General features: G+C 37.6%; 1 protein-coding gene across 1 annotated transcript; it reads left to right on the plus strand.

Moving 5' to 3' along the window:
* Positions 1–23,474: 23,474 nt before the first annotated feature.
* On the plus strand, positions 23,475–56,528 carry LOC147476674 (uncharacterized). Its single transcript, XM_086585793.1, is given in 7 exon segments — positions 23,475–23,709; positions 23,770–24,419; positions 24,524–25,897; positions 25,899–25,922; positions 27,203–27,335; positions 30,924–31,031; positions 56,338–56,528. Coding segments are annotated over 7 exon segments (2,715 nt in total).
* The last annotated feature ends 15,561 nt before the right edge of the window (positions 56,529–72,089 follow it).

A 72,089-nucleotide genomic window follows, 5' to 3' on the forward strand; every position in this document is an offset into this window, starting at 1 on the left:
ATATTGGAAAAAACAAAATTCAATATTCAGTAGAGATATATCGAATATTTCCATCTCGTGTATCCCAAAAAATAATATATATCAACGATATTTCAAAAATTTCTGCGATATTTTGGGCCTTGTTTTGAACAACACTTCTAATTTCTTAGACAATTTTTTCGCCACTTTTAATGTCTCGCGCGCTCAACCCCCCTTGGGTAAAAGTTGCTTACCTAAGCTGGTTCGTGGTGTAGCCGCTTTTGAAACAACTGAAACTTAATTTTAATTTGTATGTATTCTCATGACCTCGTCATGAACAAATTGTTGCCATTATATTACATTCTGACTGTGTTTGGTTCAATGAATTTTGATTCTTAGAGAAACTAATTTGCTAGAATCTATTTGTGAAGAACTAGTATCTTGGCACGTGTCTACGTCACGTATTTTTATGTTGAGATATATATAAGTTCTAGTATGTGGTTTAGTCCTACGTTGAGTAGGTACTAGTTTAAGTACGTGTTCTCTCCTTATATAAGAAGAGTTCAGTCCCTATGTAATTGTATCTAAGTATAATAATATTTCCGTTTTATAGAATTTTATATGGTATTAGAGATTTAGGGTTTAAACTTAAGGTTTCACGTTGTCTAGTCACTCGGTTATTGGCTGGATTCCGGCGACAATTTTTTTTTTTTTTTTTTTTACAAGTCAGTTTGTTAGGTTCTTTTATTCTTTTTGGTGATATTTTTTATGTAAGTTGGAGATCTCGATGATTCTATTATTTTTATGCTCTTGGGTTTACTGTTCACGTGTGATGTTCACTGGGGATTGTTCACCGAGTGTAACAATCCCCACCTAATCCTACCAATAGTTCGTGATTTCAACTAAATTCTTGGAATTCTGCCGAATATTTTGCTTTTTGAGAAATTCGGAATTCCGAATCAAAGGTAAAAAAACATAAATTTCGGAATATAGCTGAATAAGGTATGGAATTCCGATTTCTGGATTTGTCGGAATTCCAGAGATTCTGAAATCTTGAACTATGATCCTACCACGTCGATATTGTCCTCACTTAGCCACTGCGGATCTTCGACTTCCCATGAGGTCTTCAAACTCTAGACAATATTTTCCCATGAGGTCACCCATCCTTAGACTACTCTGCCCAAGCACGTTTAACATTCATTCCTATGGAATCCGTAGCCAAACGATCCAGAAAAGACCTTGACGTTAAGATTTGGAGGATCAATTACTTATAGCCAAGATCTTTGTATAGCCACCTAAATGAAGTGAGATTACACTATGGTGCAACTGTCACCCATACTTGGGCTATACGTCCAGGGATATCATAATAAACAATTTGTCACACCCCGGATCTTAAAACATATCATTTAAGACCCAAGATGCACTAGTCATAATATAAACAGATATGACATTCCACAAATAATATTTTCTAAGTCTAATTATTTATTCCAAATATCATAACTCAAATAATGACGGTTCAACATAACTTAAATTCCCAAAACATCGATATTACTACCCAATTAAATTCCAAATAAATAATGCTTAATCTTTACATTCAACTATCCAACCATGAATGAAATCAATAAAGAAACCTACTACTATTCCTACTAAAACCAACTCTGAATTCCTGGGCCGTTATCTACGAATCCCACGATCCCACAAACGTAATGTGAAAGCGTATGTACTAATCTAAAAAATAAAAGGGAGAAAAAGGGGGTGAGCTTCCAAGAAGCCCAATGAATCACTACAAAAAGAAAACATGGATTGAAAGGATAACAATACATTTAAATCGCTAATTTTTCTTAAAACAAATAATATGCAAAAACCATGCACTTAATTATATGAAATCCTTATTCTAAATATGTGAACACCATGTGGACTTAACCGCTCGACAAACACGTTACTATTGGGTTGACTTTAATTTCGCATCTGCTCAACCAAGCATTCCTTGATGTGTGCACTAACACCAATACACACTAAGCAGTTAAAATCATTTTTCGAAACTAATCGGTCAAGGAGCGATATGCGATTAATCGGTTATATCGGATGTATATATTTGATGTTTTCAAAATATATATTAGTATAATCATACAAAATATTTCTAAACAGTGATCCGAGATACAACAAAAAATATCAAATTCTCATAATCACATCTAACTAGCTCAATTTTGGAGTACTACAGATATGTCAAATACAAAAATTACGTTAAATATTTAAAGGAATAAGAGGATTGAGAAGATATAATATTTATTAGAGAGATAATACAATAATTTGTATATTTAACTTTCGTTAAGGAGGGAAAAATAAGTAAACTCTTAGCTTTGTGTATTGATTAGGTTCTATTATTATTAATACGGTTTAAGAATCTAATTCGTTAATTTTACGTATTTTTTTGGATGGGAAACTGATATTTTCAATAATTTTTTTTCTTGGTTTAGCGAGAAATCGGTCATCTCGGCTAGGGGTGTAATACGGGGCGGGTCGGGTCAACTGCGGGTCAAATAGTAATGGGTCGGGTCGGGGCAGGTCTAGGGGATACAAACCCAATGGTCACCAACGGGGCGGGGCGGGGCGGGTTGAAGTGTCATGTCTTAGTATCATCACCCGACCCGTTAGGTCAGCTTACGGGGCGGGTTTTGGGCGGGTCATCCGGGTTGGGTGGAAATTATCATTTTCACCCAGAAAAAACTTTCTAATTCTGCAAGTAATATATTTCCAATTCACAATATAGAGAAAAAAAATATATAATCAATCAATTAAAAATAAACAAAAATAAAAAAACTTTAACTAAAACCCAAAACCGTATCTGTAAATTTGAAAATTTTTTCTCGTGATTTATCATTTGTAAATTGATTATTTTTCATAGAATGATAAAATGAAGATGGGGGCAATGATCTATGATACAAAACAATAAAATATAAACTAAAATAATACGAAATTAATACAAAGATGAATGATTAATATTCTTTAAAATTTGAAAGTTGAATTTAAACTTTTGATATTTGCTCGATGTTCAAACTTGAATATTTAAAATTGATGTTGAACTCATAAGTTTGTGTTCATATCTCCCAAATTTATACAAAAGTTAACAGAAAATATAAACAAAATACAAAAATATTAGAGTTAGAGTCTTGAAATTGTGCGGTCAACGAGGTTGGGTCAAAGGCTTTTGACACGGTGCGGGTCGGGCGGCTTGACGGCTTGACGGGTCGGGCGGCTTGACGGGTCAACGGCATAAAACCTACACCCATAGCCCGACCGCGTAAAAACGGTGGCGGGGCGGGGCGGGTCTGTTTTTGGGTCAGTGCGGATTTGGGTGGCGGGTGAAGACTGGATACCCTACCGGATGATGGGTCAACGGTTTTTTTTTTACACCCCTAATCTCGGCCGATTAATCGGTCAATTCAGTGATTAAATTGGTTCGGTGAGAAAAAATAAAAACTAATTGGTTTACAAGCGATACACAATTAATCGGCCGATTAATCCGATATTGATAGCAGAATACACATGGATCCAGTACGTGTTCCTTTTGGGTCTTTCACCGTAGGGATAACAACTCCCTTCAAACTCGATTATTCCGGGTCACATGTTAAGAACTGACAAAACATTTAACCATGAATTTCCAAAGGAAGTTCAAAACCACATTAACACATTTTGTTAAACAACAACTTTACATAATTTAAATTCCATGCATACTTGTGAATGTATTAAAATCATAGTTATAAAAATAGCCCTTTTATAAGTCAAAAGTTGTATTTCTGGTATGACAATGAAATTTTACTATAAAGTTAGCAATACTACAATTCCAAATAAATCTTTGAACATATATAGCAATATAGAAGTGATAGAAGTAAGATTCTTGTTAAGTAATTGAAAGTTGGAAAGGTGTAGAACTCACCTTGGCAATACTAGCAATAGATACTACAAAACCAGAAAGATGATTTTAAGAGTGCATATATGTAGTGCTGACAACTTGAGCAAATGAACTAAACCTTCTAGTGAAATCTTCTACAAACAGTCCTTGTGTATTGCGAGTCAACACTAGAAAGATTTTTCGTAGCATCTATATCTTTCTGAGTCAGATGAATATCGACCAAAACCCTTAATCGCCTTTAATTGACTATCTCCTATATTTTCATCTCTAACCAACTCCCTGTATGTAAGACCCCATATATTCTTTTTAAGTGTCCTTGTAATCACAGTACATAGCAACCTTTAATAAGTCATTATTAGATACTACAAGATATTTGCGATCGCCCCCACTCATTCTGTCTCACTGATCCAACTAAAGAGGCAGCAGGTGCAGTGGAAGAAATAACGTCGTAGTCGTGAAGACCATTCACTACATCAACCTCTCCAGTATACCTAGCAGCATACAAGTTTCCTTTGTAGAATGTAATATCACTGTATTGGTAATCACCTTGCATATTGTTCCAAGACTCATCCTTCCCAGGCTTACAAAAGTACAACCTTAAAGAATACATGGGCATTGCTACATACCACAAAGTGCATTAAGGAAAGGTAAGAAGAAGAAGAAGAAGGAGATCGATGTTACTGCATGCCTTATAAACATAGTGACCCCGCACCCATTTTGAGTCATAATTGAGAATATTGCCACACACCTCAATGGTATAAATGAGGAATCCTTCGTTAGTAGGCTGAGTGTACTAAGACAAAAATGAAACTTTGAGAAAGGAAAGAGGCAAACAAGTTATTTAGTGAAGGGCAGAAAAAGTTGCCTCTCTGAATTTGCATGAATTGTTACGAACAATCGAAAGGAAGCTAAGTACCACAGATCCGACATCCAAGTATGGTGTCTCTAGTTTGTAAGTAATTTCAAACAAAATACTATAAAACCCAAGGACACCATCACGACAGTAATTTTCTTGTGTGCCCCCACCCCGCTTTTGGTGCGTTCAATATTATTGGGAACAATGAACCATTTTTTTTTGTTAATCATAGCATATGTCATATATATATTTAGAAAAGGTTATTACATATAGAGTTTGTCTTCCTCCACTGCTTTTGAAAGCCATGGTGGAGGAATTGATAACCTTCTCAGAGGAGGTAATTTACAAGCAAAAGAAGCTAGAACATGTGCTGTTGAGTTTGCACTTCTAGGTACGTAGATTATATTTACAAAAGTCGGTGATTTCAGGAGATGTGCAGCGTCAGTGAGGATACTCTTTGATTTCCATGAGATGCTTGTATCTTTCTTCTCCAAAAATTTGATTGCTGCTTTGTTATCCATCTCTATCAGTAGCTTATTGGTGGGTAACTGGAGCTGCCTGCACCAGTTGAGAGCTTTGAAAAGTCCCTGCACTCTGCTGATTCTGGATCAGGTTCCCATCCAATATTAGTTCCTGCAATAATAAGATTTCCATTATGATCTCTGATGATATAACCATAGCCAGCCGGTTTATTATGATTAAGGAAAGATGCATCAACATTTAGCTTATAGTATCCCACGGGATGGGGTGCCACCTATCTTTCAGTAGAGATCAGGACATGGTTTTGAAGTTGGTCACAAAGTTGCACATCATTAAACTCAAACTTTTGTAAGAGTCTCAAAATCCTATGAACCGAGGGTTGTTGTTGGTTGTGAAAGACATTACATCTCTCAGTTCAAATACTGGAGTACAGTTGCAGACGAAGTTTGGTCCATGTTTCAGTTGGTATAGGCCAGGGAGATGGGGGTGAAAACCAAATGTCTATCAACTATTTTACATTTAGATGTGACAAAGTATCAATCCTTAGGTGCCAAGGTGTGTTGAACCAAATATTTCTAGTAAAAGTACAATCTAAGAGAATGTGGTGTAGTGATTCTGTGTGTGTACCACAAAGCAAGCATAATTTATCAGGAATATGAATGATAGTAGCCAAATGTTCTCTAGGAATAATGTTGTGATAACATTTCCATGCAAAGAGTGATTGTCAAGGTGATAAAGAATTGTGCCAGAACCCTAGGTTAGTTTTAGGGTGCAAAAGTGAGTTGTGATTCATGCTGAGTTTATGGTAGGTGGATTTAACACTGTGTACCCCTTTTTTGGTGAGGTTCCATTTCAAAGAGTCTTGAGTGTTTGTACAAGATAGATGTATGGACAATATGTGCAGTGCATTTATGTGCATCAAAAAGGGAGTTGATGATATCAGTGTGCCATGATCTAGAAACATGATTAATCAATTGTGAGACCGATATATAGTTCATATTTTGAGTAGTAGTAGATGGTATTTTACCAAGGGGGAGATTAGGAATCCAAGAGTCTGTCCAAATGTTTATATTTAATCCATTTCCTACTTGCCAAATAGAATTGTATGTGACTAATTTGAAGTTTGAGACCATACCTTTCCATAACCAAGAAGCACCAAGTTTTGCAGTAATATTTGATAACAAACAATTCTTAAAATACTTACCTTCAAGTTGTGATGTCAGTAAAGAGTTCGGGTTAGTCCATATATGCCAGAAAATCCTAGACACGTGTGCTAGATTATTTATGTGCATATCTCTAATGCCCAGTCCACGTACTCTTTTAGCTTGGCAAGCGCAGAAAAATCTCCATCTTTTCAAATATAGAGGGTGATTTTTGTTTGGCTGTTTGCCCCACCAAAAATCCCTCTGGAGAGCATCAAGTTTGCTTGTGATGGACATGGGAATCAGAAAAGTACTCATCTGATATACTGGTATAGCTGATGTTATAGATTTAATCAAAACAGTCCTTGCAACTTGAGATAGGACTTTACTTTTCCACCCAATGATTCGATTGTTTACCTTGATAATAAGGTCATTGAAAATCACAGATTTCGTTTGCCCTAAGAACAGGGTTGAGCCCAAGTATTTTTCACCTTTTTTTTTATGTTCTTCATGTTTAAAAATTTTCTTAAGGAATCAGTGTAATAACTAGGTAGGTTTTTACTAAAATGAACCCCATATTTATTATAGTTTATTTTCTGCCCAGTAATATCATAGAAATCATTAAGAATATCTAAAATCAGTTGTGCTTCATCAAAATTTGTTCTACAAAAAATGAAAGCACTATCAGCATAGAGAAGGTGTGTTATAGGTGCACTATTTTTGGAAATTTTGATCCCATGTATGTTGGTTTCATTGGATTTCAAGTTGATAAGTCTAGATATGGCTTCCATGCAGCAGATGAAGAGGGTAGGAGACAGAGGGTCACCCTGCCTCAACCCTCTAGTGGCCTTAAAGTGTCCATGGGGTGAGCCATTAACCAAGATGGAGTAGTGAGGGGTGGAGATGCATTGTTGGACTAAATTAAGAGATGGTGTGAGGGTCTATACCAAAACAAGAAAGAATGTGCAGGATTGTGTCCCAATTTAATTACTCTATCAAAAGCTTTGGACATGTCCAATTTTATAGCCATGATCTATTAGTACATTTTTCCCCTTCTTATTTTTCATGGTGTGAATAACTTCATGTGCAAGAATGGCATTGTCAGAAATTTGTCTCCCAATGACAAAAGCACTTTGATAAGGAGAGATGAAGGGAAATATGACAGATTTGAGTCTATTAGCAATTGTTTTTTAGATGATTTTTTTTATGTAATGTTACATAAACTAATAGGTCTAAAGTCTTGATGTTTTTCTGGGTTTTGGATTTTAGGGATAATAGCCACATTGTGTGATTGATGTCAGCAAGAGAGTGTCCATTTTCAAAAAAGTTAAAGACCATGGCACATATATCTTTACCTAGGGTAGCCCATGAAGATAGATAAAACAGCGCTGGAAAACCATCAGGTCCAGGCGCTTTGTGACTACCAATACTAAAAGTAATAGATTTTATTTCTTTTTCAGTGATTGGGCTCCTAAGATGTAGCATGTCATCAGGTGGAATGAGATTTGGAAAAAGATCTCTGAGTTGTATGAGATTTACTTGAGAATGAAGGTGCTGTGAGAAAATTTGTGAAATGTCCTACAAAAGCTTCACCTATCAGTCTAGGAGTTTGTAACCAAGAGTTATCTTCTTTACGAAGCCACTCTATTTTATTGAATTTTCTATTCCTCAAGGTCATGATGGGAAAGTACTTAGTATTTTTGTCCCCCTCTTTGACATAAATGTCTCTAGATTTTTGTTTCCAGAGTTGTTCCTCATATTCTAGAAGAGAATCAAGATGGTTAATGGCCCTAGTTTCTAGAAAGGAGTTCATAGAAGGATGTGGCTGAGCATGCACTGCGTCCGTGAAAACAACACTTCTCCACAATGGGCACACACAAGCGAATGAAACGTATCGAATCCGGAAGTTCCTTAAACTTTTCTTTGATTGTATATAAGGAGTTCTTCAGGAACTTCGCTCCAGTAAAATTCATTCATCATTGTGGAAGAGATAAATACACTAACATTTTCATATGAAGTAAAGAAGAACTTTGTAAATTTATATTGTCAAATTTACATATGATGACATCAGTTCGGTTTGTCCTTGAGCCAAAATTATTCATGAAGATTTGTCCTAAAATTGAAGTTATTAGTGAAGATTGCTTACGTCAGCGATTAGTCCGGTTTTGTCTTTGAGTCGAAATTCAATTCGGTCTTGCATGTACTTATTGCAAAACTATTATTGGGCTTTGTCCTTGGGCCATAATCCCTGTTATTTAATAGAGGTAAGGGCAGTAAAGCCCTGTCGAAACTCTTGAGAACTGTAGAGTGTAAACCTCAAATGTTTACACACTCTTGAGTCTTGAGGGTACCACACTACAAATGTAAAACCCCAAAAATTTTATTTGTCACCATGGGACTTTTATTTCTACAACCCAATGAACCATGACCCGATAGGGAGAAAAAAAAAAGGAAAGAGGGAAAAGCCTTCGGTTTGGGCCGGGGGCTCTCTCTCTCTCTCTCACTCTCTCTCAATCTTGTTCCATCTAGGGTTTCACCGTTGCTATCTATTTCTCTCTAAAGAGTGCCATTGAGTTCGAATAATGGTGGGGTATAGGATTCGGCTTCTTGGGTACCTAGAAAACATGAGATACAAGTTAAGGTTTTGATGGGGTAGTGAATTGGGAGCTAATTCATCGGGGCTTTATATATTTGGGGTGTTACAACCAATGTATAGATCCTTCAAGCTTCGTTCCTAATTATAGGCTCCAGCCATTCTAGTTGTGTTGGTTGGCCGTAAAAAAAGCATTAATTTGATTGTTTTGATGTGATGTTCTTATCTTTTTTAATCCATAAAAACTTCACTGGAGTAATTTTGTTTAGGACTGATAAGAATAGTACGTCTGATTAGCAGGCAGGTATCTGACTGACTGTATAGAACCCCAAAACATCTACTATCTATATACTAAAGCAGAAACCTCTAAAAGAGATTTTTCTTTCTCCTAGGTGGCTTTCTACTATACTTTCTTTAGAGAGTTTGATTACATGTTGATCTCTTAACGAAAATTCAAAGTTTTAGTCTGGCTATGCCACGTAGATCTTTCTTGAGCAAGCCAATTTCAATTCTCTACAATCTAAATAAGTTTACATAATAATAACTCGCAAAATATACTAAAACAGAGACCTCTAAAAGAGATTTTTCTCTCTCCTAGGTGGCACTATAATATGAGAGATAGCCTTTAATTAATCTCGCCTAGGTGGCCTTCTACTATACTTTGTTTTGAGAGTTTGACTACATGTTGATCTCTTAACGAAAATTCAGAGTTTAATTTTAGTCTGCTTATGCCATGTAGATCTTTCTTGAGCAAACCAATTTCAATTCTCTACAATCTAAATAAGTTTACATAATAATAACTCGCAAACAAAATTTCCATTACACTGAACCAAATAATTTTGGTCACCAAAGAAGTACTAATTCATTAATTCTAACTCTAAACAATATGAACACTACAAAAAAAAAGTCTTAACGAGTCACTTTTAAAGTGTCTTAAAAAGTGGTTTGTGTCACTTTTCTGTTTATTATGAAAGCGTCTTATCTGCCGGCGTCACTAAAAGTTCGCAAAAGCGTCTCAAGAAATGCATTTGTTGTGTCAGTTTCTATTATCAAAGTGACACAAAATGGTGATTACTTGTGTCACTTTAATCCCAAAAGTGACCCAGAAATACCTTAAAAGCGTCACTAGAAGATGACTTTGTTGTGTCACTTTTCAAAAGCATTGATCAAGAAATTGTTTTCGGGCCAAAAGTGACACAAAGTAGTCATCAGTTGTGACGGTTTTCATAGAAGCGAGATACCATCCATTATTTTTTTTAAAAAAATAAAATGCAATATATACATTACTAATAACCTGCTGTAGTACGGATACACTTGCAAATGAGATTGATTATAAATCGATCTACAATATTATCATCCCTAAACCTGCCTTACAAAAGATGCAAAAACATATAGGTAGCAACATTCAATAAGAACTATTTCATTAATTGGAAATTAACCACCATTCACATTAAGGAACGTACTTACTCGTCCACACACTATATCAAACAAACTATTCAAAACATAGTCAATTTGAATCCATCCATAACCTAGATCCCATTAACCTTCGAATTCGTAACAAAAGCGTCACGACATAATCCAAAACCTTCACAAAAGCATCCGAAAAAAGACAAGCTATACATCGTAAACAATTTCCAAAAATCCCTAACAAACCAAAATTAACTTAACCTAATTAATATTAGATAATCCACTTAGCACAAGGCATTCCATCTCCGTTTAAGTTCTTCATTCACCTACAAAATAATAACAATTTGACTATGTATCAATAATATAATCAAGTAAGAAGGAGAGTTTAACCAACAATATCAAGGGTATAGTAGTTCATGTTAAAGAGAAAACATTTTGTCACTAGAGAAAGATCAATTGAAACACTAGCAGTTCACATATCATAAGATCATAGTAGCAAGCAAACTAGGAGCAATCAATTCACTAATATAATGACATGTACAAATTCATAGGGGATGTCGTCCTCCAACAAAACACATTCCAAACAACTAGCAAAGCACAAACTTGAAGGATGCTGAACAGATTTAAAGCATGCACGTCACATAAAAAAAAACATTTTCACAAGTCATACTTCAACTGACTTGAAAGAGAAAACTGGAAACTCCCCTGCCATGAAAAATAGGAATTATATATTCTATATTTCGACAAGCTGGTAGAAATATAGTCAAACATAGCTAGTGTCTTATTACACCTCTAAACTAAACCTATCACAAAAAAACATTCTCAAACTCTAGTAGCCATTATACATATTACATTGTGAAACCTGGGTAATGTGTGTGACCAATGTGACTTAGCATGAACTTCACACTGAACATGTACGGAAGCTCTGTTGAAACTTCACTAAAATAGGAAACTGCAAAACTAGTATTCCTATCACCATCTACAACTAACACTCGACAAGCATTAACGTACTGAAAACTATGCAAGTTAATTGCAAATGATATGTGATGAAGTGAGAAATGAATCATCAACTACAAAACTCCACCTACCCAAGTGCATGATGCAGACAAAACGCATGAATCAATTCACATTGATGATAGTCTGATGAAGAAACAGGTAGTCACTAGGCATAAAAACTGAAATGCACATTAAATTAACTGTGTCGCCACCAAGCCTTACTATGAAATCTTCTCAACTATACAAATTGAAATCCTAGGTATACCTTTATAAATGAAGAAATCCTTGGATGAAGTTGATAAACTAGAGTCGGATCTTATCTATTTCTTTGGTTTTGTATGTCTTTATGCTAGCTAACTCCATAACCTGTTTCAAGAAAAAGTAAGTTAGTGTAGTCATTAGTGTAAGAAAACTAGCTAGGGAACCTAATATTTATTAGTGTATGGTTGCGCTGCCACAGATGACAAAATTCAGAAATCAGTGTTAGCATTGCTTCTTCTTGTAGACTATGCAAGTCAATTGATGAATCTTTAAAGCATCTTCTATGGCAATGTCACTTCTCGATCTGTTAATCTATGGACTTGGTATGTGGCAATAATTTTCAATATTCAGCAACCTATCACAGGTCAAATTCAATGAAACCATCAAATTGTCAAAGAATTGGAGCCCTTTACTGAAGCTAGCAAGTTTGGAACTCAGGTCTAGTTGTAGGTATGGTGAGGAACAAGACTCATTTTGAGGATAAGACCCCTTATCTGATGGACTGCAACAAAATTTGTCAGGGCACAAATTCTATGTACTAATCATCATTTGAGTAAGGCTACAAGCTCCAACACAGCCATGGAAGTGCTGCTCCTTAACTCTTGTAATGTCTCCATAGTTGAAGCAAGCACCACAACTCAAATCATGTTATTGGATACCACCGGAACCAAACATTATCAAACTAAATACCGATGGATCTTAGAACCTAATGTAATCTATGAGCATGTATTTGGGCGGTTTCTTAGGCAAATTAAACTTCCATCCCATTCTTTTGTTTTTCTCCTTCTTAATAGAAGTTTTACATACTGAGCAAAAAAATTATATTTATTTATGTGTATAACCATTTTTTTCACCTTGCGTTTGAGCGATTGACCGACATCAGCAAAAAAGTGCCGCATAAAACTCATCACATAATAACCACATACAATTCCATCTCCTTGTTGTGGGCACTGTGGACAAATGTCATAGAAATGTCATATAGACAAATGGTAAAAGTAACAAACCTTGCATCTTCATTGCATAAATAGCATGCTTACCGTCACATACTCCCAATCTGGGTTCGGGTTTAACCTTCTCTTTCCACAAGACAAGTTTGATGTTTTAATTGCTCTTGAATCTTGATTAATCAAGCATATGAAAGTGACAAAAAAACAAAATGAATTTTTCAAGTTTTTTAGTCCAAACGGCCCAGCCATGTTACCCAAGAGAGTCCCCAAACGACCTCGCCATGTCATCTTGGAGACTACCCAAACGACCCCGCCATATCATCTAGCTAAAAACCCAAGAGTTTTGTCTCAAACGACACGTGAATACCACTTGAGTGTACACTGAAACGACATGGTGAGACCGTTTGAGTGTATACTCAAATGACATGGCGATACTATTTTAGTGTACACTCAAACGATATGACAAAACCGTTTGAGTGTAAACGACATGGTGAGACCGTTTGAGTGTACACTCAAACGACCTGAGGGTTTTGTTATGACGAGACCGGTTGAATTGGTTGTTGGGCCTAGGCTTTGATGGCAAACTTATAATATTTCTTTTTTTTTAGGGTTGCCCAATCCAATTTGATGAGTGCCCAATTAAATCACCTTTGTTGATCCTAAGAATTGTGACTCATGACTCACATACCAGGTACTACAGGTAGTATGGATGTACAAAAATATAATTAGAGAGAAGAAAAATTCATCGTTGTGTATATACCTGTAGACACCCCATTTTTGCACCCCAGGCATAATTCATTCACGATTTTGCCTTGAATTAAATTTATTCATATAAGGTGATTTGCTTTCTAGAGTCTTCATTTCTACATCAAAGTTCTTTCTTTTCATCTTCTTTTAGTGTCTTTAGACTCTCCTCATCATGTTCTACTATGGCTGAAGTTTAGATTTGCTTTTAAACATGAGATGTTGAGATTATTTCATATTTGAATTCCTCTTGAAAAATCCTTCGAAATGAGTACAAGCTTGCCTAGGTTCCTTTTGGATTTCGGAAACCCTAATCTTGCCCTATCCCGTTTCAGCCCGTTATGCGCACTGTTGAGTGCAACGTTTTTTTGGAGTAAGATTTCGACCCAAGGGTATTTTTAAGAGTTCATGGACCTTCCTAATGGATTAATTAACAATTTTTGTGAAGAAGAGTTTGCCTAATTTTGACCCGGTCAAAGGGAATTTGCAGCATTGAAAATATGGTCAAGATGGGCCTTTTTGGTTGGATTTGGACATATGCTCGTGGGCTGTGGATCCAGCTCGAGTTGGACCTTTTCATTAGGGTTTATAGCCCATTTTCAAGCCTCCAAAAACCTAGAGAACCTTCCTTTTTTGTTTGATTTGATTTGATCCCTAAAATCAAGAATATTCTAGAGAATATGCCATTTTGGAGCCAAGTTTGGAAACCCTGGATTATGGGCTCATTAAGGACGTGTAGGGCTTGTTTGTTTGACCTAATCCATCTAAAATATCCAAGTATCAAGGGCCAAGATCGAACCCCTTATCCCACCTCTTGAATCAAGGGCCAGATTTAGGAGGTGCAACCAAAAAGATATCAAACCATTGGATTTTTCTTCATCAATACTCAGCCATTGGATCAAACTCATTACCATATTTGAATCCATCCCAAAAAGCTATAAATATGGGTCTCATTCAAAAAAAAATAAATCTAGAGCAAGCTAGAGCTAGAATTGAGTTAATAATGACCTAGTTATTCGAGCTAATAGCTTCTTTTCTTCAGGTTTCTTCATTTTTTTTTTTCTAGTTCTTCATTTTTAGCCTTCTTTTCTTCTCAAATTATCTTGAGTAGAAACTTCTTTTCACCAAAAGTTGTTTTTTTCCTCAAATCATAATCCAAAATCACAAATTTTCAATTCAAGATCAAGTTTATCATCAATCAATCAATCAATCTACAATCAAGTATGAGGCAACATTCCAAACCAGGTGACATCTTTCCTTTTTCTTTTATTTCCTTTAGCATTGCATATTAGGTTATTTTTTTTAGTTTTATTATAGCATATAGTTATTAGTTTTTTTATATAATTTAGTGAGGATCATCCAACTTGATAGATTAATTTTTCAAGCTTTCTTAGTCTTAACTTAACACGCTACACCTCAATAGAAGTAAGGCTGGTTTTACCAGCGATTGTAGTACCTAACACCTTCCCACATCGTACCTTGACTCCCGAACCCAATAATCATCTAGTTTCGAGGGCTAGTCCTTCACATAGGTTTTACTCAACTTTTCCTTAATAAAGTTAGTGGCGACTCTAAAATCAATTGCATAGACTTAGGTACACATTTTTGTGCTTACAATACCTTACAGTTCTTTATCTAAAAACAGCAACAACTAGGTATTAAATATTAAACATGAGATGTCGTTGGCGATCTAATTAGTTTCAGCTCATCGCCTCCACATCACACATGAGTACATGACCTACCACTATGAAGAAGCAAAGCCAGCCTTTAAGGCTAATTTATCCGGAAGTACTCTAAATGGACCATACACAAAGGCTAAAATCTCAAACCCGCTGCGTTAATCAAAAAGTTGTAGGAGTTGTAAAGGGGTATTTTGGTTTTCCTTAAGGTTTAGCGAAGAGAGAGAAAGGGGTTTGAGATTTTCTGGAGGGACCGAGTTCTCTAAGTAGCAAGCTGCCTACGTATCCTCTCTTGGTTTTTCTTTCTAGGGGAGAGAGGAATCAGGTCCGACGTAGTTCCAGTAGGTGGTATTTATAGGCTTGTGGAAGTGTTAATCTTAGAGACACGTGTGTCTCTTGCACACGTGTAAGGTGGAGATTGTGAATGAGTGTTGGGCTGGTTGTAGTATGAGTCGTGTGCTGATTGGGAGTTGACGCGGTAGTCCCTATTTCCCGGTGGTGGGAAGTACAAGTAAGATTTTGGTAATGATTACCCCTGGTGGTGACCTTATTTGAGGCGTTCTGTCTCTGGCCATGTGTTCGTACTGAGACATCTTTGTTCGTACCACCTACATGAAAGGAGCTGCTCACAGATCGGTCTTGGAGGTCGATGTCTTGGGTTCACCAATGCTGCGCGCATGTGTGTTCACAAGGGAGCTGCTCACAGGTCGGTCTTGGAGGTCGATGTCCTGAGTTCGCTTATGCTTCACGCGTGCGTGATAACTTAATGAGGATATTACTCCCTTACACAGCCCCTCTCAGTAGAGTGTTTATGTCACGGGAAACGCTCTGCTGAGAGAAAAAATGGAAGAACATGTGGAGCATGAGAGGCTGTGGTGGACGATCCGACTGGGATGGCACAACTTTTGAATCATGTGGCATGATGATTTGGCGGGAAAGGGAAGTTGTGTCGTAATTTGCACGTGACAGAATCGTAGCAGTTGAGGAAGAAACGTGTCGCCGCGTTATACAGAACTGCTGAAAAGATAGTATCTTGGAACACGTGTGCGGGCTAGAGCATAGGCTGTAATCATAACTTCTTGGTAACTGAACGGGCGGTTTGTACAAAATCAAATTTGGGAGAACCAAAAAGGTATTTCGTGTTTCCTTCTTCCGCAAAAACGCAAGCTAGGGTTCCTCAGGTTAGTGCTTCTGCTGCTGTTACCTTTCCATTTTCAATTTGCTTTCCTCTCTTTCAAGTGCAATTTGTTAAGTAGGTAGGTCATTGTAAGGTTGTAGGGTTTAAGCTTGAGTAATTGATAAAAAAAAAACTCGTTATAATGTCTGATTCTGATGATACTCGATCGGAGGAGGTTCGGGAGATATCATTAAGTTGCGGAGAGTATGAGGATGAAGAAGCGGTGAGTGTTGGCGTTGAGGCTGAGTTGGATGAGGAAGCTAGGGTAGATGAGGGTACTACCCGATCTAGGTCAGAAGGTGGCGTGGCCAGTACGTCAAGTCGAGGGGAGATGTCGTCATCAAGCGATTTGCCCCTTAGAAGTGTAAACCGTCGTGCTGCAAACTCGTTCCCCGAACTGAGGGCAGTGTATGGAATCAATGTCCCCAACCTGGAGATATACGAACCACGGTTTAGTGAAAATGTTCGTAGTGAGGAGTACAACCCGCCGAATGGTGGAATAATCATCTGTGAGGGCCAGCTGAGAGCGCATATGCAAATACCGTTCTCAAACTGGTATGTGACTTCTTGGCCCATTGTTGGAAGTATCCTTGTCAGCTCGTTGGTAACACCTGGCAATTGTTTAAGGTGTTTGACCTGTTGAATGCGAGTGGAGAATACGACATAAGGGCATCCGACATAGTTGAGCATTATGTTGTGAGGCGATTTGGTAATTTGAACTTTAGCTTGCAAACAATGACGATGCGTTCTGCTGTGATCGACGGTGTGAGCAACGGGGCCTGGACAAAGAGGCCGTTGCTGCTAGTTGGCAACTACTGTGCTAACGGGTGTAGGTTGCAAACTAAGATTTGTAACATATCCGATGGGTAGGAATATTTTTCTTTTGTTGCTTTACTTAACGACTGATAGTTATTCTAATAGGCCCTTGTTTTGCTTTGGCTGTAGATTTTTCTGTGAAGAAGCGAACTGATCGTGGGGAGATAGAGAGGTTCGCAAGGCTGACTCGTGAAGAAAAACAAGCGAAGTTGCATGAGGTTGCTCATTTCTTTATGGAAAGGGTTGGACCTGCGATCCGAGAAAAAAGAAAAGCGCAAAAAGACCGAGCTCGAAGTCAGACAAGGCAAGAGGTGATGGAGGCGCGAACGAGTGACTTGGTAACGCGGGAAGAGAGGCATCGGGTGCATGACGGCGCGAGGTGACCTGCTAGAGGTGGTGCCTCAGGAGCTGGAGGGTCGAGCTCCCGACCTGAAGGGGGTTCGATCGATGCTCCTATAGAGTTGGAAACGGTGGTTTTCAACCCTCGTGCAAGGAGCAGGTCGGAGAAGAGGCCGTGCGACGCCTCTGAGCAAGACGTTGTCCGAGTTACGAAAGTAGCGCGGCACGCTCTTGGGGCGGGGTCTAGTGCGTCTCGACGGGGGCTATGGTTTCTCGCCGGAGTCGGGCGCGACCCGAGCAGGTCATGGACTTGGCCACTTTTGGGGCGGGGTCTAGTGCGTCTCGGCGGGGGCGTGAACCCAGTCCGTTGGCGAAAGTGAAGGCACCGCGCAAAGCAAGTGGAAAAGCTGTTGTGGTTGCTGACGACCTAGAGGGACAGTTTGTGTATCTGGATGAGCATGGGGCACAACGAACTGTGAAGCGAAGTGATTGTAGCTTCAGATCGAGTAAGGTATCGGCCTGTCTGTTAGAACAGATAGCTCTGGATGGCAACCGTAAGGAGCTGGATGAGAAAGGGTTGGCTGATAACCTGAGACGAATGGAAATCGCGCAATGCTTGGTACGCGTGTTTGTCTTCTTTTGATGTAACTGTTCACTTATACACGCTGTTATGTTGTGGCTATTAATCATGTGTGTGTCTTTGCAGCTGGTAAGTGGGTTTCAGAAATTGAAGGAGATTGCTCAGTTCGTGGAGGCAGATAAAGAAGCTGTGGTGAAGCTGTCTGACGAGCTGAAAAATGTTTAGGAGGCCTCGAAGATGGAACGCGAGGAACTGGAAGATCTGAAGAAAGCACATCAAGCGCTGAGTCTGGCCAAGATGTTGAAAGACACTGAAGCAGAAGATTTGAGGCAAAAACTACAGGGAGCTGAAGAGAATGTCCTGGCAGCGACCGTGGAAATTGGTAGGCTGAACGAGTATGCCTTGCACTGCAAGAAGGTTGCTCAGGACGCTACCAAAGCCTATGACGTAATGGACGCAGACTTCGTTGAACTGGAGGCGGACTACAACGCTTTGAAGGCAGATCATGCACGCTGTACATCTCACATCGTGGTAGAACAGGTGCAAGGAGAAATTAGTGGCGCTCCTGTTGCTTCAGAGGTCATGTCGGAGATTGTGATACCGCGAATTGATGCTGCTGCGTCTGATGTGCTCATGAGTTTAGACTTGGATGGAGTATCTGTTATGGTGACTGGGAGGAATGCTGAAATTGATGAATCACTTGTGCCTGGAGAATTAATTGTTGAGCCTAGAGATGGCGAGTTATAAGTTTGTTGTGTTATGCTGTCAGCTTATAAGCTGTGATACAATAGAGCTGGTTTCCTGGGGTAACCTGGGCAGTTGGTCTTTTTATTTGCATATGCCATTATTGTTAACAATCTGGTACCCCGTTCTGGTTTTGGGGTAATCATGTGATGACGAATATTGTTTAGCCGGGTTGGATTTCCTGAGTAGTCTCAGCAACTCGACTAACGAACTATGTTTCAAGCTTGTTAGAAGATGTCGTTGTTTGTTTGTATGCTACGTTTGTTGTTTGTTTGCCTGTTATGTGTGAGTCGCTTGCTTGATCATATTTGTGCGTGATTATACTGCGTATAACAAAGCATGGCGGCTACATTGCGGTGACAACTTCCCTGCAAATGACTGGTAAACTTTCATGAGCATCTTGTTGTTAAATTGTTTTCAGCTGTTAGGTGTTGCTCGTAACGATGCCACCAGATCGCTGGACTCTGGTTCGTGAAGCAGGCCGATTTGTGTTGTGTTCAGTGCCGCAAACGGCAGTGTTCCCTCGCGTGCGTGACACGTGTAGGGAAATGAGCGGTTCAAGGAACATAATGATGGCGGGTAGATGGCATTTGGCGTCTCAAGGTAATTATGAGGCGCTTAGGGAAAAGACGTTTCCTATTGAATAAAACTGCTCATCGAATACCAAAAAGGTATTTGCTCATCTTCTTGCCAAAGCTTATCTCTGTCTTCTCGCTCTGCCCTTTCGCTATGCACTACCTTCGTTGATGCTTCTTCAGGTACGTTCATTCTCAGTTGTGAATATTATTCGGTTGAGAAGGACTAGGAGTAAAACTTTAGCTCATGCCACAGTATCTTTGTTTCTAGGTTTGATCATGGCTAGATGTCGCCCATTCGTAAGAGGAAAAGGAAGTGTGAGGGAAATGTCGCCTCTGATAATGGAGGAGATGGAGTTTGATCCTCATGTGCATGGTGATCGTGGTAAGAGGAAAGTTGTTGTTGTAGAAGCCAAGGGTCATAAACGACCTAGGAGAGCTGGGCGTCCGGCTGGCGGCATTGTTTTTAGGTCACCCCAGCGAGTAGGCGACACTGATCGTCATGCTGCGGAGCGGAGCGACCTGAGGCAAGGTCGCCAAGTCGCTAGTGAGAGTTCGTCCCCACGATGTGGGGATGTGGGGAGCAAATTCTACTACGTGGGGAAGACGGGGAAGAAACGTATGGTGAAACGCTCAGACTGTAGCTTCCACTCAGCACCCATAGCGACTAGCATTCTGAAGGGGATTGTGCTGGATGGTGACAAGGTAGAGGTGAAAGATGAGGACATGGAGACGCTGCTGGGGACGATGGACATGGCTGCTTGTTTGGTGAGTTCATGACACACTAGGTTGTTATGTTGGTTTCCAAGGCAATCTGATTCTTTAACTTCGTTCGTGCAGTTTCTTGCAGGATATGATAAGTTGAAAGATGTTGTACAAAACATCGAGACTGATGATAACCCTCACGTCGAGCTAGGGTGTATGAGAGCTGCGTGGGGGGCTGACAAGAGGAAGTTGGAAGTGATGACTACCAAGTACCAGAACGTTGCTGCTGAGAATGCTGTGTTAGTGACTGACGTGACTGAGCTAGAAAGGGAATTAGCTGTAGTGACTACTTATGCTAAGAAATGCCAGAAGGTGGCGCGCAAAGCACAGAAGGTGTATACCAAAGCCTGTGTAGCCTACGCCGCTCTGGACGAGAAGTATGACGCCTCAAGAAAGCGTAATGAGGGCGGCGATGAACAAAGCAGGGATGCGTGTGATGCTGAGATCTGCCCGGCACACTGCTTCTACCAGCGCGGCACCAGAAGATAAGCATGTCGTAACTGATATTCGATGATGTTATCTACTTTTGTCTCTGTCAGCAAGAAGTTGTAAGTGTTGTTTACGTTCTCCTCTCTTATATGAGAGTTAACAATAGAGTTGTGTCTTCAGACTTGCCTGAGCAGTTCGCCCTTTTAGTTCAGAGAACTGGTTTCCACGAAAGTGGCAGTTCGATACTTTGTTGATAAGCACGTAAATGCTACATTATTTACGCCCAATTTTATATCAGTTAGTCTATTTATTTTATTTGTTTGATTAAGTTGGTGTATTTTCAGTGATTTTGTAGGAATTGAAGCGAACTTGATTAATAGTGTTGATATTGGCAGAAATCGGAATGGTCAGTACGGGAGTTCAGTATTTGGTTGCCTTAGATTCTTCAGTTCAACAGGTGCAAGTATTGGCGAATACATTGTCTTTGTTTGATATGGATCGGCTATGGTTTGGGTTATTGGTTTGGACCTTGTTATTTTGGGCTCAACTAAGCAACAAAAGAATAAAAGGTAAATGGCCCATAAGCTTAAGTATACCCATGTGACCACCAGCCCATGTGCATACCAAATAAGCCACCGAAGCAAGTATTAAAGCCCACATTAGTACCTAGCAACTTGGACCACCAGATAAGACCTTTAGTCTCCATCTCTCACGCGAACAGGAGGAAGTTTTCCTTGAATTCCAACAGCACAAAAGTGCGAGACTCGAACAAATCAAATATCCGAACCGACCGAGCCGCACCGTCTGATCACTCATGAGCTTAAACCCTTATTTCTAATCCCCTTTTTATTTGGAGAAAACAGTATCCAATTCCTAAGAGACGTGCACAGTTCGATCTTTAGGTTTGCAATCCAATCCCGAATTTCACGCAACTCGACCGAATTAAATACTTCTAATTCAAATCAAACTCTGAAGGTTAATCCATTATATATAGAAGAGAGGAACAGTAGAGGGGGGCGCTCTAGAATACGGAAAACAGAACACCAGATCTTTAGAGAGCAGCAGACGAAGTGGAGAAGAAGATATCAAAACGGGATTACGGTTTTGTCGATGATTTATTCTTCTTATATTTTCGTATTGCAAATTATCATGTCTAGCTAAATTCCAAGCTAGGGCTTAGATGAAGCCCTAGACTTGCATAGGTTTTCTAAGTTTAATTGGGTTATTGTTCTCTGACTTAAGTTTTACAGTAAATAATTAATTGAATTCTCTAATTTTTGTAGAAATTCTATCATTGATTATATCCTGCTTGTTTAATCCATGTCTAGACTAGTCAATTGTTGGATTAAGTTTCTGTTGAAATCGAAGCATCGGTTCTAAAGTTTATTTAAACCTGTGAGAAGTTGTACTGTAAAAAGACAATTTTTGCTAGGGGTTTATATATGTTTGCTGAAATTCAATTAATACGATTTGTTAGAATTGTTTAAGAATTACACGCTCACATCTTCGAGCAAGCAAGGGTTGCCTTTCCCTCATGCTACTCGTATTAAAAAGAGAACTTTAAAATTAATTAAACTAAGATAATCTACAACGGTCTAAGGTGGAGTCGAATGCCTTAGTGTTTTCTTCATTAATAGTTAATCCATTCAATTTATTGCTTTCATAGTAATTAGTTAATTTTTAGTTAATTGTAATTCAAACTTCTATAAAACAATATTGTCGAATTAGGTTAGGTAATATTTTAGTACTCGTTTGTCCGAAGTAGCAATCCCTGTGGGATCGACCCGTTTGCCGCAACTATTTTCAACGATAGCTGTGCACTTGCGGTTTAACTAGGGTTAGATTAGTCTATTTAATTAGACCGACTAATTCCCTACCAAGTTTTTGGCGCCGCTACCGGGGATTGTAGTGGCACAATTGAGTTTTAAAGTCTTATTTATCGTGATTCGTAGTTTAAGTTTAGTCGTAGTTATATTAATTCATAGTTTACGTGTTTAATTTTAGTTATTTTTGCAAATAGTTAAGCAAAGATTTCTTCTTACAAGGTTGATAGTCGTGATTTGTTGTGGACTTTGTGAAGTTGTTTGCTTGTCGTCACCCGGCGTCGCAAGTAGCCCTCGAAGGCTCACGCCGGAGGTACGTCTCTTTCCTTTGTGGGCTTGGACTTTGTTTGTTTTGTGTGTTTTGCTTGTTTTCATTGTTTCTTGCATTTAGGATTGGTTAAGTCACCTTTGACCAGCCTTAGGCATCTTGCATTAGGACAGGTTTTAGCCCGCTCACTAGGAAAGCCCTTTTGACACGTGGATCGAGTGACGGTGCTTTTGCACAAGAACCGGAATCGTGTTATTTGGGTTTAGGAGCAAATATATTAAACAATATTTAAAAATTCAATCTGGGTTGAAATATTTGTTTGATATTGTTTGTATGAGCATCGTTTGCATCATTTATTAGAGTCTTAGGTTTTAGAAGTGGTTTATGATTGAGACTCGATCCAATAATCCGTGAAGTTAGCACGCTTGATTCAGAAATTGAACGGACACTCCATAGAAGGATTAGAAATCTTGCCAAGTTAGAGATACCTATAACCTTTGTCGGCAATACACCAATTTTTGCTGACATGGCTGACAATAATAATGACATTGTTGCCCAAGTACCTAGGTCTATTAAGGAATTCATATATCCTACTAGGACAACTCGACCATCTTGCATCGTTCCTCCACCGACCAATGCTAATAATTTCGAGTTAAAGCCCAATCTACTTGGGTTACTTCCTAAGTTTAGGGGTACGGATGAGGAAGATCCATATCTTCATGTAAGGGAGTTTGAAGATATTTGTGGGACTGTGAAACTTCAACAGTTTAGCGATGAGGCTATAAAGCTGAAGTTATTCCCTTTTTCCCTAAGGAGAAAGCTTTAAAGTTGGTTTCACACTCTTCCATCTAATTCCATAACTACATGGGAAAGATTATGCATTGTGTTCTTAAAGAATTTTTTCCCTAATCATAAGGCAACTGCTTTTAGAAAAAATTTATCATCTTTTTGCCAAGCTGATGGAGAGTCATTATGGAAGTGTATGGAGAGGCTCAAGGACCTACTCTTGCAGTGTCCTAACCATGGCCTAGAGAAGGGTAGGCTAATACAGATTCTCTATGAGGGTCTTGATTTTAGCTCTAAGGCTATGATTGAGACCATGAGTACTGGAGATTTCTGTGATAAGACTGTGGATGATGCATGGTCGTTTTTAGAAAACGTTGCTGAAAAGGTCCAACAATGGGAAACTAGTCGTGAGCCTAAGAAGGTGGCTAGTAGTACTACAAAGAATGTTATGTTTCACGTTGATAAAGATTTTGACTAGAATGCCAAAATAGCTTCCTTAGTTAGAAGAGTTGAGGCTCTTGAGGTAGAAAAGGAGACAAAATCTCCAGCTCAAGTTAATAATGTTGAGACCCTTGGTTGTTTGTTGTGTGATAGTCTTGATCACGTGATTGATAATTGCCTTGGCGTTACTGCGCAAGTTAATGCTTTTAATTCATACCAAAAGCCAGGCAATAATCCGTTTTCTAATACGTATAACCCTGGGTGGAGTAACCACCCCAACCTATCTTGGTCCAAGGGTATACATCAGGGTGGTCCAGTTAGTAATACAAACCCGGTGCAACAGTATACACCCCAACCACCTAAGCTGTCACCTTTAGAGGAAACTATGGCTCAATTAGCACAGACCACCATGACACTTCAGGAAACGACTGATCGGTTTATGCAAACCAATCAAACGGCTACTCAAGAGAATGCTCAAGCCCTTAGGAAGTTGGAAGTTCAAATTGGTCAAATTGCTAATACTTTGAATGAGAGGGACAAAGGTAAGTTTCCTAACCAACCAGTAGCTAATCCTAGGGGACAATTTGAAATAGGTTCTAACTTGAACCAAGGGAACCACCAGGAGCAAGCCAAGTCTATTACTATTCTTAGGAGTGGTACACAGGTTGATAATATGGTTGAGGTACCTAAGGATGGTGAGGTCGGATTTGATCCTATAGGGATTGAAGGGAGGAGAATGACGTAAGTGGGACTACTAGTCGTAATACTTCCAAGGAGAGCTTAGAACCTCCTACTCCTGTGCAGACTAGTCTTATACCTTCTTATATACCAAAAGCTCCTTTTCCCCAACAGTTAGATCAAGCTAAGAAAGGTTCTAATTTGAGTGAGATGATGGAGCTGTTTAAACAAGTTCAAATCAACATTCCATTACTTGATGTTATAAAACAAGTTCCTTCTTATGCCAAGTTTCTTAAGGATTTGTGCACATGGAAACGTAAGTTGAATGTGCACAAGAAAGCCTTCCTTACCGAGCAAGTGAGCTCCATTATCCAAAACCAAACCCCGCCTAAGTTTAGAGATCCTAGATGCCCTACTATTTCTTGCGTAATTGGTGATCATATGATTGAGAAGGCATTGCTAGATTTAGGGGCTAGTGTTAATTTGTTACCCTATTCGGTTTATTTACAGCTTGGTCTTGGTAAGTTAAAACCCACCACCATTACTCTTCAATTGGCGGATAGGTCTGTGAGAGTTCCACGGGGCATTATTGAGGATGTTTTGATTCAGGTTGACAAGTTTTATTTCCCTGTTGATTTTATTGTTCTAGATACACAGCCTGTTCAGGACCCTAAGCACCACATTCCTGTTATCTTAGGTCGTCCATTCTTGGCCACATCTAATGCTATCATTAACTGCCATAATGGAGTGTTGAAGCTTTCTTTTGGTAATATGACTACCGAGCTTAACGTGTTTAATGTGGGTCAACAACTCCCTGAGCCTGATGATTTTTGGGAAGTTAATCTTATTGAGTCCGTGGTCCATAAGACTTTCTTAGAGAGTTATTCCGATGACCCTCTTGAGTCTTGTTTAGCTCATTTTGGTGGTGATTTTGATGTGGATAGTTCTATTTGTGAAGCTAATGCTTTGCTTGATGCTACCCCGATCTTAGATACTAATAAGTGGAAAACCAAGGTAGAACCTCTTTCTCCTTCTGAGTCTAAACCAGTTTCTTCCATAGATAGTCCTCCTAAGCTTGAGTTGAAACCATTACCAGATACTCTTAAGTATGTCTTTTTGGGACCTGATGAGACCTTGCCTGTTATTATTGCTTCTAATCTTGATAGTGAACAAGAGAGTAAATTGCTTAGGGTTCTTAGAAACCATAAAACAGCTTTAGGGTGGACTATTGATGATATTCATGGGATCAGCCCCACTGATTGTATGCATCATATTCATCTAGAGGAGAATGCTAAACCAACCCGTGAGTTCCAGAGACGGCTTAATCCTAACATTATAGAGGTAGTGAGAGCCGAGGTTCTTAAGTTGTTAGATGCGGGTATCATTTATCCCATCTCCGATAGTCAATGGGTGAGTCCAGTTCAGGTTGTCCCTAAGAAGTCTGGTATTACGGTAGTTAAGAATGCGAATGGCGAGTTAGTTCCTACCCGTATGACTACTGGGTGGCGTTTTTGCATTGACTATCGTAAGTTGAATCTAGCCACTAGGAAAGATCACTTTCCTCTTCCTTTTATTGACCAAATGCTTGAACGGTTAGCCGGTCATAAGTATTATTGTTTTCTCGATGGTTATTCCGGTTATTACCAAATATGTATTACACCTGAGGATCAAGAAAATACTACATTTACTTGTCCTTTTGGAACTTTTGCCTACCATCGTATGCCATTTGGGTTATGTAATGCACCTGGTACCTTCCGATGCATGCTTAGCATTTTTCCGATGGTGGTAGAGAGGTTTCTTAAGGTGTTTATGGATGACTTCTCTGTATTTGGTGATTCTTTTGATGAGGGTTTGCACCATTTGGAATTAGTGTTAATTAGGTGCAAGGAGAAGAATCTGGTGTTGAATTGGGAGAAGTGTCATTTTATGGTTCAACAGGGTATTGTTCTTGGTCATATTGTTTCTACTAAAGGAATTGAGGTCAATAAGGCTAAGATTGATGTCATTTCTAGTCTTCCACCATCTAAGACTGTGAGAGATATTAGGTCTTTTTTAGGTCATGCTGGATTTTATAGGCGATTCATTAAGGACTTTAGCAAGATTTCTCGTCCCTTATGCAATTTACTTGGTAAGGACGTCGATTTTGTCTTTGATGATGATTGTTTGAAAGCTTTTGAGAAGCTTAAATATTTATTGACTACCGCTCCTATCATACAACCACCTAATTGGAGTGTGCCTTTTGAGTTAATGTGTGATGCGTCGGACTATGCTATTGGGGCTGTTTTAGGTCAACGGTTTGATAAATTGCCCCATGTAATTTATTATGCAAGTCGAACTCTTAATGATGCCCAAATGAATTACACTACAACCGAGACGGAGTTGTTAGCTGTTGTGTTTGCTTTAGACAAGTTTAGGTCTTATCTCATAGGGTCTAAGGTTGTCGTGTTTATCTTGATCATTCGGGCTTTGAAGTATCTTCTTTCTAAAAGGATGCTAAAGCCCGCCTTATTCGGGGGTCCTCTTATTACAAGAGTTTGACATTGAGATTAGGGATAAAAAGGGTGGTAGAGAACGGGTCGTGACCACTTGTCTAGGCTTATAGTAGAGTCTTCTACTAGTCTTTTGCCTTTGAATGAGTCCTTCCCTGATGAGCAACTTTTTGGTGCCTCCCAGTTGCCTTAGTATGCAGATATTGTTAATTATCTTGTTATAGGTCAGTTTCCTTCTCATTGGAGAAAACAAGATAAATCTAAGTTTCTTGCTGAGGTTAAGTATTTTTTCTGGGATGACCTATACTTGTTTAAGTCATGCCCTGATCAAATTATTAGGAGATGTGTTCCGGAGAGTGAGTTTCGTAGTATTCTCTCCTTTTTCCATGACCATGCATGTGGTAGTCACTTTGGTCCTAAGAAGACGGCTGCTAAGGTTTTGCAGTGTGGTTTTTATTGGCCTACTCTCTTTAGAGATGCACATGAGTTTTGTTTAGGATGTGATCGATGCCAGCGTATAGGTAATATTTCCCATAGGAACATGATGCCTCTTTCCCCTATTTTGGTTGTTGAGCTTTTAGATGTGTGGGGTATAGACTTCATGGGTCCTTTTCCTCCTTCCTTTGGTTATCTTTATATCCTCGTCGCAGTAGATTATGTTTCTAAGTGGGTTGAGGCAGTGCCATGTAAAACGAATGATCACAAGGTGGTAGTTAATTTTTTGAAATATAATATATTTTCTCGTTTTGGTACTCCTCGTGCAATTATAAGTGATAATGGTACTCATTTTACAAATCATGCGTTTGAATCTTTAATGAAAAAGTACTCTATTACTCATAAACTTGCTACCCTTGACCATCCCCAAACTAGTGGCCAAGTTGAAGTATCTAATAGGGAAATTAAACGGATTTTAGAAAAGATGGTACGACCTAACCGTAAGGATTGGTCTCAACGTCTTAATGATTCCCTTTGGGCTTATAGGACTGCTTATAAGACTCCCATTGGTATGTCTCCTTATAGGCTTGTGTTTGGGAAGGCATGTCATTTGCCTGTGGAATTAGAACATCGTGCTTTTTTTTGGCCATTAAAACTTTTAACTTTGGCATGCGTAGAGCAGGTTCACAACGTAAGCTTTAATTAAATGAGTTAGCTGAGTTAAGGAATGAGGCATATGAGAATGCCAAGATTTACAAGGAGCGGACTAAGATTTTTCATGATAAATCTATTCTTCGCAAGTCCTTTGAACCTAATCAAAAAGTTTTGCTATATAATTCTCGTTTGCGTCTTTTTCCTGGTAAGTTACGTTCTAGGTGGACTGGTCCTTTCATTGTTAAAACTGTTTTTCCTTATGGAGCTGTTGAGTTAGAGGATCCTACGGATGGTCGTATGTTTAAGGTTAATGGTGAACGCTTGAAACCATATCTTGATGGTTTTGCTAATAAGGATGTGGAAGAAGTGGATCTTATTGATCCTATTTATCATGACTAAAGGAGTATGCTTGTTGTATTTTAGTAGTTTAGGTTTTGTTTTTCGTTGTTTTTAGGTTTTGTTTTTCTTTTGTAAGAGTCGCTTCGTATTGTTCCCAAATATTTCATTCCAGCTCCTAGTCTCCATTTGGGTCAACCAATGAGAAACATATTATTGTGATTTTCAGGTTATGACAGGTTTTTATTTATGAAATGTCGAAAATACAAAGGAGACTCTGTCGAATTTTTTTCAATTTTGGGGCGTTCATTTTGTGTCTAGTTGGTAGACAAAATGATAATCTAAGAATTGGGTGTGCGAAGCATTCGTCTGCTAGAGAGACGCGAACTGTCAGAAGCTTATGGGAGGCAACCCATGTTTTTATTTTTGTTGAGTATTTTGTGCACGTGTATCATGCATTCCACTCTAGCACCTTTTCTCTGCCTTTTTGGAGACGTGTAACTCTATGGGATGAAACACGTGACACATTTTAGTCATTGTAGTAACTTGGTTCTTCTTTTATATTATCATTGTTATATCTTTTGTGAGGTACTAATTTCTACAGGTGACTCAAAGATATTATTTTTCGTTTTTGGAAGCTCTTGGTAACCTCTTTCCTTATATACTTTTACTTGTCCATGTTGTTATCTTTTAAATTACGCATCTATGTTAACATTGAGGACAATGTCTATAAGAACTTTGGGGGTGGGAACAAAATGTTTGTTTAGCGAAAAATAAATATGTCCAACATGGTATGATTAATTGATTTTCTATGATGAGAAATTTAAAAGAAATTTGATTTCTAAAGCCACTGATTTTCAAGGAATCTATGAAGTTAAGAGTCACTTTTGAAGTCATTGCTGCTTTTAAACTATTTTCTACCTCTAGAAATAGATTTTGTTGATGAAAGTCTAAGCCAAAGTGGAATATGCACTATTAGCCACCTAATACATGTTAAATTGAAGAGTAATTTAATCTCCTAGTGAACTAGAAGAGGAATATAGAGACTTAACACGTGAGACTTGAGCCTTTGAATTTCTTGGAGAGTTTTTACGTAAATTCTGAGTCCATGTTGACTAAATCATTCTTCTGTGCTTAAATTCGTTGTATGGTCTCATTTTTTCTTATTTTGGTCGATCACGAAGTGACATCAACTGGGGAGATAGCCATTAGGTCTTGTAGTCTATTCGAAGCAGAATATCATACTGATAAGTCAAGTAGTGAACCAATTAGCCTTTATTTATCCCACTTAATAGGATCATCATGTTAACCCTTTTGAGCCTTATATATTAAGCCTTTTCTTCTCAAACCAACTATACTTAACCCAACTCCAGATAAGGAGTGTAAACCCATATTATTGGCCTTTACCCATATTTAGAAATTTCTAAAAGACTAAGGAGAAAGCTAGAAGAAAGAAGATTCAGAAGGAAAATTTACCAAAATCAAATGAAGAAAATCATTCCTTTTGCTCAAAGTGATTCAATAGAAAAAAAAAAAAAAAAAAAATATATAATATATATATATATATATATATATATATATATATATATATATATATATATATATATATATATATATATATATAAGAGAAAATCATTGAGCAGAAGTAAGTAGTGAGAAAGTCAAGTAATGTGATCTACAAAGTGAAGAAATTTTCCATGAAGGTCAAGTGCAAGAAAAGTCTTTAGTTTATTCTCTAAATTTTTGAAATCCCTTTTACCATTTTTTCTTGTCAACCTATCCTAAGCCCCGTCTTAATACCCAGACTTATCACAAAAGTATGATATGAAGTGTAGAATAGGTGAGAGGATGCTAAAGTGAAGGACCCGACACTTTACATGTGATTGATGTTCTTTCCACGAGACTAATTTGTTTTTGAAATTTTATAAGTCCGTCTTTCTGGCTAAATATGTGGGATGTTCTATTATCTAACTCATTTCCCTGCATACAGAGGTAAAATTGAAACTTATCTAAGAGAGAGACTTTCTTGTGAGTGTATGAATGGTGAGGATTGAAGTTGATATATTCTTTGGATAGCAAGTTAGGAATTATGTTACTTGAATATGAGATTGTATTAGTTTGGCTAAACATACACACACGCTTTGGTTTGGAGTAGTAGTAAATGATTTCTATCTTTGGAAGTAGTGATGAGTCTTGGTGATGATGATGTAAACTGTGGTAATTGCTGATTTTTGAATTTGTTTATCAGTGGGAGAAAAAGTTTATTTGTATCTATGAGAAAATTATATCACCATTGGTTATGCTATGTTAATGTTTGTGGGTACCGTTTCTGAAAACCTTCACGAGACTAAACTCGTCCACTAGGGGTAACCTAGAGGTTTAAAAGGCTTGTTACACATGCTAAGTGTAATCGTGATTCCTACGAAAGTGAGTTAGAAATATTGTTTTTGTTCTTAGTTTAGATTTAGTTTTGCTCGAGGACTAGCAAAATGTAAGTTTGGGGGTATTTGATGAGCACGTAAATGCTACATTATTTACGCCCAATTTTATATCAGTTTGTCTGTTTATTTTATTTGTTTGATTAAGTTGGTGTATTTTCATTGATTTTGTAGGAATTGAAGCTGACTTGATTAATAGTGTCGATATTGGCAGGAATCGAAATGGTCAGTACGGGAGTTCAGTATTTGGTTGCCTTAGATTCTTCAGTTCAACAGGTGCAAGTATTGGCGAATACATTGTCTTTGTTTGATATGGATCGGCTATGGTTTGGGTTATTGGTTTGGACCTTGTTATTTTGGGCTCAACTAAGCAACAAAAGAATAAAAGGTAAATGGCCCATAAGCTTAAGTATACCCACGTGACCACCAGCCCATGTGCATACCAAATAAGCCACCGAAGCAAGTATTAAAGCCCACATTAGTACCTAGCAACTTGGACCACCAGATAAGACCTTTAGTCTCCATCTCTCACGGGAACAGGAGGAAGTTTTCCTTGAATTCCAACAACACAAAAGTGCGAGACTCGAACAAATCAAATATCCGAACCGACCGAGCCGCACCGTCTGATCACCCATGAGCTTAAACCCTTATTTCTAATCCCCTTTTTATTTGGACAAAACAGTATCCAATTCCTAAGAGACGCATGTACGCTCGATCTTTAGGTTTGCAATCCAATCGAATTTCACGCTTAACTTCGACCGAATTAAATACTTCTAATTCAAATCAAACTCAAGAAGGTTAATCCATTATATATAGAAGAGAGGAACAAAGAGAGGGGGGCTTCTAGAATACGGAAAAAGCGAGAACACCGATCTTTAGAGAGCGTCAGACGAAGTGGAGAAGAAGATATCAAAACGGGATTACGGTTTTGTCGATGATTTATTCTTCTTATATTTTCGTATTGCAAATTATCATGTCTAGCTAAATTCCAAGCTAGGGCTTAGATGAAGCCCTAGACTTGCATAGGTTTTCTAAGTTTAATTGGGTTATTGTTCTCTGACTTAAGTTTTACAGTAAATAATTAATTGAATTCTCTGATTTTTGTAGAAATTCTATCATTGATTATATCCTGCTTGTTTAATCCATGTCTAGACTAGTCAATTGTTGGATTAAGTTTCTGTTGATATCGAAGCATCGGTTCTAAAGTTTATTTAAACCTGTGAGAAGTTTTACTGTAAAAAGACAATTTTTGCTAGGGGTTTATATCTGTTTGCTGAAATTCAATTAATACGATTTGTTAGAATTGTTTAAGAATTACACGCTCACATTTTCGAGCAAGCAAGGGTTGCCTTTCCCTCATGCTACTCGTATTAAAAAGAGAACTTTAAAATTAATTAAACTAAGATAATCTACAATGGTCTAAGGTGGATTCGAATGCCTTAGTGTTTTCTTCGTTAATAGTTAATCCATTCAATTTATTGCTTTCATAGTAATTAGTTAATTTTTAGTTAATACTAATTCAAACTTATATAAAACAACATTGTCGAATTAGGTTAGGTAATATTTTAGTACTCGTTTGTCCGAAGTAGCAATCCCTGTGGGATCGACCCGTTTGCCGCAACTATTTTCAACGATAGCTGTGCGCTTGCGGTTTAACTAGGGTTAGATTAGTCTATTTAATTAGACCAACTAATTCCCTACCATTTGTTAATTTTGTAATAGACACCGATCTAGATTTTCTGGGTAATCCCAGTAGATCGGTGGATGTAGGTGTTGTGGCGATTGGTCATATATTGTTACTGGTTATGTGATAACTGAAAAATGAATAGTTTACGTACGAAATGAACAATGAATTCAAAACGTAAGTAAACTAAAACTGATCTTTTATCTCTTTTATCAAAGCTTCTACTCTCGATGCGAATTACACTAAGTGGAGTAGGAAGTTCGTTCCACTCCTAGTTCCCTAGCATGGATTGTTTTCTAAGTCTAAGAAATCAGTCTTAAGTCTAATGAGAGCTTTACGAAATGTTATGCTAACAAGACGCGTTAATTTAAATAACGAGATATAATAAATAACAAGATAAAATATAAACTAAAGTTAATCTACGAAAGCTACGGAAATACGATTGTTTGAATCTAGATTAATAAATTAGAGGGGAATTGAATCCACCTCGAATCCAACTTAACGACCTAGCGTAGAATGTTGTATCTCAATTCTCACGTTCTTACGGCGAGAATTTCGAGTTCTAATCCCTAGTGTTCATGGCATTCCTACCGGATACTAACTAGCATGTGAGGTCGTCCACCCATTCTCATGGCGAAACACGACCTTCTAGAGTGGAATAGATTCTACAACCAATTCTATACTAACCACTAAGTTTTCATCAAGGCTTCATCAACCCCTCTAATGGAGGTTTTAGCCTTGAGTCATCAAAACATCATTTCCCATATTATTATAACTAAACATAATATCAAGATTCGAAATTTACTTAATCTAACAATAATGAATCTAATTTAATGGCTGGAATGAAATAAGAACAAGAATTGAAATTAGATCTAGAATGGAAATAACCAAATTCGAAATTGACAAACTAACTATTTTATTTATCTAATCAATCAAGAACAATGATTCAAGAATTTAATCTAAAACAGGAATTGAAATGGAACTAACACTTAATTAATTAATAAAACTAGATCTAGAATTCTATATCTTAATTTAGGTCTAACTAGCTACCGTTAACAAAGAGCTAAGCTTTTGTTTTTATACATCCAGCTCCAAAAATCGTGCATGGGCTTGGAGCCATGTTTTGGGCCAGAGAATCAGGCCCAAAACCCAATTCTTTCAATCCAAAAAGGCCTCTTCAGCTGCAGTTGGCTTCAGCCGACTTTTCGTCCACTTTTACTCCTCTGATTGAGTCAAGGCTTGGTCCATTGGAAAGCTCTTTCCGATTCGGTCGTTTTGACATAAGGTAGGCCCAATTCCAAGGTCTGAGTCCAAAGATATGGTCTTCGGAAGTTCTGCTGTCTTTGTGCACTGTTTCTGCCTGCGTGGACTTTGACTTTTTATCTTTTGACCAGGCTTTACAAAGGCTTTGTCTTCTTGAATCTTGGCCTTTAATCACCGAACTCCTTAGTAACCAACCATTTCTCCTTTATCTCATCAAAGTGGCACATTCCTACACATAATTGACTTTGAAGCCCGAAATACATAAAAACACGTGTCGGTGATTAACTCTTACTTATTACTCACATAATTGGTCTAAAAGTATGATGACTGCTAAGGGTTAAAACTACAGTTTTGGGCTCTTATCAACCACCCCAAACAGCATTTTGCTTTGTCCTCAAGCAAATATGAGAAATTAGCATAAGTGACCAAAAATGGAGTTCTATCTACTCGCCTCACTGAGTGCGATTGCATTGACCATATGCAACAAGGCCTTAAACCACTAGGAATTCCCTAGTGGACGAAGTTATAGCCTCGTGAGAGTTTTCCAATGAAGGTACTCACAAACTTCATCTATACTACAACGACTAAGAAATAAAACTATTGTTTTCTCCTTCATGTCTCAACTATCTATACATCTCACTAGCAAATACATAAGAATAACCCAAATGAACCCTAAGCTAATATATGCATAATAATCAATCATCTAAAATAAACATATAACAATAAGTAATACTATGAAATGTAATAGCAGGTCCGTTTAAAAACTTCGGAATAAGCGTCCCTAAAGTAGGTCCTCACATAAATGTCAAGACAAAACCACTATGATTTTTCCACTCAAGTTTATTTTGCTCCAAAATGTCGCGGTGGGCACACTTTACCTTACAATCTCAATGACAACAAGGAAGCCGAGTCGATCAAACACATCTGCCACTTACTATCACACTAACATATTCCTAATTGAGCTAGAGGTCTTTATTAGGTATCATGGGGATTAGGAGATGGTTTAAGAAGGAAGGAAATGGATATTCAAAAAGGACAAGTCCGAGATAATAGAGTCTTCATATTATGTAACTAGAGAAACCTTGTTATTTACTTTTGCTTCACACTTTGTTTCCATCCTTAGCCATATTTTTCTTTTTCTTTTCTTTGGCTTTGACTCCTTTTATTCTATTTTTGGAGTTTTGATTTATTTCTATTTTTCTTTTTTCTTTGGATGGAAACTTTTTCTTTTATTTCACAAGCAACTAACTAATTTTTGTTTACACGGGTTTTTCTCTTTCTTTTCTTCCTCATTCTATTCTCGGACTTATTCTAAAATGGGTAGGTTGATTTATTTATTTTTTTTTTTTTTTTTTTTTTTTTTTTTGTAACAGGGGTAAAGGAATTGTGGTTTATGGAAGGCTAAAGAAAGGCTCGAGAGGGCTTACTAGCGGAAAATAATTCATAGGTTTGAATTTCTGGCTATATCGATCCAAAGAGGGCCTAAATTCTCGCTTTTAGGATATGGTTTAGTGATCAAGCAAATGGACGTGTGATTTCTCTATCCGATTTTACTTTTCCCTTTGTGTCATTTCTCAAATGTTTCGCTTCATATACTGACTTTAGGCTATATTCTCACAGGATTTGTAGAATAAGTACTCTAGCCTAGATTTCGAAAACTTACCGCTAACAATCATACATATCATAATATAAGATAGATGCAAAGATTATTACCTACATATTAACCTAAGTTTCTAACAATTATTACGATGCAAAAAGCTATGTGAGACTTCTAAATTGTTAAGAGCATAGAGAAAGAAAACAATATTCATATTATACATATCTTTATTTATATTTTGAATTTTTGAAATTTTAACTAGAAAACAAGTGCATATTATACATATCTATATCCTAACGGATGTTTAATTACTATGCCCCCAAACAAGAAGCATGCTTTGTCCTCAAAGCATTTAAATAAAGATGGTAGGAAAAATACCATTGAAGCGTGAAATTCGGGGAACATCCGCAAAACAAGGTTAAAACATAGAAATATAGTAAAAAAACGTACGCAACTCTATAAGAGTTCCACCCATTATGGGGTTAACAGAATGAAATTGCTTGGGACATAAGCAGACACTAACTTAACTAAAAACTTACCTGCACCCCAGCATTTACTCGTCATCCTCCTCTTCTATATGAGGTTCTTTTCGCATCCTCGCCATGCCATAACAACTTGCCACGCCTTCCGGTGTATCATCAACTAGTGCTAACCTCTCTAGTGTTACTTGGTCCGATGGGGTGTAAGGGGCAACCAAATGTGGTTGCACTGCCATCCCGCCAAGTCATGGCTCGAAATGATCTTACCACCACGATTGGTGGGTCTCATGGTTTCGACCCTTTCCCAATCTATGCGGTAATCGCGGTACGAATATGGGTAGGCAAGCGCCGCATAATCGCGGCAAACCAAGACAAGCATAAGAAGGTACTTATGCCTCAAGGTATGGCCTCTCTTCGAGTAGCAACTAAAACTTCGAATGTCATACCGACGACGTCCCTCGCCTAAAAGCAAGGAAAAACGTCACCAAATGCGTATTATTGGCGTAAGTAAACCGGCCGTTCCCCTAGAATGTTCATCATGATGAACAACATGGTTGGCTTACCTACATTCAATAGGCTACTTTCGAGGCGATGTTATATTGGTCTTGGTCCATGATACGAAACACCCTCCCCATAATACTCATGGAAATAGGCATATTCATATAGGTATGAGTTATCCGTCATATATCCCCACGTGTGCATAGGGTCGTAATGGCAACCCCAAACCAAAGATATCAATTGCTTATCAATTCCATAGTCGTGCCATCAATAGCAAGGGAAAATTTTTGTTCTCCTTCTTGGGTACAAAAAAGTAATATTATTATAGAAGAATTCAGTTAGCTTAGGTGAAAAAGAATCGTCATCACTCACCGAAGATGCCGCCATCCTAATCGCGATCGATCCGGCTCGTGAACGATGCTCCATAGGTATCGGTTCCCATCAAGTCTTCAAATGACTGTTCAGAATCACTATAGAGGTGTCATCCCAAAACTACTCAGAGAACAGCTCGCGAAAACTGGAAGAAACCTCGGAAAAATCGGAATTTCCTGTGCTTACGGGAGGAGGGCGCGGCCCAGATAGAGGCGCGGAAGTCGCTCGTAGAGGTTTGGAATTACGAGTGTTTGGGCGCTGGTCGCTGCTTTGGGCGCTGGCGCTTCGGAGATTTTTCGATTCTGACGGTGTTGTAGGGCGAAGTCACGCTCTGCTTGAAGCGTAGGCCTTCGACAAAAAATTTATGGAAGTGTATAGGGCGCAGCGCCGCTTTCACCGAAGCCTTGGGCTTCGTAGAAATCGTAAAACAGTGTTTACAAGAAAAACAAGCAGAAAAAGCTTGGAGTGAAAGGTGAGAGATGATTGTGGGGTGTAGTATGGGTTGTGAGTGTAGATTGATGGAAGTTTAAATAGGTTCTGGGTTTCCAAAACGAATCGGCAAGTTGCCAAATTGTTTTAAGGCAATTTCCGGAAATAGAAAACTGCCAAACCCGAAAACGGAAACTAACCATAGTTTTGATTTCCTAACAACCCTGGTATCTTTTAAACTTGGTTTAGAATAGTAACTTCTAAACTCTACTACATATCATGCTACCACTACAAAAAAATCATAGATATGCCGATATCGGCCTAATTTTCAACTTTGACTCCAAGACAACCTTACGAAAGATGATCAAAATAAATTATATTAAAATAATATGAAATCCAAGCAATCGAAAACAAACAACTTAATATTCAAATCTAACTACTGAAATAAAATTCCACTAACAAAACAAAAAAAACAATGAAATAACAGACACAATAACCGATGGTGAACACCTAGGGGTGAAGAAGATGGTCCCCGGGATGGAGACTGGTTCGTGGTGAAGAATGGCTTGAGCCATCCGGCTGGCGGGCGACGACGCTCATGCCTCTCGGACTCTGGCGAGACGGACTCATCCACGAGTGGCATCGCGTCGTAGCATCTCTATCTGAACAAGCTACCGTGCTTCCATCTCGATCTTGAGTATCGTGCATCTTTGGGCTTGGTGATTCTAGTGGATAATCTCCAAGTTAGACAAGATATCTTCCCCGACCCCTTTCGAAAGCATTTCAACTCTCGCCTGAAAGTTCGTTTTGCTTATTTCGGTACAATTTGTCTATGTCGGATATCTTCACGAGATATCGATAACCGCGATCGCAAACCAGTTTGCGACATTATCATTCGTTCTAAATTAGAAGTATGACTATCGAAATTATCCTCAACCAACCATGTCATATCTTCCCTTCATTATGCGACTCAACTTCATTCTCTGCAGACAACGGCCAAGTCTCTTGGATGCATTCCTTATAAATACTTGCATTAGAATGCAATTTGATCTTAATAGGAGCAGATTTAGCGGCAAACTCTAAATGAGAGCATAATCTTAGTGATCAATACGGGAGGCTTCATGCTCTTTCCCTCCTCTAATCACATTCAAAATTAAATCGAGGATGCAGAAATTACACTCATTCGTTTGCAAAATCCGAGAACGTCACGGCATTAATCAAGTCCGATGTCGCCGACTTTGTCTTTCCCGAGGGCGTTCCTACCAATCCACCGAGCTACTGGCCCGGTTGATTGGTTCTCGTGGTCGTCTGGCGAAACGAATGAGATATCGTATTGTATTCACCCTCTATGACCGTATCTTTCATCAAAGCAGGAACTCCAAGATAATCGATTCCTGAATGGTCGTGATATCTAGGTTGGTTACAGCGTGATTCCTAATAGTTCAGCCAACAATCGTCTTACTACTTCCTCCTCGTTCTCCGCTATCCTAATGAAAATCCTATTTCCCTCCATTCTCGTTTCTTATAAAATTGTTCTACCAAATCATAGTGATAGAACTCATCTGCGCGAATACCACCATGCTGTTCCAATCCCTCTTAATCATATTGGCGTCGTAAAATGGTGTGAAATGGTCGGCCTCAAACGCGTGCTCCGGCAACATTCTTCGTCGTAGCGCCATTGAAGTTTCTTAGATAACTAATGGTTTTTGTAGCCTGTGGGGGAGGCGAGTTTGATAAAAAACAACGAGAAACAATGTTGGTGGCGGTGGTGGTTACGGTGGCAGGTTTGAAAACTTGAATTGGTGGGTGTTTTCTTGGTGGAAACGGTTGGAGATTGTGTTGGTGTTTCACAAAGGGCGTGGGTGGTCTTTCTATTTTGATGTATTCTATTTTTATTTTTATTTCTTTATTTATTTTTTTATTTTTTGGTTGCTAGGGTTTAATTTGAATTAGTGAAAGGCGGTTTGAGAAGATGAAGTCGCGATTCTGTTTTGGAGGATGGCGCTGGCCTTCGTATAAAGGGGAAGTCGTCCAAAGCCAATTCGATTTTTCGACTTTTAAATCGATTTTTAGCGCAACTTCAAACTAAATTTCCCGCTTCGTTATCGGTCCGATTTTTGCGAATGAGATATGGAAATGATCAGGAGAGAATTTCCAATCCAATGATCCATAAACTACTCTATTCCGACCTTGGGTGACATATAAGATAGTGGAAAATGCCTCGAAGTGCGTGCATGACGTAAGTTATGCGAACGAATGAACACTAAATTAGATGACGTCAACCCCAATGAACTATACTAATGGACCTAAGGAACACAAATAGAAAGTTCGAGCAATCCGGATGGAAAGACTGATTTCCCACCCCAAAACAAATTTTTAAACACAAAATTTGTTTTAACATGGGTCGTTTAAAGTCAGATTCCCAAGACTTGTTGTATTGCTAGTTCTCTGGGTTTAGATATATATATCTATATCTAAAAATGAAAACAATTATTATTATTATTATTATATATATATATATATATATATATATATATATATATATATTTTACAAACTAACTATAAGCAAATAAAGACATAATTCACACCATAGAGAAACATGACTCAAAAAATCCGAGAAAACATGCAAGAGTGGAAAACGTGAACTATGTGAACCGTGGACTTAGGATCCGTACTTACAGCCACACACTCCATAGGGAGGGCCCGGGTTACCTTAATGGTGCACTTACCATTAAATGGAAGTGAAAGGAAGTACACCAATGATGAAGGGTCATTCCTCATATATAGGGTCCTGTAAAAGGACTTCCTATATCGGGGGCGTGGTTCGTGAAAATGTTTTAATCGTTGACCATTAACTTGAAAGGTACCGTTGTCCTTGGGATTTACCAAGGTAATTGCCCCGTAGGGGTGACTTCAACCACTAAAAGGACTAGACCAACGGGTTTTAGTTTCCACGGGAAAATATGTAGGCGGAGTTGTAAAGCAAAACCTTTTGTCCGACCACAAACTCTTTGGCGCTAAGATATGTTTATCATGAACACGTTTCATGTTGGCTTTATAATCCTTCGAGATCGTAAGAATCGCTCACAATTTCTTCAAGCTCATTTAATTGTAACTGCGTTTGACACCGCCTCATCAATATTGTAGTTAAGGCTTTTATAGCCCACGAGCACGGTGCTCTAATTCAACGGGCAAATGACATGGTTTCCCAAATATAAGTCTAAAGGGGAGACATACCTATAGGAGTTTTGAAAGCAGTTCTATATGCCCATAAGGCATCCGATAGACGCTTCGACCAATCTTTCCTATCGGGGTTTATCTTGTTGTTTCTAAAATCTTTTTGATTTCCTATTAGAAACTTCTACTTGTCCGCTAGTTTGTGGATGATAAGGAGTTGCAACTTTGTGTGTAACTCCATACTTTTTCACTAGGGATGCAACAACTCTGTTGCAAAATGTGTTCCACCATCACTAATGATGGCTTTAGGAATGCCAAACCGACGTAAAAATATATTCTTTAATAAAAATACAACGGTCTTATGGTCATTGCTACGCAAGCTAGGGCCTCTATCCATTTAGACACGTAGTCCACGACAACTAGAATATAAATATAACCGTGGGAACGGGGGAAAGGGCCCATGAAATCAATACCCCAAACATCAAAAATTTCTACTATCAAGATTGGATTTAATGGCATCATATTACGCCAGTGATTCTTCCCAAGTTGTTGGCAACGAATACACGCCTTGCAATGCACTTGGGCATCCTTAAAAAGGGTAGGCCAATAAAATCCACATTGAAGAACTTTAGCGGCTGTTTTCATTCCACTAAAAGTGGCCACCACACTCTTTGTCATGGCGAACGATAGAACTTCATTATATTCCCACCGGGAATGCAACGATCGAATAATCTGATCCGCCGCAATACTTAAAAAGGTAGGGCTCATCCCAAAGAGTATAACTTGACTCGCCAAGAACTTTTACGCTCATTTCTTGACCAATTATAAGGCATAACATCAGCCGCTAAATAATTTACAATGTCGGCATACCATGGTGATGAAAAAAATAGCATAAAGATGCTCATCGGGGGAAAAGAGTCCCAGATGGACTCGGAATCACTACTATCGTCATTTGTAAGTCTAGATAAGTGGTCGGCAACTACGCTTTCGACCCCTCTTTTGTCCTTTATTTCTAATGTGAACTCTTGCGGAGAAGAATCCATCGGATTAATCTCTCGCTTAGCATCCTTCTTTGCAAGAAGGTAAGCGATGGTCCATGGTCCGTAAACTAAAGTTTTAGAACCAACCAAATAAGGACTAAACTTATCTAAAGCATAAATGACAGACTAAGAATTCTTTTTCAGTAGTTGTATAATTCCGTTGAGCATCGTTTAATGTTTTACTAGCATAATAAATAACAGTGGACTTATTATCTAGTTTTATCCCAAGACAAACACCAACCGCATAGTCACTAGCATCACACATGAGTTCGAAGGTTTAGACCAATCGAGGTCAGTATAATAGGTGCGCGATGGTTAGGGCGCTTTAAGGTTTCAAAAGCCTGTTTATAGTTAAAATTAAAATCAAAGATTGCATCCTTCAAAAGCAGGTTAGTTAAAGGCCTAGCTATTTTCGAAAAATCTTTAATGAAACCGCCTATAAAACCCCCCTGCATGGCCTAGAAGGCTCTAATCTCACCGGACAATCCGTGGGTTTAGGTAGTGGTCGCTATCTTGTCTAGTTTGGCTTTATCTACTTCGATGCCATCACTAGATACAATATGACCTAGTACTATGCCCTTTTTGACCATGAATTGACACTTTTCCCAATTTAAAACGAGGCTCTTTTCTTCACACCGTGTCAAGACCTTAGACAGGTTAGACAAGCATTCTGTAAAGGAGTCTCCATAGATAGAAAAATCATCCATGAACACTTCCATAAAGCGCTCTACCATGTCACTAAATATATGAAGCATACATCGTTGGAAGGTACCAGGGGCATTACAAAGGCCAAAAGGCATTCGATTATAGGCATATGTTCCGAAGGGACATGTGAAGGTTGTCTTTTCTTGGTCATCAATATCAATAATAATCTGAAAATAGCCAGAGTAGCCATCCAGAAAACAATAAAAGGCATGACCAGCTAGACGTTCTAGCATCCGATCTATAAATGGTAAAGGAAAGTGATCCTTTCGTGTCATAGCATTTAAACGCCCTCAGTAATCAATACAGATTCTCCATTTCATAGGACCTTGAGTGACAACATAGTCACCCTTCCGCTACGCACCATGGTAACTCCCCGATTTCTTAGGAACTACATGAATGGGACTTACCCATTCGCTATCGGAGATTGGGTATATAATACCGCGATCGAAGTAATCGTAAAACTTCTTCCCTAACCACCTCTTTCATGGCGGGGTTCAAGCGTGGCGAGGTTCGCGAGAAGTCTTCGCTATATCCTCCAAATGGATACGATGAGTGCAAACATTAGGGTCAATTCCCTTAATGTCGGCTTGGGACCAACCAATCGCAGACCGATGTTCCCTAATCACCCTTATTAAACATGTCTCTTCATCCTTAGTTAATAGAGAAGATATAATTATCGGATGACTACCATCCGGATCAAGTTGAATATATTTTAACTCGGGAAGAGGTTTAAGCCGTGTGGAAGGAATGTCCGCTGATGTTTCATATAAGTGTCCTTATTTTGCATAATGAAGACTTGCTTAGGTAGCAAGTCTTCATAATCGATATGGAGCAACCGACGGGTCTACAATTGGTGTGGACTCTAGGATGGTGTTGACTTCTTCTAAGTAGGAGTCATTTACAAAATCTGAAGTTCCAAAAGAAAGGAATTTGTACATATTGTTTTCAGGAAACGTGTTGTTAAAATAATCTTGAGCTAAACTCTTGATCATGCTAACCTCTCCATCTACAGACGAATCTGGTAACTGTTTCATCATTTTAAAAACATTTACCTCGACAGAAAGATGGCCAAAAGATAAGGACATCTTTCCATCGCGACAATTTATAAGCGCATTGGCAGTTGCCAAGAAGGGGCGTCCTAAGATGATCGGTACAGAGTCATTAGCGACTTCTGTATCAAGGATAACAAAATCAGCAGGATAGTAGAAATCCTGAACCTTAACAAGCACGTTTTCCACTACACCTTTAGGATACTTAATTGACATGTCCGCTAATTGCAACGTTATTTTTGTAGGTTGCATTTCCTGTAGACCTATTTGTTTATACAAGTAATACGGGGAGTAAGTTAACACTCTCCCCCAGGGTCTAATAAAGCGGTCGCCGTGTGTGAGAATCTCCTAAGGTGCATTTTACAAGGGGCGACCAGGTCCTTGTACTTAACAATTCCATTATTTTCGATAAAGTTGGGAACCGCTTAGTTAAAAAGGCGCCTTTAGGTATGTTGGTCTTATGCCTAGTAGTGCACAACTCTTTAAGAAACTTAAGCGTGGTTAGGTAGCTTTTTAATAGCTTCGAAAAAGGAAGGTTTATCGTTAGATTTTTGAAAACGTTCCTAATTTCCTCAAAGTTTGTATCCCCGGTTAGCATGGCTAATTTTTTGAGGGAACGGTGGTTTCGCTCTATATTTAGCGATATGGCTCTACTTGATGTGTAACCTTGGCTTTCGGTTTCTTTGGGTTGTGGTTTAACCGGTACCTCTACCGTGGTAGGCTCTTCTCGTTTCTATTTCTATCTAGTTCGATATCCGTTGTAGGAGTATTGATGGGGTAACTATAGGCATAGTTACTTTGTTATCAACCACTCTTCCGAACGGAGGGTGGTGATGGCATTTAGGTCACCCTACGATTGTAGTTTCCGTGCTAGTATTACCGTTTACCTCAAAGGCCGTGGTTTGTTGTTTTTTAGGGTTTGGTATAGCTTGTCCCGAAACACGCCTTTTGGTTGGGCTTTCTCTTGGGCTAACCGTTGTATGCCCTGATTTATGGATTGTAAAATCTATTGGTTTGATTGAGTCATTGATTGGAAAAGTTGTTGGGTAACTTGTATAAAGGCGTCGATCACGATCCGGATGTGATTGGTGTAGTAGTCACGGGTGGTGCGACCGAACTATCTCTCGTTGATTATTTATGGGTGGGTTGTGATAGTTATTATTATTAACCGAACGATACCTCTATTGGTATTATAATTATTATAATTATTCCGACCTTGTGCTAAACCTTGTCGTGGTTCGCGCTTGGTTGTTATAATTATTATAATTTCCCGACTTTGTCCTTGTCCTTGTTCCTAGGTGGAGCTTGGTTATAATTGTTTGCTTGCCTAACATTTTGATTATTAACCTTGGAGGTGAAACTTGTTGATTGTTTCTCCAACTAAAGTTGGGATGTTGTCTCCATGGGGCATTAGGAATAGGATAATTATTAATGGAGCAAACATTATCTTGCTCTAATGGTTGTTGTTCATCAGCTAGAGGACAATAATCGCCGTGGTGCTCATGACTCAAACAGAAATTACATGGGTTGGAGTTTACATTCATGACGGGATAGGCTTTTGTTGCAGCAAAATAGCCTCAACCTTTTAGTTAGAGATTCGATTAAATTTTTTAGTTCTAGATCGGGTTTCATCTCAAACATACCGGTGGCCTTAATCTGTTGAAGAAGAACTAACGAGCGGGGGATATCATCACTACCCCCCAATTATTATTACGTTTAGTTTGATCTTCTAAAAATTTGTAAGCCTCCGGGCTCCTTTACTTAGGAAACTACCCCCATTCATTATGTCAAGGACTTCTTTATGGTGATGTTGAAGTCCTTTGAAAAAGCACGAACTAACGTGTCTTTTGCTAGGTTATGATGTGGACACTCTATAAGGAGATCGGTGAACGATTCCAAGCCTCGAAAATGATTCATGAGGATTTTGTCGAAAAAATGAATCTTGGAAAGCATCTCATCCGTCTTTAGGGGTGGGTAAAAATGTTCCATAAACAAATTGAACAAGTTTAGCCCACGAGTCCACAGAGTTAGGCTTTAAGGGCGATTAACCAAAGACGCACTGCCTTATCGGCTAAGGTGAAGGGAAATACCCTCGGTTTAATTTGTTCCGCACCTACCACCGTAGGATGATGGAATGTTGTAAGGACTTGTTCAATCCTACGTATGTGTTGATAAGGTTTTTCATGGTCTAAACCATGGAAAACGGGTAACAAATTAAATATGTTTGGGGAATTCGAAAATCCCCAATTACTAGAACGATGCAAGATTTAGGGCTATACTCGAGGCTTTGTAAAAGTCGGAGAGAGGAGTCTCTCTTTCTTCACCATTATGTCGGTGTGGTTGGTGGAATAGTAGCTAGAGGTGTAGTGATTGGTATACTCAATAGATTTGCTTGTTGTGCCGACGGTTAATTCGTTCGGTGTTTTTCTCCGACCCGGACCTTAATCTCATGCAAGTCTAAGTCTAAACCGACAACACTCCAAACAATCTTGATATTTTAGTATAAACCTCTAACTGGAGATCTCACGAGGTATGGAAGAAAGGAATACCTGATAAGCGTCCTTGCTTCGCTTATGAATAGTGTCTTGTTTACGCGTGTTCAATGTAAATAACAAGTTAGAACACTGAAAAACTTAAAATGAAAGTTCAAACAAACACAGAAAATCCGAAAATTTGGCTTAGAGGAGTGGGTGCATCACTTAGAGCCTTGAGGCCATTGGCAACGTGTTCTAGTAACTTAGTGAATTTCAGCTTCGGTATGGGGCGTCATTCGCTTCGTGTTCAGGGCTATAGGCAATGCAGTGCGCTCCTTATATATCGATCGCGCTTCGAGTGGAATTTTGTCGCGAATTTTTCAGCAAAAGCGGATAACCACAAAAGATGAATCAAACAAGGGTGGGTGGGTTTAATGGGACTTAAAATGACTTATTCTACTATAAAAACAATGCTAAAGTGCAACTAAGATGGTAGCAAATGGCCATTTGATAAAACATAAAATTGAATAGTTTACCTCTGAAATGAGCGATGAACTTAAAACGTAAAGTAAACTAAACTATATTATGAGCCTATGTTTATCAAAGTTTCTACTCTGTCTATCGAAATAAAGGTGGAGTAACAAATTAGTTCCACTCCTAGTTTTCTAGCATGGAATGTTTTATAGTCTAATTTGTCGGATCTTAAGTCTAATGAGAGCTTTCTGAAGGGTGTTATACTCACGATACCTATATGAAATTGATTATGTTGAATTTAACTTCTCGAATGCTATGGAAATATGATTGTTTTTTTAATCTAGATAAAGGATTAGAGGGAATTGAATCCACCTCGAATCCAACTTAACAACCTAACATAGATTCTTGTATCTCGATTCTTACATTCTTACGGCAAGAAAAATTCGAAGTTCTAATCCCTAGTGTTCATGGCATTTCTACCTAATACTAACTAGCATGTGAGGTCGTCCACCCATTCTCATGGCGAATCACGACCTTCTAGAGTGGAATAGATTCTATAATGCTTCTACACTATACCACTAAGTTTTCATCAAGGCTTCATCAACCCCTCTAATGGAGGTTTTAGCCTTGAGTCATCAAACCATCATTTCCCATTGAATTATAACTACTCATCATATTAAAATTCTAACTTAACTAAATTAACTAACAATGTTTCAATCTACTTAAACTACGAAATGATAATCAACAAGAATTAAAACTAGATCTATAAATTGAGATGACAAAAATCGAAATTGACAAAATAACTATTTTATTTATCTAATCAATCAAGAACAATGATTCAAAGACTTAATCTAAAACAAGAATTGAAAATGGAACTAAAACTTAATTAATCTACTGAAAACTAGATCTAGAATTATCTATATGGTTTTAGGTCTAACTAGCTACCATTAACAAAGAGCTAAACTTTTGTTTTTATATGTCCAGATCCAAAATCGTGCATGGGCTTGGAGCCATGTTTTGGGCGAGAATCGTGCCCAAAACCCAATTCTTTCAATCCAAAAAGGCCTCTTCAGCTGCAGTTGGCTTCAACAGACTTTTCGTCCACTTCTGCTCCTCTGATTGGATCAAGGCTTAAACCATTGGAAAGATTTTTCCGAGCCGGTCGTTTTGACATAAGGTAGGCCCCATTACGAGGTCTGAGTCCAAAGATACGGCCTTCAGAAGTTCTGCTGACTTGTGTGTTGTTTCAGCCCGCGTCGACTTTTCAGCTTTTGACCGGGCTTTAGAAAGGCTTTGTCTTCTTGAATCTTGGCCTTTAATCACGGAACTCCTTAGTAACCGACCTTAGCTCCTTTATCTCGCTAAAAGTGGCACATTTCTGCACATAATGGACTTTGAAACCCGAAATGCATAAAAACAAAATCGTTAACTCTTAATTATTACTCACATAATTGGTCTAAAAGTATGCCCATTCTGGGGTTAAAACTACAGTTTTTGGGCTCTTATCACGCCCATGTGCCTATTCAAAACATGATTAGAGCTGGCGCCCTATTGTGCTTGACAAGAGTCCAAGAGATATAAGCGCACCTGCGTTCAACCAAAGCTTAACGAGGCGCACTCGCTTCCATGTGTATTATTTAGATTTCCACCGCACCATTTTAGTTTTAGTTCCTATTTTAGAAACTTGTAAATCTCTATATAAACTTTTTGTAATCTTCTTAGAAATTAATCAAGTAAATATTCTCAAAATCTCTCTCTCTAATTTATCAAAAATGCATAAATAAACTTTAAAAATAATGAGTCCAACCCATAACAACAAATATAAGCAACGCTAAAATTATAATCAAACAAATTATCAAAAAAATAAGTTAAACAATGGAGTTGAATGGTGTACTTGCTGCTAATGACAATGGTCAATAATCCAACTATCGAAAAAGTTTTATTTATATGTCATCCCTTTTGCTTCGATCTTTTCACCAAAAAGAACGCACAAACAAATTTTAAAACTGGACATATTGAACAAAATTCATCAATGTAAGTGTAGCAATAGATAACGTTTCAATCAATAATGCGAGAACTCTGTCACAATATTGCAGATATTTATTGCTTTAGTAAGAAGTACTATGAAAAAACTCCAAAAGAGTAGGGCCATCGTGATCAAATAAATTATTTTTATTCCCTCGAAAAATTTGTATTTGTGTGATTTCGACACACGCACCACTTGGTAGCAATTTTTTTGAGCGACTTTGGCCCAAATTGAATTAACGGCTTCTCTTGTTGAGGATATTTAATGTGAAAGTTGACTCCGACTATTGTTGATTGAGATGGTTTTACATTTTCGATTTACATTACAATAACACATGAAGGAAATTGTCTAATCACAATAAAACATGAAGGAAAATGTCAAAAAATAATAATTCTGAGTTGGAGAGTTTCTTACCTAATCAAATTCACCAAGTTTCCATAATCAAATACTAGTTATTAGAATCAGTTGATAGCGATGGCGAGGAGAGTTCAAGCTTCAACAGACAGAGAGAAAGAGGGGAGACGAAGATAGACTGAACGGAGAGAGAGAGGAAAAATCGAGAAGCATAGAGAATTCTCTATTATGAGCGAATAACATTTCTGCCTTGTGCTAAACTGAGAAATTACCGAAATGCCCCTAGGACGTACACTAAAATCACTGTTCCTCGACCCCCACATTTTTCTATATAGTAAAGATATTTCCCATATTTAGATAGTTTGAGCAATTTTGTATGATGAATTTGTTATCTCTAGTAGTAGTATCTTGATAAGTGCAGAATTATTACATATTCACGCCCAATTTTATATGAGTTAGTCCAGTTATTTTATATAATTTCGTATTGATTATCGTGTTTTCCTTGGTTTTGCGTAAATGGTATGAATGCATTGAACAGTTGAAAAGTGCTGGAAGTTGACTAATTGTGCTATAGAGAGGGCCCTCTATTTCCTAGCGCTTTGACTAAGCCCAAGTGACCAAAGCCTGTAACCGAGTTAAAAGGTTGGACCGAACCAGTTAACAACTAATGGCCATACCGATTCATGTCCACATGAGAGCACCGGAATCAGACCTTATGTTTCTCCACCCTTCGCATGAACAAGCAGAGAACAAAAGGCGAAAGTCCTTATTCAAATAAAACCGATCCGAATTCCGAAATCTAAGCTACCAAATTAGATACTCCTAGTTCCATTTCAAATCAAACCTTTGCTAAAAACCGAAACCTCTATATATACAAAAGCGAAAGCAAAGAAGAAAAGGGCCGGTCTTGGCTGGAAAATAAAAGCAGAGAAACCGGAGAAAGGAAAACAAAGCTAGGACCGAACGAGAGAGAGAGAAAAGCGATGAAATTTGTCAGAAGGGGACGCCACGCAATGATGAAGAAGGTGCGTTTCTTGGCTGGAAAAACAGCACAGAAGGTCGCGTTTTTGCCGGAAAAGAGGCAACAAAGAAGGAGAGAGACTACACAAAATGGGAAAGAAGGCGCTTCTTAACAGGAACAAGAGAGGAACGCGGACTGCGGAACAAGGGCGGCGTCTCTTGGCTGAAAGTGGAGTCGAACACAGCAGTGTGAAGAGAGGCTCACCGGCGGATTCTCAAGAAACACGATTTGTTGGAACCAAGGAGCAACAAGAGGGACTTCTGCGTGCTATGGATCTGGGATAAGGAGTTTTATCTCTTCTCGCTTTATGGTTCCAGTTATTATGTGTAGCTAAACTATAAGCTAGGGCTTAGAGGAAGCCCTAGACTTCGCGTAGGTTTATCTTGTTTAAGTGATTTATTTCATTTCCGGAAGTTAAAGATTCATTGATCATTTTCATTATTGATATTAGTGGTATACTTTCATTAATTATATCTTGCATGACTTGACTAGTTAATCGTTAGATACATATTCCGTTCTTATCAAAGCATCGTTTTTATCGTTTACGTAAACTTGTGAGAAGTCGTCGCGTAAGAAGACGATTTTGCTAGGAGTTTATATTCTCGTTTGTTTGAAATTAAGTCAAACCAATATATAGATTTATATAAGAGCTCAACGTTCACATCTTCGAGAAAGCTAGGGATTTCTTTTCCTCGTGCTACTACTCGTAATTAAAAGAGAACTTTAAAATTAATTAAACTAAAATAATCTAACAACGGTCTAGGGTGGATTCAATGCCTTAGTGTTTTCTTCGTTAATAGTTAATCCATTTAATTTATTGCTTTCGTAGTAATTAGTTAATTTTAGTTAATAGTAACTCAAACTTCCATAAAACAAATATTGTTCGAATTAGGTTAGGTAATATTTTAGTATTCAATTGTCCTGAGTAGCAATCCCTGTGGGATCCGATTCGTTCCGCGCAACTATATTCAACTTATAGCCGTATGCTTAGGGTTTAACTAGGGTTAGATTAGTCTATTTAAATTAGACTAACTAATTTTCTATCAAGTTTTTAGGCCGCTGCGGGGATTGTAAAGTAGCACAATTGAGTTTTAAAGTCTTATTTATCGTGATTCGTAGTTTAAGTTTAATTATCGTTATATTAATTAAAAAGTTTCATTGTGTTTAATTTTAGTTATTTTTGCAGATAGTTAAACAAAGATTTCTTCTTACAAGGTTGATAGTCGTGATTTTGTTGTGGACTTTGTGAAGTTTCTTGCTTGTCGTCACCCCGGCTGCCGCAAGTAGCCCTCGAAGGCTCACGCCCGAGGTATCTCTTTCCTTTGTGGGTTGAATTTTGTTTTTTTTGTGTTTTGTTTGTTTTATTGTTTCTTGCATTTAGGATTGGTTAAGTCACCTTTGGACCAGCCCGAGGCATCTTGCATTAGGGACGGGTTTTTAGCCCGCCACTAGGAAAACTCTTTTGACATGGATCGAGTGACGGTGCTTTTGCACAAGAACTGAATCGTGTTATTTGGGTTTAGGAGCAAATATATTAAACAATATTTAAAATTCAATTTGGGTTGAAATATTTGTTTGGTATTGTTTGTGTGAGCATCGTTTTGCATCATTTATTAGAGTCTTAGGTTTTAGAAGTGGTTTATGATTGAGGACTCGATCCAATAATCGAGTTAGCACTATTTGATTCGAAATTGAACGGACACTTCATAAAAGGATTAGAAATCTTGCCCGAAGTTAGAAATACCTATAACCTTTGTCGGTAATACATCAATTTTTTCCGACATGGTCAGACAATAATAATGACATTGTTGTCCAAGTACCTAGGTCCATTAAGGAATTCATATATCCTACTAGGACAACTCGACCGTCTTGCATCGTTCCTCCACCACCAATGCTAATAATTTCGAAGTTAAAGCCCAATCTACTTGGGCTACTTCCCTAAGTTTAAGGGTATTATTGAGGAAGATCCATATCTTCATGTAAGGAGTTTGAAGATATTTGTGGGAATTTGTGAAACTTCAACAGGTTTAGCGATGAGGCTATAAAAGTTTGAAGTTATTCCTTTTTCCCTTAAGGAGAAAGCGAAAAGTTGGTTTCACACCCTTCCATCTAATTCCATAACTACATGGGAAAGATTATGCATTGTGTTCTTAAAGAATTTTTTTCCCTAATCATAAGGCAAAATTTTTTAGAAAAAATTTATCATCTTTTTGCCAAGTGGAGAGTCATTATGGAAGTGTATGGAGAGGTTCAAGGACCTGCTCTGCTTGCGGTGTCCTAACCATGGCCTTAGAAAGGGTAGACTTATACTGATTCTCTATGAGGGTCTTGATTTTAGCTCTAAGGCTATGATTGAGACCATGAGTCTTGGAGATTTACGTGATAAGGCTGTGGATGATGCATGGTCGCTTTTAGAAGACGTTGCTTGAAAAGGTCCAACAATGGGAAACTAGTGATGAGCCTTAAGAAGGTGGCTAGTAGTACTACAAAGAATGTTATGTTTCACGTTGATAAAGATTTTTATTTCGAATGCCAAAATAGTCAATTTTAGTTAGAAGAGTTGAGGCTCTTGAGGTAGAAAAGGAGACAAAATCTCATTTCAAGTTAATAATGTTGAGACCCACAGTTTGTTTGTTGTGCGATAGTCTTGATCAACGTGATTGATAATTGCCACCGCGTCAATCATAAAGTTAATGCTTTTAATTCACACCAAAAGCCGTGCAATAATCCGTTTTCTAATCACGTGATAACCCCGGGTGGCGTAACCCCAACCTATCTTGGTCCAAGGGTATACATCGGGGTGGTCCAGAGTTAGTAATACAAACCCGGTCAACAATATACACCCCAACCACCTAAGCCATCACCTTTAGAAGAAACTATGGCTCGGTTAGCCTGGACCACCATGAAATTCGGAAACAACCCAACAGTTTATGCAAGCCGGTCAAACGGCTACTTTCGGAGAATGCTCAAGCCCTTAGGAAGTTGGAAGTTCAAATTGGTCAAATTGCTAATACTTTGAATGAGGGGACAAGGGTAAGTTTCCTAGTCAACCAAGAGCTAATCTGGGGGACAATTTGAAATAAGTTCTAACTTGAACCAAGGGAACCACCGAGGGAGCAAGCCAAGTCTATTACTATTCTTAGGAGTGGTAAACGGGTTGATAATAGGGTTGAGGTACCTAAGGATGGTGAGGTTGGACCTGATCCCATAGAGATTGTAAAGGAGGAGAATGGCGTGGGTGGGACTACTAGTCGTAATACTTCCAAGGAGAGCTTAGAACCTCCTACTCACAATGCAGACTAGTCCTATACCTTCTTATATACCAAAAGCTCCTTTTCCCAACGGTTAGATCCCGGGCTAAGAAAGGTTCTAATTTGAGTGAGATGATGGAGCTGTTTAAACAAGTTCAAATCAACATTCCATTACTTGATGCCATAAAACAAGTTCCTTCTATGCCAAGTTTCTTAAGGATTTGTGCACCTGAAACGTAAGTTGAATGTGCACAAGAAAGCCTTCCTTACCGAACAAGTGAGCTCCATTATCCAAAACCAAACCCCGCCTAAGTTTAGAGATCACGGATGCCCTACTATTTCTTGCGTAATTGGTGATCATATGATTGAGAAGGCATTGCTAGATTTAGGGGCTAGTGTTAATTTGTTACCCTATTCGGTTTATTCTGACTTGGTCTTGGCAAGTTAAAACCACCACCATTACTCTTGATTAGCGGATAGGTGCGTGAGAGTTCCACGGGTATTATTGAGGATGTTTTGATTCAGGTTGACAAGTTTATTTCCACTGTTGATTTTATTGTTCTAGATACCGGCTTTTGTTCGGGACCACTAAGCACCACATTCCCGTTATCTTAGGTCGTCCATTCTTGGCCACATCTAATGCTATCATTAAGCTGCCAGAATGGAGTGTTGAAACTTTCTTTTGGTAATATGACTCCGAGCTTAGCGTGTTTTAATGTGGGTTGACAACTCCACGAGCACGATGATTTTTGGAAGTTAATCTTATTGAGTCACGTGGTCCATAAGACTTTCTTAGAGAGTTATTCGATGACCCTCTTGAGTCTTGTTTAGCTCATTTTGGTGGTAATTTTGATGTGGATAGTTCTATTTGTGAAGTTAATGCTTTGCTTGATGCTTACCCGATCTTAGATACTAATAAAGTGGAAAACCAAGGTAGAACCTCTTTCTCATACGAGTCTAAAACCGGTTTCTTCCATAGATAGTCCTCCTAAGCTTGAGTTGAAACCATTACGGATACTCTTAAATATGTCTTTTGGGGCTGATGAGACCTTGCATTATTATTGCGTCTAATCTCGATAGTGAACAAAGAGGATAAGTTGATTAGGGTTCTTAGAGACCATAAAACAGACTCTAGAATTGGACTATTGCGATATTAATGGGATCATTGATTGATTGTATGCATCATATTCATCTTGAAGATAATGCTAAACCCACCCGTGAGTTCGAGGCGACTTAATCTAACATGAGAGGGTAGTGAGAGCGAGGTTCTTAAGTTGTTAGATCTGCGGGTATCATTTATCCCGTCTCAGATGAGCTTGATGGGTGAGTCGGTTCGGGTTGTACCTAAAGTCACGGTATTACGGTAGTTAAGAATGTGAATGGCGAGTTAGTTCCTACCCGTATGACTCTTGGGTGGCGTTTTTGTATTGACTATAAATAAGTTGAATCTAGCCACTAGGAAAGATCACTTTCCTCTTCCTTTTATTGACCGGATGCTTTCGAGCGGTTAGCGGTCGTCGTATTGTTTTTTCGATGGTTATTCGGTTATTACCAAATATGTATTACACGAGGATCAAGAAAGACTACTTTACTTGTCCTTTTGGAACTTTTGCCTACCGGAGTATGCCATTTGGGTTATGTAATGCACGGTACCTTCGAGAGATGCATGCTTAGCATTTTTACGACATGGTAGAGAGGTTTCTTGAGGTGTTTATGGATGACTTCTCTGTATTTGGTGATTCTTTTGATGAGGGTTTGCACCATTTGGAATTAGTATTAATTAGGTGCAAGGAGAAGAATCTGTGTTGAATTGGGAGAAATGTCATTTTATGGTTCAACAAGGGGTATTGTTCTTGGTCATATCGTTTCTAGTAAAGGCATTGAGGTTGATAAGGCCAAAATTGATGTCATTTCTAGTCTTCCACCACCTAAGGTATGTGAAAGATATTAGGTCTTTTTTAGGTCATCTTTGGATTTTATAAAGCGATTCATTAAGGACTTTAGCAAGATTTCTAAAATCCCTTATGCAATTTACTTGGTAAGGATGTCGATTTTGTCTTTGATGACGATTGTTTGAAAGCTTTTGAGAAGCTTAAGCATTTATTGACTACCGCTCCTATCATCTGAACCACCATTGGAGTGTGCCTTTTGAGTTAATGTGTGATCGTCGGATTATGCTATTAGGCTGTTTTAGGTCAACGGTTTGATAAATTGCCCCATGTAATTTATTATGCGAGTCGAACTCTTAATGATGCCCCGAATGAATTACACACTACAACCGTAAAAGGAGTTGTTAGGCTGTTGTGTTTTGCTTTAGACAAGTTTAGGTCTTATCTCATAGGGTCTAAGGTTGTCATGTTTTCTTGATCATTCGGCTTTGAAGTATTTTCTTTCTAAAAAGGATCTTAAAAGCGTCTTTATTAGTTGGGTCCTCTTATTACAAAGAGTTTGACATTGAGATTAGGGATAAAAGGGTATGCGAGAACGTGGTTAATTTGACCACTTGTCTAGGCTTATAGTAGAGTCTTCTACTAGTCTTTTGCCTTTGAATGAGTCCTTCCCCGATGAGCAACTTTTGGTGTCTCCGTTGCCTTGGTATCGCGGATATTGTTAATTATCTTGTTATAGGTCGGTTTCCTTCTCATGGAGAAAACAAGATAAATCTAAGTTTCTTCTTGAGGTTAAGTATTTTTAAGGATGACCCATACTTGTTTAAATCATGCCCCGATAATATTATTAGGAGATGTGTTCCTGAGAGTGAGTTTAAGTAGTATTCTCTCCTTTTGCCATGACCATGCATGTGGTGGTCACTTTGGTCCTAAGAAGGCGGTACTTAAAGGTTTTGCGGTGTGGTTTTATTGGCTACTCTCTTTAGAGATGCACATGAGTTTTGTTTAGGATGTGATCGATGTCGGTGTCACGGGTAATATTTCCCATAGGAACATGATGCCTCTTTCCCCTATTTTGGTTGTTGAACTTTTGATGTGTGGGGTATAGACTTCATGGGTCCTTTTCCACCTTCCTTTGGTTATCTTTATATCCCGTCGCGGTAGATTATGTTTCTAAGTGGGTTGAAGCGGTGCCATGTAAAGCGAATGATCACAAGGTTGTAGTTAACTTTTTGAAATATAATATATTTTCTGTTTTGGTACTCCTCGTGCAATTATAAGTGATAATGGTACTCATTTTACAAATCGTCGTTTGAATCTTTAATGAAAAAGTACTCTATTACTCATAAACTTGCTACCCGCACCATCCCCAAACTAGTGGCCAAGTTGGAAGTATCTAATAGGAAATTAAAACGGATTTTAGAAAGGCGGTGCGACGACCCGTAAGGATTGGTCTCAACGTCTTAATGATTCCTTTGGGCTTATAGGACTTGCTTATAAGACTCCCGTTGGTATGTCTCCTTATAGGCTTGTGTTTGGGAAGGCATGTCATTTGCACAATGGAATTAGAACATCGTGCTTTACGGGCCATTAAAACTTTTAACTTTGACATCGTGAAGCGGGTTCACAACGTAAAACTTCAATAAATGAGTTAGCTGAGTTAAGGAATGAGGCATATGAGAATGCCAAGATTTACAAAGGCCGGACTAAGATTTTTCATGATAAATCTATTCTTCGCAAGTCCTTTGAACCTAATCAAAAAGTTTTTGCTATATAATTCTCGTTTAAAATCTTTTTCCTGGTAAGATTCACGTTCTAGGTGGACTGGTCCTTTCATTGTTAAAACTGTTTTTCCTTATGGAGCTGTTGAGATAGAGGATCCTACGGATGGTCGTATGTTTAAGGTTAATGGTGAGCGCTTGAAACCATATCTTGATGGTTTTGCTAATAAGGATGTGGAAGAAGTGGATCTTATTGATCCCGTTTATCATGACTAAAAGGAGTATGCTTGTTGTATTTTAGTAGTTTAGGTTTTGTTTTCGTTGTTTTAGGTTTTACTTTTCTTTTGTAAGAGTCAAGCCATTATTGCTCCCAAATATTTCATTCCGACCCTAGTCTCCATTTGGGTTAACGATAAACAACATATTATTGTGATTTTGAGGTTATAGCCGGGTTTTGTATTTATGAAATGTCGAAAATACAAAGGAGACTCTGTCGAAATTTTTTTCAATTTTGGGAGTTCATTTTGTGTTTAGTTGGTAGACAAAATGCTAATCTAAGAATTGGGTGTCTTGAAGCATTAAATGCGCTAGAGAGCGTTAAGCTGTAAGCGCTTATGGGAGGCAACCCATGTTTTTATTTTTGTTGAGTCTTTTTGTGCACGTGTATCATGCATTCCACTCTAGCACCTTTTCTCCTTTTTTAGAGGCGTGTAACTTCTATGGGATGAGACCGCGTGACACATTTTAGTCATTGTAATGCTTGGGTCCTCTTTTATATTATCATTGTTATATCTTTTGTGAGGTACTAATTTCTCTGGTGGCTTAAAGATATTATTTTTAGATCTTTGGAAGCTCTTGGTAACCTCTTTCCTTATATACTTTTACTTGTCTATGTTGTTATCTTTTAAATTCAAGAGTATCTATGTTAACATTGAGGACAATGTCTATAAGAAGTTTGGGGGTGGGAACAAAATGTTTGTTTAGCGAAAAATAAATGTCCAACATGGTATGATTAATGGTGATTTTCTATGATGAAATTAAAAAATTGATTTCTAAAGCCACTTTGATTTTCAAGGAATCCATGAAGTTAAGAGTCACTTTTTGAAGTCATTGTTGCTTTTAGACTATTTTTTACCTCTAGAAATAGATTTTGTTGATGAAAGTCTAAGCCAAAGTGGAATATGCACTATTAGCCACGATACATGTCAAATTGAAGAGTAATTTAATCTCTAGTGAACTAGAAGAGAATATAGAGACTTAACCCGTGAGATTTGAGCCTTTGAATTTCTTGGAGAGTTTTTACGTAAATTCGAGTCGAGTTGACTCAATCATTATACATTGCTTGAATTAGTTGTATGGTCTCATATTTTTTATTAATTTGGTCGATCCACGAAGTAAAGGGGGCTCTCCTGACGGGGATTGCTCGAACCTGAGAATATCGGAAGAGATATGAGAACAGGAGAGCCAAGAGCGAGAAGGCGAGGCGCGCGAATCGAGAGAAGGCGAAGGAAAGCCAGGGAGACTTCAACGCGTCGACATGAGTTTTTCTTACCTTACTTTATTTTTCGGTTCGATTATTATGTGTAGCTAAATTATAAGCTAGGGCTTAGATGAAGCCCTAGATTTCGCGTGGGATTTTATGTTTAATTAGTTCTTGTTCTCCGAAACTTAAAGATTAAACTTGATTGATTTTTTTAGATAGTGATAGGATTACTTTCATTAATTATATCTTGCATGTTTTCATGTCTCGACTAATTAATAGTTAGATTATTCTCTTATTGATATCGATTGCACTTCGTTTATCGTTTAAATAAATCGCGTGAAGAGTTGTGCTATAAAAAGACAACTCTTTGCTTGAGGATTTATATTTTCGTTCTTTGAAATTCAATCAATCTAATAAATATAAGAGCTTCATGATTACATCTTGAGCAAAGCAAGGGTTACCTTTCCCGTCATGCTACTAAATTAAAAAGAAACTATAAAGCCGGTTTGACTAGGATAACCTTACTGGCGATCTAGGGTGGATTCGAGCGCATTAGTGTTTTCTTCTGTAATAGTTAATCCATTTAATTTATTGCTTTTTGTAGTAATTAATTAATTTTAGTTAATAATAATTCCAAATTTCTACAAAACAACATTGTCGAATTAGGTTAGGTAATATTTTAGTACTCGTTTGTCGAAGTAGCAATCCGTGGGATCGACCGATTTCTTGCAACTATTTTCAGCGATAGGCTTGGCTTAACTGCGGTTTAATTAGGATTAGATTAGTCTATTTAATTAGATAACTAATTCTCTATCGGGAATCTTCTTGACCATGCGTTGATTCCTGTCCCCCCTTTTTTCTTTTAACTCACATTTGCACATGCAATGATTAAGAAAAAAACAAACGGATATTAAGTCCTAATTTATGAAAAGGGTGCAACACACTTTGGTTGTTTCAAAGTGATTATCTCCTGTTAGTTTCTAACATTCTCTATGTGAGTCAAAGTGTCAAACTCATTTATATTAAACACGTCATCTTTTGGATTTATGCGTGTATGTAATCCCAACCGCCACTTTCCGTTATTGTATCTCACGATGAGAAAATTTTACGTTATATTACAATTTTTTTTTTCCTAACACTACTAATAAAGCGAGGATCTCTCCTATTAAAAAATTGTTAGTGTATTTGTACTAAACAATAAGTATAACAAAATTAATTCAACCAAATTAATTCAAGGCAATAAAAGGAAATCATGTCTTAAGATTGTAGGAAACTTATTCCAAAAATATACTTATTGTTAAGTAAACAAAGAAAATCAAATTGATATGAACAAACCTTTAATATCAACAAACAAACAAACCTTTTAGTTCAACTAATGAACTTAATTTACCAATGATTAAATCCGAGGCCTAGTGAAGATTCACTATGTCCTTAAGGCGATTTTCCCCCTCCGCGGTGCTTGAAGGTTGATGGGAAACTATCTCCCCGAAGATAGAGCGGATTTCCTTCATAGAAAGCTAGCACTTCATTATATGGACTCATTGACATACAACATAGTATTTGACTAAGAAACGGAGGGAGAAGAGAAAGATCGAAACTCTGTGTGATCCGGTGTCTTTTTCTCCAAATTCATCCACTATTTATAGGTGAGTGGTGCCTCTTGAAAAAACCACGGTGACTCTTGGGAAAAAGTAAGCAACTCTTTGAAAAGTCACATGTTTGAAAAAGACACACCATTTAAATAAAAGCAACATTTTGAACCGATTGCCTATTTGAAAGGTCACACCTTTTCGGCATGATGCCTTTGTTCGAACCGGTGCACATTTGAAAAAGTCGCACCTTTTTCGGCATGATGCCTTTGTTTGAACTAGTGCACCATTTCGAAAAGGTTTTTCTCACTTTTTCGTCTTTGTTTCAAGATAAAACCCATTTCATCTTAAAGTGGGGGTAACTTGGGAGACAAACTACTCGTTCATATTTAAATGGATTTGAGCAAATCATTTTTCTAACAAATCCACTTTATTAACGTTACGCTACCACCACCCGACACGATCGTCCCAATCTGGTTGTCCTCACTAAGATCGGATCCACAATCACTTATCTAATGAATATGAATTTCCATCTCTATCTCTATCTCGATGCGGGTAATAGTTATACCAAATAAAAAAACAAGTACTCGTGTTAGATACCATTTTATCCTATTTTTTGTTCTTTTAGGACCCTTAGAGCATCTTTAGCGGTCTGACAAAAAAACACCAAAATTTTGAACCAAAAAACACCAAACCAAAAACACCAAACAACTTCGGGGTAATATCAAAAACACCAAGCAACTTCTGGCGGTTTTGCCAAAACCGTGCCAAAAAATAAATCGGCGGGTCCAGCCCGTGGTTTTCGAAACAGCGTGCTTTATAACCATTTAACTCCGCTTGGTTTTCGCGATGTTCTCTTCATTTTTCATGTTCCCTCTCATCTAAACTCATCTCCTTGAGCCAAAAAAAAAAAAAAACTACCAAAACTCTTGAAGATTTTTCAATGGATCATTCATCTTCTTTCTTTGATTCTTCATCAAGCTTTCGAGTTCAAGCTCGAGCTCTTCAAAAATGATAACAACTGCGGTTAAAACTCATAAATTAGTGGCTATTGCTCTACCTTTGGTTCGACATCGTCGAGTTTATTCGTCGGCAAAGCCAGTCTTCTTATAGACCACATGGTGGTTCGAAGAAAGGAAGAAAATATAAGAATCGTCGATGATTCACGGCAACAGCGGCTCGTGTAAATGCTAACTACTTACAATGAAATCCTATATTTAAGTGATCCGCGACTTTCGGCCTTGATTTAGTATGGGTTAGTCATTATTTACTCGTATTTTCAATCATCTTAATCATAATGTACCATATTTTCAACAAAAGCGGTTAATTGTCGCGGGTAAGTTTGGGATTAACCCAAAATAAAAAAGTAATTCGCCATCCGAATGCTTGCTTATGGAATTTTGCGTGATCTAGTAGATGATATGTTACATGTTCTTGGTAACTGTTCATGAATGCATCGCTATTTACGTGATGGAATTATTAGAATTTTGGAGGTGAATACTTTGCAAAACCAAATCTGCGGATATTCAACGTTTGCTTAAAAGTCGAGGAACGTGGATGGCTGGAATGTTAGGAGGCATTGATTGCATGCAGCAATGGAAGAATTGCCCATCCGGCGTGGCAAAGGGTCTCCACAGCGGCCGTAAGCATAAACCAACAATGATTTTGGAGGCAATTGCGATCGTGTGCCGTATGGATTTAGCATGCTTTTTGGAATGGCGGGTTCTCCGCAATGATCTTAATGTGCTTGACCCGCTTCGCGATATTTGATGATATAATTCAATGATGAAGCTATTCCTTGTAACTACACCGTGAATGACCATCATTATGATATGGGCTATTACTTGGTGACGGTATTTATACTAATTATGCCACTTTTATTCAAGCGATTGCTAAACCGACTATTGCACAAGACAAACATTTTGCAAAGAAGCAAGAAGCCGCTAGAAAAAGACATAAATGGGCGTTTAAGTATATTACGGTCGCGTTGGGCTATTTTAGCGAATCCGTGCGAGGTTATGGTATTTGGAGAACATGACTACTATTTATGAGGGCTTGCATTATTTTACACAATATGATTGTGGGAAGATGAGCCAATGAAACGGATATCCCGCAAATATATTCACGATTTGGAAATACCAAGTAGAAAGGTGCTCACGAAGATCAAAAGCGCCACTTTGTTCTATCTCGTTGGGCATCGGCGTCGAGAGGTTCGTTCAAAAGTTGTTCATGATAGATTGAAGAATGACTTGGTCGAGCATTTGTGGAAGTGGCGTGGGGACTTGATTTCTATTTTTATTTGCACTTCATTTAGACTTTGTGTTTTATTTTTTAGTTTCAATTTCTATGTATTTGTGTTCCAAGTTTATTTCTATGTATTTGTGGTTTTATGAAAGGATTTACGTATATGAGAATTTTGAAAATACAATTTTTTTTTGGAATGATAAAAAGTATCAACTTTAAATTAAAAAAAAATATATTCAATTAAAGTACATTCTAATTAAACTTAAAATACAAACTAAAATTAAAGTACGTCATTAATTAAAAGACAAATTAAAATACTCAAATTAAAAAACATACAAACTCAAATTAAAAGACATATAAACTCAAATTTAGAATATGCACTACTTTGACTACTACCAGTGATATTGCCAAGTCGATTCTTCATTTTTTGTAAAATTTCTGCCCTTTTGAGTTGCCAAATTTCGCGCTCGTCTTTGGGTAATCCTTCTAATTTCATTCCTAATATTTTAGCATCATTTTCATCTTCTCGAACTTCGGGCATCTTTCTTCAATTGAAGTTTTTCTTTTTGGATTTGAAGCTTCCAATCCATCGAACTTTTTCTTCAATTGAAGTTTTTCGTCCATCTCATCTTTCTTCAACCGTCTTTGAGCTTCAATTCATAGCCTTCTTTGGTGGTTTTAGAAAGTTCCATCGAGAAAAAGCATCAAGTTTCTTAGCCAGTTCCTCCACTTTATAATCAACTTCTTCTTTCTCTTTTTGCTTTTTTTGTCTTCTTTCTTTCAAAGAGGTCTATCCTCGAGCCCATGAACTTGGTGTGGATCATAATCCATTGGTTGAGTTATCGCAATTGATATTGGAATTGATGAACCTCCTTCCCCACTATTTGACTTGACTTTTTTGGGATGCAAATCATTTCTCAATTGTAGCCTCTTCCATTTGGGTGAGTCTTTCACCATATTATAGCATTGCATCCACTTCCAAACCCCATTATGCATCGCATATGCATTTATTGGCTTCTTCAACCTACCAATTAAGCAAAAACTAAATTAGAATTGAAAAATGTATTTGTTAATCAAAATAACAAATAAAAAGTAAATACTTACCATCATATTGTCATTATAGCCACTTGGAGGAGATGCTTAAATTTTAGAAAGAATAGCATGAAACTTGTTGATATTAGCTTGAATAATAGACCAACGGTGTTTCATACCCGTCAAGTTGCGTTCGGTCATTCTTCCTAAATTTGCATGAAATGCATTTAGAATTCTAGCCCAAAAATCGTTCGACTTTTGCTCATTTCCTATTACACCATCTTGACTAACTTGTAGCCAACTATTGGTGAGAGCAATATCTTCTTCTTGTATCCATGAAGCCCCTCTTGATTTTGATTTTGGTTCTTGACTCATTGTTGTTTTAAGAATAGAGAGTAAAAGAGTAGAGAATAAAAGAGTAGAGAGTAGAAAAGTGAGTGTAAAAATATGGGGTGAGTGTTTTCAATTTATAGGGTTAGAAAGATATAACCGTTTTTTGCCCATTGGTGTAATTGAGAAAGCCGCAGTTTTGCCAAAAAACAGCGCCATGAAAACCCATTTAGCGGCCTTGCTGGCCGCGCGGTTTTGGCAAAACCCGGCGGTGTTCTCAAACCGCGTAAAGTGATTTGATCTGACATCAAACTTGGAACCAAATATTGGTCGATTTGGTGTTTGGTTTGGTGTTTTTTGGTGTTTTCATCAACATGTAATCTGCTGAAGTTGAAAAACACCAAATTCTTGAAATTTGGTGTTTGATGCTGGGTTGATATCAACGCTAAAGATGCTCTTATATACGATCATCCTAAAGCTTGGTTATATCAACTAATACTTTTATTTATACTCCACTTTGAAACTTCTGTTTTACATACTTCTTAAACCCGGTAGAATTTTTATTTACTTTTGACGATATAATAATTTAAACCTGCTTTGATATACTTGGACTATCACTGCAAGGTTCAAGAAATTGATTTTCTAACACCGGACTCGAGTTTGTTGAAGACCAGCTCTCGGTGTTCTTTGAGATTTCCACATGAAAGGGACATGAAACCATTTTGCAAAAATTCACAATGGGTACACTTGCATCATGACTTAGGGAGATTTTGAGCAATATGTTATTAGGATGTGAAGGATTGGAGCATATTTTGGGGAATGGATTATGCTTGTTTGATGATAGTATCAGGGTGCGGTTTAAGATTTTTATCTCAGCAATAAAATTCACGTGATCAAAATTTCAATCTCAACCAATTATGAAAATTAGATAGAGGACATAGGTTATGTAAGAGCAATTGCTGAACTTACCAAATATAAACTGAAGTAATGGGATTTTAACTAAAAACAAAGATTGAGAAAAATCTAACCATTAATAGTGTTACAGTGATACAACCATGTAAGTGTTGCATGTAATGAAAACCAAAAGAAATATATTCAAAGCTAAAGAGAAATAGGGAATTTGCAATTCACTCCCAAAATTTATATACAACACTCAATAATAAAAGGATAATAAAATGGAAATTGTAAATGGAGTGATTTAACTACTACTTATTTGTAGGATTACCTCTGAAGGAATCCATATTCGGAATTATAGCGAGTTTTTTGCCCAATCACAACAACTAAATCCACTACTGAGTTTCCTGACAATACTTATAAATATTGAGTTTCATTATTTCTAGTAATTCTGGAACAATAGCGAAGGTAAACAAATGGGAAAAATAAATTGTGGAACAGATTTTAACAAAAATTGAGTATTAGTACCTTTTGAAACTTTTTAAGAGATTGAGAATGAAGTTGAGGATGCTAGAATTACTTGAGGTATAAGTGACCCAACATGACACTCCTAAACAAAATCAACTTAACACCGAATTCTCAATTTTTTATTAGCTAACTCAGATCTAAATGTTCCATTTTCCATTCATTTCTAAAAACCCAAATAAATCCTAAAAGTTCAATCGATTCCAATGCTCAAAAAGACACGTTAATGAAGTTGGAGAATGTGTATACCCTGATTAAACATGTTGGTTTAATTACAAAATATATCTTTTAGAGATAAAGAAGAAGAAGCATACCTTGATTTAGAACGGTAGTGAGAAATGCTCCAAATGGATACACATCATTATTGAGTAAAACTACAATTGATCCATCAACTCTACAGTAAAAACTTAGATATCAGGAAGTTACATAACTATAATCCTCTTTTTTGTCGTAGACTAATAAAGTTTAGCTCTTCTAGTTTCTTTCAAGAAAAAAAAATGTCTTTGTTGCTTATGTGTATAAAAAGTCTAAAATGTCTCAAAAGTCTAAACTACTAAAAATGATTGCTACTGTGTATATAACCATGTTCTCTAGATGTTGCTTGCACGGGAAATATTTGCATATAAGTTGATTTTTCAAACAAAAATGTATGCATATGCTTGAATTTAATAGCATACACAATTACACCAATGCTTAATAAAATCAAGGATTTTATATTGAGTTAAAGGTTTTAGGCGGAAACTGAAAAATAATGGCATACCTCAACTTCATATTTGATTTCTTTGATTTTTTGCATATCAGTCGAATATATATATATATATCCACTATTACACTCAACAGTCGCGAGTATGTATCTTTTCAGTCGACATATTTGAAGCTTAAATGGATTTTTGATACTATAAGTGTAGTGCCCCAATTTTCCAGAAAATTGAATATTTAGATAAAATAGCTTGATCCAAATATTCAACCATCTAATAAACCAAGACGTGAGCGGTTTTGACTCACATGAGTCCAACTATAACTAAAATATAAAACACCCCTTTGAACATCGCATTCAAAGAAATTTCGACAGAGTTTCCTCTGTATTTCCAACATTTCATAAATTTACAACCTGTCCTAACCTGAAAATCAAATAATATACTTCCATTTAATATATTAAAACCTTAGCCGTAAACCCTCTACTAAAAGATATTGATTAAGTGGCACCGGCTGCTTAACCATCTCGACAAATGCCGGTTAAATCAAGTAGGCTGCGGTGCCCCGAAACTAATCTCGTACTCTAGATCAGTCTTTCACCCTTGGAACGCTCATCAACGACATAATTTCTACCTAATGGATGCATTCTATTATGGATTCATTCTTAAAGATAGTAAATAAATAATAATTTATTACAACACGTATGCTCTTAGATGAATAAATTTTGAAATTAAAATAAATAGGTAAAAGGAACCGTTGTATCACTTTCGAGTGCTTCATTCCGTTAAATTGTTCTTAACTTGCCTGTACAACTTTTCTTATTTTATAGGAGCACCTGCTCATCCACGAGAAGATACTCCAACACTTCAACGTTGGATCACTAAGTCAATATATAATAATAAACTTGAAATGAAATTGAAAACAAGAGACAAAGGTTAACACATACCTTTAGCTGCTTAATACCACTTACCATTTCCTTATTAAAATCCTAGTAAGTGCATCGATTAACATAATCTCAAGAAAACGTTAGCATTCAATATAATTCAATATATCCATGCATAACACGTTCAATTATATATTTCTCATGCCCAACTTCAACAGAAAAGAATATTAACCATTAGGTTTTCTTTCTCAAAGGGGTAGGGTTTTCCTATTAGGCGGTGAGCGGGTGGCTGCCCTATTACCCATTTAGGGATCAAGCCAATCGTAGTTCTCCTATTAGGGTAAGGATCTATGGGAATGGATTAAGCCATTCCGATGAGGAAAGGCGGCATGGGCTCCTCACTCATGTTCTAATTATGTAACATTCACTAATTAACCAATTCTCAACCTTGAATCGGTATTCTACATTCTTTGGTATGCCTCTTCACTTCTACTCATTCGAAGTTTTTCCCGAATTCCCAAGCAAATGAACAACTCTCGACACCAATAAAATGAAAATAACTTATTTATATTCGAACTAGCCAACTTATAATTCTGGAGAAAATTAAACAATAAATTACACATGGCCTAGCATTGTCCCTAGCAAATAGCATGTGAGTGACTTGGATGCGGCCTGGAAGAGGCCTGGTGTGGCCTGGTAGAGGCCTAATGGTGGCTAGTAGCTACCTGGCTAGCATGTGCTTAAATTAATACTAGGTTCGGTTAACACATACGAACTGTTTTTCCAGCCAAACCCACTCCTCCATACAATTTCTCTCAGTAACAATAATCCATAATCTCCTAAGTAACCACCAAAACAAAACTTGATGTATAATAGGAACCTATTAATAATACACAAACAAGTCTACTGAAACAATTAGAAAAGGACAAGAGAAAATCATAATCAAAGCATAACAAACATGATATTTGAAAGTGGAGGGAAACACACAATACAATAGCTATCCATTGAATCATTGATCGCTGATCCAACCCCCCTTGTATATACCTTGCTCATGTGTTCAACAAGCTAAGCAACAACTAAGTAAGACCTAACTAATCTATGGGGTCAAAACTAAGTAAGACCCGACTAATCTATGGGTGATTAGTCAACCAGCTTATATAAACCCACTCCCTAGCTTCATCAGATAAAGTGGTGTCCATCTCATTTCCAATTTGAACCCCCTCCCTTTTCCTTTTTTGTCCTTATCCTCTCCACCCATTCCGTAGGACAGTAGGAGCAACCCAATATATATGAACAGCCCATGTAATAGCATAAGCCCAATACATTAAGATAAAGCCCAAAACAGTTCTAAGCCTACATAATTTACACTAGTAATATAAATAAATGCCCAAAATACAATAGGCCCAACAAAAAATTAACCATCAATGAAAAACACATATCAATTAATCAAGCCTGCCAAATGATAAATGTTAAACCTCGCCATATAGTACGTAATTACCTAGAGTGGCACTGAACTAACACGTAAAATGACCGGTTTACCCATAGGTAAAATTCGGGTCATTCAAAGAGAGTTCATGAAGATATTAAGAATCTGATTTTAGGGTTCGAGGGGAGTGATCTAAAATTACAGAGGATCTCGGACCAATGAAATTTAATTGATTTTGGTGTTTAGAGATGAGTAAACCCAAAAGATAGCTTTGCCAAATCTTGTGATTCTTTTCGACTCTAACAATCTAACTAATATTCCCGTCCCGCTTCATCGGTATATCGAGAAGTAAGTTCTCTAGCCACTTTTTTATTTTTCTCCTCAATTTTTAGTGAGCAAAATTTGATATGGACACCTTAAAGCTGAGAGAGCTCAAAAGGGAAGCTAGGCGAGGTGCTTCCAACTTATGACGTACCCCTAGGAATCCAACTCACGCCCACAAAGGGTCTAGAGCATAAGATAAACAATACAATACTATATGTAGCAATTCAAAGTTCGAAAAAGGTTAATTACAAAGAAAAAGTCACGGATGACATTTCAAAGTTTTGTTCTCTAATTAGAACTTTAAAATCCACATCTTTTTTGTGCCAAGGAGAAAAAATGTTTTATTGTGATTCTAGCATATGGCTATGCCGCTCCTAGTCAAATTTTTTATGAAGGAATTACAATACACTACACTATACCAACAATTCCAATCATTTAAACAAATGCATACATACACACATTCAGACAATTCTATTGTCATTTGTAGACGCCATTTTATACATCAATATGTCTTCCAAACTGAAATATCCACATGAAAAATCAAATACAAAGATACATGAAGAAGGTTACATCCAAAATCAACACCTCCATGACACCCTTAGGAGTGCATAATCATGATACAATCTTTTTGTAAATAAAATTTGTCCTTCCGGATGCATGAAACAAAATATGTATCATGAAATGTGTAGAAGTGTCATCCTCCTATCCTAAATTATTGAAAATCTCCAACGCAATCACTATGCTCCCTTCAGTTGGCATAGCATGTGTTATGCACCTATGTCAAGCAAGCTGCTACTTACAATTACACTTAAATCAGCTCTGATGGAAATTAGGTAGTCTTGAAGTAATGAAATCATTCAGCAAAACTGGCATACGAATTATAGAATTTTCCTTAATTTTGTACAACACATTGACAGTAAAAGCAAGAATATCACCGTATTTGTAAAAGAAACCACTTGACCAGGAGGTATATCCAAATTTCCAAACAGTGAAGTAGCTCACATAAAATATGGGTGTGTCAGGTATTCAACCTAGATTATTTCAAAGACATGGCAGTCCATGTAAGATAGCTAAAACCAACACGCATATAAAGAGGAAGGTACAAACCAACAAAATGTTGATTTCTAATTTCATAGTTTAGTGCCCAATGTCACTTAAACAAAACTAAAATGCTCCTGCCATTGACCATCTATACAAACCACATGTTTTACAAACTAATTGTCTAGAAATGACCTAAATAAATGAAATTGTTGGGGGGAAAAAAAGGATAAAGAACAAATAAATAGTACAATATTAACAGAAAAATTTAACCACAAAAATTAACAAAATGCTAAGTATTCGCTATAGTTTGACATACCAACTCCCCCATTTCTGGATTGGGACTTCCATAGGAACCATTTAAGATCGTCAACAACGCCCTTTTGCTTACAACTTCCAAATGGTTTTCAATTATAAAGGCATTTGACTGATGTCCCTTGACCCCCTGAAAAGTTACATATGGAGAAACCAAAGACTCAAATCGCACCATTTCGAGTATATCCCGATACATAAAGAAAACTGAAATAAACATGGTTTTCTTGACTTCGGAAAGTGAACATAATGTATAAAAGCTATACATTATATACAATGACTTACTCTTGCTCTTGAACCACGAATACTTTTTATTCCTGAATCCATCGTGTGTTGCTCGAGGTAAAAAGCGGATGACTGATTTCTTAGAAGAGCATAATGAATGACTTATTAACATGTTCATTCATTGGGATTATTAGAAGCATAATGCTTAATGATGACCACGCCTCTGCGACCCATGAGAATTGTTTGGTTCACTATCATGGCTTGTGCACAAAAAACATCCAACCCTAATATATATAACTTGAAAGGTAAAGAGCAAGGGATCCAAGTTCATCTTTCCTACATCATATACAAAGGCTAGCAAAAACATGTCAATGAACTGAAGTTGGTGGAATTCCTCATGTTAGGCATTAAGCCAAAATGTTCCACCCAAAAAATGGAGAATATGAAAGCCAAAACACACTACCAAATCGGACATAATTGCAAAGAACTTAATTTCTAGTAACAAATCCCCCGAGCTTTCGTCACAAACATAATCTCCATGGGGTTATGTGACTTATATCGATGGTAGAACCGTAAAATCCAAATGAGCTAAAGACGATAAAATAATTTCCATATATTGTTGAAGATACAATGGAATAAGTTGAGGCATTGATATAGTATGTCTCAAGGATGTGTTACATGGACTCATTGCTTTAAAATACTTCATAAATGTATACAACCAATTGTTCCATTATTTTCATAGTAGTAACAAATCCTAATTGACATAAAGTGTTGCTTAGAAAAATACCCAAAAGAGACTTTACCTAGCTTGTTGCTCTGAAAAATGACCTTTACAAATGTCACTCGTGAGTCAATTAGAATCTGCAAAAGGGGTAAATTGATCGATGACATATGCAATCGTGATCAAAACAACTACACAACATGTGTCTGAAATTATAATATAGCTAAACCTTAGATTCAACTTCTTTGGAGCAACAATTGTTCTTATTTGAAATTAATAGAAAAGAATTCCATCAATTAATATAAAAGGACAGTCTCAAACCATAAACCTAACAAAATTCATGCTATAAAACCAAAAATTCCTTTTGATTATGAATTAGTTTCCAATTTAGTTGTTTATCAATTGAGCTTTATGTTCAAACTCAACAATAAACCCCTACCTTTAGTCTTTTCTAGTGCCGTTTCCTTCCTTTTTCTCCCCGGTTTATCTTTTGGAGCATTGCATTTAACAATGAAGGTGATGAACCTAAATTGATTATGAATGATGGCTTGGAATTTGTTATCTGAGTAACAATTACAACAGTTACAGGTATACTTTCTTCTCTTATCGTTATTAACCTTTTTGTATTGTGATTTTTTTATTGTTATATAATTTTTTTTTGATAAAGAGTCCATCAATCGATAAATGATAGATCTAACAAGCAAAAACTGAAATGCAAAAGCTGATTGATTTCACTTTCAAAATCAGATCAAAACATAAAGAAAAAAGATTAAAACAATTATCACCATCATATCATATATATTCGCTCGCGTTCTCATTTTCTTCTTCGTTCTCCCCTGGGTTTTTTAGTAAATTATTGTACCATATTGGAAAGGCTTCAATTGATGAGGAGATTAACTGGTTAAGTACTTGGTGCTAATTCTTGTGAGTAGGTCACGTAGTAGGTGTGCCCTGAATCACCGACCAAGCCTTACTTTGACATCTAGTGGGATTGAAAAGTTCACTTAGCATTTTGATAATTTACATATTGATTAGATCCTCCAACTTTTAATAATTTTTTATATGGTAACCTCCTATTTTGTTAGACTATGACTATCTTTGAATTTGATGAATGCTAGTGTATCATATTCTTTTCGATTGATCTTTTTATTTCTCTTTGACATAGGGCACGCTCATCCAGGTTGGAAGTTCCACACCATATTTTGGACCTTCTCGGAATCTAGATTTTTGAGCTCGGAGGTGTCATTTTAGATGCTAAAATCTAAAATAATTAGAGCTATTTCTCTCATCACATGCTAGGGATATTCGGGCATGGGAATATGTACCTCTTGGGGGCTTTCCTTGGAAAAATCTTTGGTAAGCCATAAACTTCCATGGCTCGTTAAACACATTGAGTTCACTATACCACAAAATTGCCGCTCCAAAGATTTACTATTTTGTGTTTCTAATAAAGGATTTGTGCTCTTATGTTTCTTGTTATGCATATCCATTCATTAATTTTGACTGACCATAGCCTATTTTGTGTTCTTGGATGTTTTCGGGAACAACAATATCCCCTGGATAGTAACATTGAATGCTCACTGGAACCCTTTTCTTGTGATGCTCCTAAACAGGTAACCAACCATTTTTCATTGTTACAAAACCATAAGGAGCCTCAACCCGTTGCCATATCTTCTTTGAAAAGAACTCTAAAACTATGACATTTATTTGGAGGTAGTATATTCTTTGGTTTTTACTTTTTTTTAGTGTTTCCTGTTTCTCTATAGCCCGGTTGCATCATCTTGTGGCCCAAGTCTAATTTCTATATTTTTCAAATAGCATTATTAAGCATGTTGGAGGCCTATGAATTCACTCTTACGCTTAACGTTATTGGTTTAACAATTATTTACCATCTTTTGGATGCAAGGTTAGATCATGGAATTATCCTATCTGTATGTAGCAATCATTGAAATCTCTTACTTATGTGTGGCGCCTATATGTATGGTAGATCGACTTAAATGCCTATCAATTATTTAGCAATCCTTGAATGTATACAAATAATTATGTGCTCTTGATTCAAGTTATTAGGTGTTTTATCTTTTAGTTCCTAATGTTATTGTTCAGATTTTTTTGTCA

The sequence above is a fragment of the Coptis chinensis genome, chromosome 9 (genome assembly GCF_015680905.1).
Source record: "Coptis chinensis isolate HL-2020 chromosome 9, ASM1568090v1, whole genome shotgun sequence".
Lineage (NCBI taxonomy): Eukaryota > Viridiplantae > Streptophyta > Magnoliopsida > Ranunculales > Ranunculaceae > Coptis > Coptis chinensis.